The 72089-nt window shown below is 37.0% G+C and overlaps 3 protein-coding genes, 1 long non-coding RNA gene and 1 other non-coding gene across 5 annotated transcripts in view; 3 read left to right on the forward strand and 2 right to left on the reverse strand.

Annotated features, from left to right (window-relative positions):
* Positions 1–1459: 1459 nt before the first annotated feature.
* Trnap-agg lies at positions 1460–1531 on the reverse strand. Its single transcript has one exon. It is a non-coding gene; the product is annotated as a tRNA-Pro (tRNA).
* A 2595-nt stretch (positions 1532–4126) lies between these two features.
* LOC117781406 (zinc finger protein Noc) lies at positions 4127–7459 on the reverse strand. The gene is made up of 2 exons (XM_034618158.1): positions 6873–7459; positions 4127–6400 (listed from the first exon to the last, which is right to left on the reverse strand). Exons 1-2 carry the CDS (start codon positions 6960–6962, stop codon positions 4883–4885), a joined length of 1608 nt encoding a protein of 535 aa, XP_034474049.1. The 5' UTR covers positions 6963–7459; the 3' UTR covers positions 4127–4882.
* A 17261-nt stretch (positions 7460–24720) lies between these two features.
* LOC117781572 lies at positions 24721–25250 on the forward strand. Its single transcript, XR_004617181.1, has 2 exons — positions 24721–24860; positions 24916–25250. It is a non-coding gene; the product is annotated as an uncharacterized LOC117781572 (long non-coding RNA).
* A 29587-nt stretch (positions 25251–54837) lies between these two features.
* LOC117780281 (succinate dehydrogenase assembly factor 4, mitochondrial) lies at positions 54838–55685 on the forward strand. Its single transcript, XM_034616737.1, has 2 exons — positions 54838–54964; positions 55022–55685. Exon 2 carries the CDS (start codon positions 55031–55033, stop codon positions 55394–55396), a length of 366 nt encoding a protein of 121 aa, XP_034472628.1. The 5' UTR covers positions 54838–54964; positions 55022–55030; the 3' UTR covers positions 55397–55685.
* Positions 55686–65836: 10151 nt separating this feature from the next.
* The window catches only part of LOC117781226 (histidine-rich glycoprotein-like), an 11421-nt gene continuing 5168 nt past the window's right edge, over positions 65837–72089 (forward strand). The window contains exon 1 of the mRNA XM_034617980.1: positions 65837–65914. Within this exon, the coding sequence (XP_034473871.1) occupies positions 65837–65914 (78 nt within the window). The remainder of the gene's footprint in view (positions 65915–72089) is intronic.

A 72089-nucleotide genomic window follows, 5' to 3' on the forward strand; every position in this document is an offset into this window, starting at 1 on the left:
TACAAATGTATCTAGAGAGTCACAAGTCGCTTTGTGAACGCCCCTAGATGTCACATCTCTGTCCGTTAACGCATGATTGACGCTCCTTCTGCAGGAGGGCGAAAAACACGAAAATTGTAATGACTTTGGTGTAATTTATAACAAAACTGTTAATTAGCTGCGACGACTACGCTGACATCAGTCAGCTGCTGTGTAATTTATGGTGACAAGCCCAAGGGATCGCATAGGGGCAGCTGCTCCTCCCTTTTTTCACTTGGGGTGAATGGGAAGTCATAACATGCAACAAGTTTGCATACTATACTTACAGGGTATAGTATTTCTAGTCTAGTCTGTAGCTAGGCAAATATTTGAAAAGATTCAACGAGCTCTGGCTTATCACTTATATAAGGAGGAATGCAAACCCAAAGAGTCATTCGCTAATCTAAAACGACACCTCATAAATCATCAGGCAGTCCGCAAATAAATCATCAGATCTTAGATGTCAACTTGTCATTGTGCTAAACAAAAATCACAGCACCAAATTGTCAACAATAAAGTTTTATGAGTACAATCGTTTGCCACGCTTTATATGATCATAATAGACCGAATTGAATCATATACTAAAATTCTGATTAAAAACAAAACAAAATTTTCTATGGCCTGTTCAAGGCATGCTCTATTTTTAATAAAAGATGAACGAATGATAGACTATTGTAAGATATAGACATATATGGAAAAACAAATCCATAAACTCTTAAGACTTTGTGCAATGAAAAATTTAAGATAGTTTAAAAGTTTAAAATATCACTAAATTCATCTCAATGAATCTTATTATTCTCTCTTTCAGGGTATGTAATCGTCGTGCTCAATTCCGTCAGTCATGTTATGATTATAAATTATGGTCAGTTCTTCGCGTAGTTTAATCATACCATCTATATGCGAGCGGGCCAATAAAGCGATTTTTATGACCATATAGCCAGAAGTATCAGCGCATATATGACTTGTCAGTGTTAAGGTGCTATAAATAATGCCCCTAATGCCCCAGACATAAAGTTTAGAAAATATTTTCGAAATCACAACCATTGATTAGAGTTAATTTCATGGCGATCATAAAGCACTCGCCAGGCAATGGGGATTACACTTTCCCCCAATGACGATATACTTGAATCACAAGACTTTATTAAATTGCCAAGCCTAAAAAACGCTTCATAAATTTGGTCACGCTTTGCAGAGATTTATTTTTATTCACGATTATGAATTGCTGAATCAGAGATCTCTGATTCAATGCGAAAAGATTATCTATTTTGTTCAAATAAATAATGATGGGAACACACCAAGAAAATTCACAAATCACAGGTTGAAAACTAAAAAAAAAAATAATGCATAAATATTGAGAAAAAATAATCTTATTATTTTAAACTTTTCAATAAACATTCTATAAAATATTTAAAATATCTTTAAAAAAAAATGTAATTTACTTGGGCTCGTCCGGGATTTGAACCCGGGACCTCCCGCACCCTAAGCGGAAATCATACCCCTAGACCAACGAGCCAGTTAATCTGATGCAGCCAAGCAGCGCATTTGAAGAGCGAGCCAAGAGAGATCACAAGACGTGCAGCAAACAAGAAAGACAACTCAAAAGAAGTGCAAGACATGGTGACTGAGAGACAGTGAGAGCGAGAGAGGGGCATGCTTGGAGCGAACAAGTGAGTAGTCTCCACTCTTTGCTCTCCCTGCTCAACATACTGATAGACGACTCCACATGAGCCGTTACCAAAGCGAAGCAAAATCTATTTATAACAAAAAGTTGCCATGTTGTCTGTTGTTGCTGTTGTTGCTGCTGCTGGTCATGAGTGTTGACAACAAAACAAATTGTTTAACATGGACAAAACAACACAACAAAAGAAATATGATGCATGTAAATAAATTCAATTTGGAACACAACAGAAAACAGAAAATAACAAATTAAAGACAAGCGCCATACACACACAACAAACAATAAAAAACGATCAGAAATTTTTCAGATCTTTCAACAGAAATGGGGAAATAAAAATATTATTAATATTAATCAAAACGTTTCATATTTGCGTCATGTTTTTAAAGGCGAACACTATATGCTCTTTAAGTAATAAACTAAGTGAATTATGGAATTATTAAACTGAATATGTTATAAATTAAATTGAAAAAATACTTAGATGAACATTTGCATACGCTTATCTAATGCAAATTTCTTAATTAATTCGAATTTTAAACGTCAACAATTTTATATATTTGTTTCAAAATCGAACAGAAAAGCCTGATCTGAGATATTATTAATTTCAAGTTAAATTAAATAAACTTAATAATTATCTAAAAAGCTGTATATTATGGAATTACTATACGATTATTGCCTATGAAAAAGAGTTAATTCATACAATTTTTTATCGTTTTTTATCACATATAACTGGTGTAAGTTCTTCGTCATCCTCTTCTCTACTTCAACCTCAATTGATTGCGTTTCTTTCAACAATTTATCAGTTCTATGGGTATTACAATATGGGTTGAGTGGGGTTGGATTTTGTATGTGCTTCTAATCGAAATAAGAACGAAATAAAATCGAAATGGAAATGAAAATTGAAACAATTGAGAAAAAAGCGATTTTCGTTGAACGCTTGACAGCTGAATGCGATAATTTCAAATCAATTCAATTGAACGTTGTCACAATTAATTTACTTAAAAGATATGTACACCCGATTGCCAGTTCTGATCCGACTCCGAGTTCCGTTGATTGCTTTTGTCACATTGTCAGGGTAGAAGTGAGCATTTTTTTTTTTTTTTTCAACAATATCTGTGATTTTGCTTTTTGAATGGCAATTGAATTGATGAATTCATTTTATTGATTTTTAATTTCTGCTTGGGTGTTTTTTATGGTTGTCGCCAGAGTTTATTAACGCTTCGATAAATGCCACACCCAGCCCCCTTCCCTGCCCCTCCCTCGTTCCCACCTCCACACTCATGAAATTCAAATTTTTATAGGCAAAAACTCGAAATTATGCATTCGGCATACGAAACAATTGGAAAAAAGCATCAAATTCAGATTCTGTTTTTGATTTGACTTTGAAATGAAAATCGGATCATTTTCAATTCGACAGCTCGACGAGAGTTACGAGTATTCGTGAATAATGACTACTGAATGTTTATTCAGACGACAGCGCAATTCATCCAAATGGAAATCGTAATCCAAGTGAAAAAACCAGAATAAAATTTTAGAATATTTGGACTTTATACAGAGGGACTTTATATTTAAACGTATTTTTTTTTTTCTATAAATTATAAATGCAGAAGATTGAGACCATATGTCATAAAAGTCTTTTATTTTCTAAACAATAGATTCATTTTTCTGATTAAGCAATTATTTTTAGTTGTCTCAAAAATAATTAAGTATTCAGGTCAGCTGCAAATACTTCCCCTGATAAGGTTTAATCCCCCTGAGGCTTATTTCGAAATGCCTTTGCAAATGATAAGCTTTATATTTACTTATGTATTACATGGACTTAAATGTAATATAGGAAAGAATACGCCTGATAAGACATTAAATACCTATTTGTTGCACTCTCTTATATAAATATAATATGGATAACGAGCCTAAGACCCAATCAATCAAATTTATTAACATGAATTTGTAATCAAGCAAAAGTAATTGTTGTAGAAATCGACGCTTTCAATAAGAAATGAATATCAATCACGATAATTAATATGCCGATTCCAGAAAGATATTTTGGAGTCATCAACAATCTTAAATTGCAGCTTAAAAAGAACATTCTTCTCTTCTTCTGTCTTCTCTTCCCGACGGTTGTCAACCCAGGCCACGAATGTTTTTAATAAATAAAAGCAAATTGGATTTTATATATATTTTGAAAAATTGCTTTTCATTGTATATTTTTTGTTGTCCCCATGAATTTGATTTGCGTTTAAATATTTATTTATTTACTGCGCACTTTTTTTTTTATTAATAATTGTTGTCTTTCAATGTTGTTGTTGTTGCATCCCTTGCAAATGTTGTAATTTAAATTCATTTGCATTTTCACACAATAAATTAAATATATGAAATGCATTTTGTGTTTGTTGTTTTGTTCAATTTTTAATTTTTAATTCTTTGCATATTGTTTTGTTGTTGTGTTTTGTTTTCTTAATTGTTGTTATTACAGTTTAATTATACGCATTAATTTTACATATAAGTTGACTTAAAACATTATTGAATCTGTATGCATATTATATATAGATTTATATATATTTATGTAATAATTAAGACTAATTAAAATCTAGGCAAATTAGAGTTAATAAAACAATGCTTAAACATCAGCATATAATATATAAACAAAACCTGATAAACAGACGATTTTCATTATGTATTTAAGTGTATGTATGTATTTATATAGCGAGAGAACTGAAAGTCATTTCAAAAAACTTTGGTTGAACTTTGAGAACGCAATTAATTATGTTTATTTTAAAATTAAGAAAACATTGAAAACTGAGCTATTTTTATTTGTAGTTGTTGTAATTATTTTCTGGTTGTTGTTGTTGTTGCTAAGACTTGTGATTATTTTGATGAATATTATTATAATTTTTTCTGACTTGTTGTTGTTATTGGAAACTTAAATGTAACTAGCGCTCGACAAATCTACAGTTTAGTATCACAGTACAGCGAACGCCGCTGAGAGCGTTACTAATCATCATTATCATCATTAATTATTAATTTTTGTAATTTTTAAATTTTCTTTCATTTTAAATTTTTCAATTTATGAATTTATCAATTTCAATTTCCATTTAAATTTGTTGTTGTTCTCTGCGCTTTCGAGCATTTTGCAACACTACCCTACTGCTATTTGGTATCCAACACTAGCCTCTCCTCCTCCCCCCACCCTTACTGGTGCGCCGCTCCCATTCGCTGTCCGTACATGGCATACGGCGAATAATACGGACCCAGAGCAGCCGCTGCAGCCGCCGCCGCGGGATTGAAGGCGCCAGCGGCACCGAAGGGCGACGGAGCTCCGGCGAGAGAGCCCGGCGGCTTTCCGTACGGATGATAGCGGGCGGCCGCTGCTGCCGCGGACATGGGACTCAGGGGCGGAGTGGGGTAGCCAGCACGCAGAGCCGACGGCGGGAAGAGGGTGCCGAGCAGGGACTGCGCCTGAGATTGGGCCAGGGCAGCGGCGGCGGCAGCGGGATCCGACAGGTTGCCGGTGTGCGTGCGCAGATGGGTGAAGAGCTCGTCGGAGGTCTGGAAGCGCTTGCCACAATAGGCGTCACCCACCACCCAGCTGCAGACGTAGGGAGCGGAGCGGGCGGCGGCGGCATTGGCGGCTGCGGCAGCCGCTGCCTGCGAGTAGGGATGGGCCGGGGGGAGTCCGGCGCTGGCCATGGCCATGCCGTACTTCTGGTGCTCGCACTGGGTGCAGCCGGCGGGGCAGGGGGCGCCCATCAGCATCTGCTGGGTGTGGGCGGAGTAGGGGCAGCCGGGGCAATAGGGATCCTTGCAGACGGGCACGATGGCCTCGCCGCCAGCTGGCGTCTTGATGCGCTGATAACTGATGTACGGGTTGGGCTGTCCGGCCCCAGGACCGGCTCCTGCTCCGGGATATCCGCCGTTGGCCGCTGCGGCCGCCAACATGGCCGCATGGTGATGCGAGAAGCCGCCGGCAAAAGGCGGACGGAATGCGGGATTCGCGTGCTGTTCCATGCCGGGTGGACAACACAGGGCCGACAGGGGATTCAGTCCGTAGGGTCCGGCGGCCTTATAAGCTGCTGCCGCCGCAGCCGCTGCCGCAGCCATGCTGCTCATCTCCTTGGGATGCTGGGCGGTACCGTTGGCATTGTTCAGCACCTCCATTCCGGAGCGGACAATGGGACTCGCTCCTCGTTGAGATGAGCCCGCTGGGGAGACTGTCTTCCGGCTGCCATCGTCCGCCTTCATGTGTCCCCCATCGGTGGGCGTGGCATTGGACTTGCTGCGCGAAGGAACACGCTCCTGGGTTGAGGAATTCTTGGAGCTAGGACGTTGTGGTTCCTCTTGACTGTAGCTGGAGCTGCTCTTGAAACTGTTCTGGTTCTGTTGACTGAGCACATTGGTCTCATATGGCTTAAAGGCCAATTTCATCTCGCTGCCTGTGTTTGTTGTTGTTGTTGCTGTTGCTGCTGCTGCTGTTGATGTTGTTGTGGTCATTATAGGCGTGCTCGACTTGGGAGATTTGGCTTGATGGGGCGACTTGGCAGCTGAGATCTCGGCGCTGCTCGAGGAACTCGACGATGTCGACGACGATGAACACGTGCCCGACTTTTTGTTCTTATCCATGCCCAGAAGTGGCTTCACTGCCGACGAATCGGCTCCAATCTGTGAACAGGTCTGGGCCAAAAGTGCCAATGGACTCTTCTTGGCATCCATCTAAAGAAATTTGGGAGAAAAATGAGGGTAAAGAATTTTATTTAGTTTAGTTTGTTTTACATTTTAAGATTTTTTAAGTCTATACATTTTTAAAGCAACTCATTCAAAATATTTAAGTAATTTTAAATTGACTAAATCTCGATTCTCTACAATTTAATATAGCTGAAAACTTGTATTTAAAATTTCCAGATATAAATAAACATTATATTTAAAAGATTTTCTTTACTACTTAATTCTTTAAAGAACCAACTAATTTAACTTAAATTTGTACATAAAAAATAAACAACTAACAAGAGCATTATACATTTTTCATATTTTAAATAATTTTCTTGTCAATTTAAATTTCATTCAACAATTTTGTGTTTGTTGCTCTCTTCTGTTTTCATTCTGTTTTTATTATTTAAACCCTATTATTTTTACTAACGATATTATTTCGAATTTCTTCAACATTTTTCAAAATTTAAATACTAACCGTTGTGGGCAATGGCGCCAAGTAATCCGGTTGCAAATATTGGTTATTGCCGATGGTAACAACACCACCGCCGCCTTCGAGTACAACCATGTTGTTGTAGTTGCTGTTGTTTTCGAATTTGTTTATGTTTTTATTTTTTTTTTTGTGAGGTAATCCACAGAGAATGTCTGGCAGTTAGACGAGACTTGTTGTTGATTTGAAATAATCCAAAGAGTATGCGACGGCAGATAATCCGAGCGTTGTATTTTATTTGAAATATTTTTTGATATTTTTCACACTTTAGTTTCAATTTCTTGAAAATTCAAGAAATTTTCTTGCGTTCACAGAATTTGTGACAAGTGGTCACTTTTTGGCTTGTTCAATCACTTTGCACTTGACGAACGTACATATACACATAGACTGTATATTTGATTTATTTTTCTTGTAGACAGAGTTTACTTTTTGCTTTCCGTTTCAGTTTTTTCCGAACACGTCTGAACGCATCGAAGGCTAAACTCGAACTGAATTCAACGGCAGCAACTGACGGATACTTGCCTCAGCGTGAAGCGTAAAACACGCTCAGCTGTGTGCGCTCGCGCTCTCTCCCGCTCTCTGAGCGCACTGTCGCTCTTGCGCTCAGAACCGGTCGGCAGCGCTGCATGGCATTTGAGCGCGTTGGTTGAAGCAGAGGCGCATGTGTTGTGTGAGCGAGCTGCACTGTGTGTAATTTTCAAATATGGCGTACTTTTTGCCCAATCACATCGCATGCGCCATGCAATGGAAGCCAAAAACTGAACCAGCAGGTTTTTTTTCCTTATAATCAGCTGCATGGGCATTTTACTCTCTTTGGCTCTTTGCAACACGGCAACACTCGCAGCGAGAGCAACAGTTGAGCGTGAGAGCGGCGCTCTTGACTCGTTATTCGTCGTTCGGTTAAGTTGTTTTTAGTTCGTATGCTTTGGCGCTGTCCGCGGAAGTTCGCCTTTGACGCGCACATTAATTTTATCTTCACACATATGTCACGCGCTACTGCAGCTCGCACACACACACACACACACACACACACACAGAGACACTCGCCTCCCACTCTCTCTCACTCTCTTTTGGCTCTCACTCACACTCTTAGTGAGCTGTCAACACCAGGCGATTCTACGCTCAGTCGCATTGTCTTCACTGAGATTTGTTTCTCAGTCACTCAACACTTAACCACTCTTCTTCTTCTTTTTTATGCTATCGCCTCGGTTCGCTCGTTTTAATGTCATATAAAAATTAATTTGTTTGTCGCTCTTCATTGCTCTTCCACTGCCTCTGCCACTGTCGCTGTCGCTGCCACTGTCTCTGCCACTGCCTCTGCCACTGCCACTGCCGCTGTCTCTGCTTTTGCCTTTGTTTAGCGTTTTTCGATTAACTTCTGGGTTCTGTTCTGCGGTTTGTTTTCCACAAGAGCTTCTGTTTGTTGTTTAAGTGGAAATCGTTGTTTTGTCGTCGTGTCAAAGTTGTTCCAAACAATTTTTCACATGTTTTGTCATCTAGTAATCGTTGTATGACGTTTGTCTCTATGCATCTGCACATGTGTGCATCCGTATCTGTGTTTGTGTCTGCATCTGAATCTGTATCTGTGTGGCTTAATTAATCTTCACGCTACAAGCAGATGGACAGCATTGTATTCGGTATGTGTTTGGCGTTGCCACATAATGCACTTTTCTCAGTTTTTTTTAAATAGTTAAATGGTTGATTAATTTCATCCATTTTTAATAATACATCACACTGAGAACTCGGTAATGGCTTCATTTGAAATTTACTCACACTTAAGTCCCAATTAACGTTGGATCGTATACTACACCATATTTAATTAGTATATAAAAAATCGTTTGCACTAAAATTCACCAATTAAAAGGTGGGTATTTCTTAAATGCCAGATTTAATTATATGAAATTATTATCTTAAAAATCGATTGCGAACAATTTACTTCAAATTTAAACTAACACAATTCAAAAATTACAATAAATAAAGAAATTTAAATTATATTTTACGTCAATTTATTTACTTAACACTTCATTTCATAAATTATTATTGATGACGAGTCTCACAAAGAATATTTTGGCATCCAAGTTGAATTCCTGAATATCAATAATGGATTTTTCGTTGTTTTTGGATTTTTTGTAGCATGTAGTTTTGAATACATTATTCAAATATTTACCATTAACAGAAGTTATTCCTATCTTTTTTTAAATCATACCCTAGATTGAGTATATATATTTTCAAGGTGTAATTAGCATATTTTAATCCAAACATTCAGCTGTTCGAGAAAATTAAAATCTGTGTAAATAGTCCAGATAAGCAGGGAGTTAGATATTTCATAGTTAAGTGCTGATTAAAGGTATTTAAGCAATGCTTGGCTAGGGGTGGAAAAACCCATTCGAGGTGGTACCAGCCCAGGTAGCGGTACCTGCAGCAGGCAGCTGGCCAAGGCCGAGCACCGCAACCTTCGGGGAAAATGATGGATTTATTAGATTAGAGCGTGCTGCTTTACGATACGGCTTAGACTTAATTTGCGGTTTTGGCGTTGGCCAACAAAGCGGACAAAATGCTGGCAGTGTTGGCAAATGCCACATTAAATTTTTATTTATTTATTTTATTATTTATTTTAGTTTGCCCCATTTGCGTTAAATGACAAAACAAGTACGTACAGAGACTATGAGTACGGGTATGAGTACGGGTATGAGTATGAGTACGAGTAGGTAAGTAATTCATATTTTTACGGCTACTTTGTCAGCGTCATAAATTTTCTTATGCATGTGAATTATTTACTAGCAAAGCGAACGCAAACGGCAAACAAGATGGTTGCCTGGGTTGGGGAGGGGATGGGGAGAGGATGCAGGGGCGGAGGTGGGGGCGGCGGCGTCGTATACATAAATAACACAAAATATTATAAATTACACGCAGGGATGTAAAAACGTTGAGCAGAAGCGCAAAATTTGTAGCCGCGAAAACATTTATGTATATGAAGAATATAAAAAGGAGGCAGCACATAAAATTAACCACATATTTCTTCATTTTTATGGCATTTATTATCACAGAAATGTTTGTGTGATAAAAGCGAAGCAGCGCAAAAGGCAAACGATGAACGACGACGCAAACGACGATGGGGCAGTCATAAAAATGCAGCCATTTACCTTTTGATTTATGCACAACAACAAGAGCAACAATAACCACAAGAGCAACAACAAGAGCAACAACAAGAGCAACAACAACAGCAAATAAGTAAAAAAAAGACAGCTTTTTGGCTGTCGATTATTAAATACTCTTATATTGCTGTCAAGTTGCTTGGGAAAATATAATTAAATAAATATTTGATAGTTACACTATTATGAATTAAATAAAAAAAATAAATAATTATTTTCTAGTTAGCATAATATATTTTTTTTATTATTATAAACAGAACATGCGTATTTTTATTTGATTGCCATTAAAAATCAAATATTGCTTAAGACAAAGAAACGAAGAAATATTTAATTAACTTAGATAATAATAATGTTGAAAAATACAATTCTAATATTTTATTTATTATCTTGAACAGATGAAGAATATTATGGTATTTATTACTTTATCAAAAGTGCCACAGAAAACGAAACCAACCGAAAATCTCCCAAATCTCCAAACATTTTTGGGAGATCTTCGGTTGGTTTCGGTTTCTGTGGCACCCCTGTAAATGTCCCTTTGTCCTGCAAAAGCTGAAATACGTTAAGCAAGGGTATACCAAGAGATATGGACAGAAGGGCAGCAGGGGGCAGGGGAAAGGACACGCATGTTAGCACACGCCAAGAGAAAGAACTGCAAAGCGAACGGAGCAAAATAATGCAATAAATTTGACATTATCTGTGGCAATATGAAGGTACTATATACATAAGTAAGAGTACAGGAATATCCGAATACCACTACACTTAAGAGATGGCACTTGAACTCAGGCTCCTCAGAGTCTCTTCTTTTCGGTTAGGGCTTTAAAAAAAGCCCTAAGAGTACTGCATATTCCGTGGGAGATGCTCCTCGATAAAGCCAACTTAATAAACCCTGGATATGACAAACATTTGTTGGAATACGAGCAACACCCTCATCTCAGTCTCCCTCTTTGATTATACCATTCATAGCACAATAATTGGCATCGATTGATGTTGGCTGGCGATATAATAACTCACTTGGAGAGAACCCAAAATCCGGGGCCATTTATAAAATTGAAAAACAAACTGCAATAAATTCAGTAAAGCGTATGCAATACACACAACACACACACAGAGACACACTAACAAACAATCACAAAAAAAAAAAAAATAAAACGAAAATTCTGAAAAAGGGATACATATCCGGCATTGCCCCCTGGGCGGCTCAGCTACCGCCATGATGAATGGAGGGAGGTAGGCAGAACTCGAGTCTCAACCGACTCTCGATAATTTATCGACAACAATTTATCTCGTAATAGTAACGACCAGAAAAACACACACACACACACACAATGAAAAATTGCCCCTGGACAATGGTGACATTGAAATTTTACGGTAATATACGAAAAGGTTCTTTAGAATATCTATTTTTTTTGCAAAATTACTTTGCCGGGTGGCGGTATAAAAAAGAAGCGGGTACCCCTACCCTCTCTTTGCCATCCCTCTTCCCTCTTTATAGTACTGCCAAATCTGGCTAGATTAATAAAGCAAATTAATGGTTGCATTGTTGCTGACAGTGAGCAAAAAGTAACGAAAAAACAATAAACAATGAAATATTTTTGGGGGTAAAAAATGTGACACGTGCAGCAATCTGAATGATAAATTGACAATATAAATTTTATTGCCATTCGTATTGAGTATTAATTGCATACAAAATCGAACAACTGTGTCGGGGGAAAACTATTGAGAGGGTAACAAATATTTATTAAGAGTAAACTACAGACTGATTAATCACAAGAATTACTTGCATAACTTGTTCAATCCCGATGAAGCAAAAAATTGTTCAATAAGTTCTAGGAAAAGTCCATATAATATGAAAAAAGGTAAGTTCTGTATTTTGAAGAGTTTTTTTCAATTTGAAAATTTAAATCTTTTGATTTTCTATAAACAAATATACAAAATTTCGTAATACAAATATTATTTATTCCTAAGATTTAGGAAAGGATATAGTCGAGATACCGACAATAGGATACCCATTGCATACTTTTAGGAGCTTTAATTGCTTTACAAACTCAAAAGCTATTTCTGCAGTTCCATTTAACCACACTTGATAGATTATAGATAATAATAATAGATAAAGTAGACTACAACAAAAACATATTATCTTAAAAACTGTGGATGTGGTGTTTTTTTGCGATTTGCAGGGGTAGAAGGGGCAAGAATTTAAGACAAACTTGACCTGTTCCAACGCCATCCATCTTATAGTCCCTGAGATCTAGGCGCTCACATGGACTGACAGACGAACGGACAGACAGACGGACGGACGGACAGACGGACGGACGGACAGACGGACGGACGGACGGACGGACAGACACACAAGAATATATATACTTTATAGGGTCGGAGATGCCTAACTCTCCCTGATAAATACATTTCAACGAACGCAATATACTCTTTTACTTATTTTTTAAGTAACGTATATAAAAAACATCCTTAACCTTAACTTCACTTATCTGTAGTGTTTAAGCTCCACACTCAAAGAAGGTAGATCCTTTTGGATAACGAATTATGAATCCTTCAACAAACACCAATTCCCATTGGTTATTTATACCTTTATTGAAACTCCACAAAATTCCTTATCTCTCAGAACAATAGTCCATAGTTTATAAGGAAGTAATGTATGGAACTTAAGCTATTTCGTGTGCAGAATGACAATATAATAAGATACATAAGGGAATTTCGAAACATCGCATAAAAATCAGTAAAAACAACAACCAATTCCTGTAGAGAAAGAAATGCATATATCCTTTTTGGTACAAGAATCGCATTCAGCTGTGTCAAATATTTATGGGCAAACATAAAAATGTTTACGACCTTCACAATTTAACAACCGAGGCAGGTTCTCGGTCGACCTCCTTCCCTCTTCCTCCATCCCTCTCACTCTTTCCCTGTCTCCGTCTCAGTTCCCCAGAGCAACTGGCGCTTGGCAGTGCATACAGGATATAGCGAAGCATAAGGAATACAACGTATCTCCTTCTCTTTTTTGCTTTCGCATTCTCTGTCTTTGTCTCTTTCCGTCCCCTGTTGCTTTTCGTGTTTGTGTTGATAAAGAGCACATAAATTATGGTCTATATATCATGGAAATCTATCGATGTTGAAGCAGCGTCGTGTCCTGTTTTATGGCCAAGAAATTTTATGATCCTTGGAGAGTCGCCTGTTTATTGATTTGCCTGACGGCGTTGCTAATTTTTGCCACAAAGGAATGTAGAGAAAACTCTGGTACTCTCGAGGACAACAATCGGCGAGTGTGCGGTCAATCAAGGACGAAAACGAGGCAGGCTGGCTGGCAGGACATCAGGACATCAAGTCGTCGTGACATCAGGACGTCAGACTGGCAAAACTAGGCAGTCTGGCATTGTCCTTGATTTATGGTCCTCATTAATTTCACTGCCACCAAAGTTGACACTTCTTCTCTGTCTCTGTGTTACTCAGTCTCATCCTTGGGTTCACTCCCCTCTCTGCAGCAGCCATTCGGCCCACCCCTCTGTGTCCGCTGTGTCCTGACATTTTGACAAATAATTTTATTGACGGTCTCTGTTTGGTTTTTAATTGTCCTGCAAGTTGTCTCAGCTGCCTCAACGCCGCACGTGATAATTGCTCATTTTATGAGGCATTTATCAAAAGTGTTTCGAGGTTACTCGTTGTCTCATCCTCCAGATAATTCTGGTGTCCTTGCCATTATCCTGCTGCGTCTGGCAACTGACTGACACTCGTTCCGAGTCAACGCTGATCTTGTCAGTCTCTCTCTCTCTCTCTCTCTCTCTAACAGTCACGCGTCATTTATTTGCCCGTTTGACCATGACAGTTGTTGATTGCGATTTTCCAGCACATTTCCCATTTGTAGATTCTCGATTCAGTTTATTGAATATGCTTGATAAAGGTTTTGCGTCACAAAATTAATGGGAAAATAGAGCAAGAGGTTAGTCGATTTTGGATGCTAACCCATAACTGTAGCTTATAATTTTTTATGAAAATATTACTTGAGACAACAGTGATCAAGGCCTGGGTTTAGAAAATATTATAATCCTTAAATGTCTTATGACTAAGCCTTTACTCTGCTGTATCAATGCCTAGTTTGAATGTCTCAAAGTTTATTGAAACTCAGAAAACTGTCGCAATAAATACTAATTTGAATAATTAAAATTAAATATCTTAAAGGAATGATGAATAAATTTCAAGTCTGCTGAAATTTTCTGATTGCTTTGGATTTAATATAATATGGTCATGATGCGTATTTCCGAAGAACGCTCAAAAAAAAGAACCGTGAATTATAACAGAAATCCTTGTGGAAGTTTCAAAGCAAACGAAAAGATGAAAAAACGAATAAACAGAGAAGAAATGTGGAAGGAAACTAAAGAAAACAAAATGCCGAAAGAAGACGGCGGCACTTTTGGCCTCTGTTGTTGTTCGCTCTGTTGAAATGACAGGCTGACAGCAGAATTCACACTTCATTTGAGGCACCTCACGCTTCGCATCCCTATCCCTATACCGATCCCAATCCCACTCCCAATCCCAATCCCGATCCAGACCCAGTCTGAGTTCCAGTCCCGAGTGCTAATGTTGCGCATAATAATTTTGTACTAAATTAAATAGTGCGTGGGTCTCTCTGTCTGTCTGTCCGTTTGTCTGTCTCTGTCAGTTTCTGGACAACATGTTGCATGCCTCCTGCTTTGGCGGCATCGTTGTTGACTCGCTTTTTCATGCATGCGGCAACTCATCCACTTGAAACGTGAAAGGATATAATTTAGTTTTTATTGCACGTTGTAAAGGTTTTTGCTCGACAACAGCAACAACTCCGAGTAGCTTGAATATAGCTTGTACTCATATGCGAGTACCCACATATATTCATGGAGGATTCATCAGTTATGCATGGCATGTTTGTTTGTCAAAGGATTCTACACCATTTGTCCACTCTACCCATTATTAATTTATCACTCTCGACTCTTTACTACTTTACTCCTTTACTTTTTGCTCACTCGTTTCTTCGTTAATTCGCCTTTGTGTGCTAATTTATTGATGTGCCGCTTATCGTCACGTGTCCGTTGAACGTCTCTTTGCTGTCTCTGAACTCGGCTCTCTTTGATGTTTTATAAATCACAGCTGGTTTTGTAGTATACAGTCATTCACTTTTTGGTGTTCTGTATTTGTTTTTAAGAGCCATTTAATTAAATAGTTTTTTCTATACAGCTAATGGATTAATAAGAAAAGTTAAATATAAACATGAAGAAGAGCAATGGTTGCTTACATTGGGACACAGTAATATAAATTTTATTCCCGGGAATACTTCCACATTTTGAAATTAAACACATTGAAAAGAATCTCTAAGATTAATTTGTCAAAAACGAATAACACTAGTTCAAAAAAATGAAGAAAGAATATTCTCGAATGGAATACTATACTGTCAAGATAACAATTTAAAATAAAACTATTATGTCCCTTTAAGAAATTATTTCAAAGAAAAATATTCCAAATGTCATCACACACTCTTAAAATATAATATTATAAAACATTCCCGCCTTGTGAGAAACCGAGGAATAATAGATAAAATATCTTTTATTATAAGTATTTCCCAAAGAAATATTAGAAAACAATACGTAAGATAGCATTACAAACTGACAAAGTAGATAAGAAATTTTAAATTTTGTGAGAAATATACATTTAAAAAGCCGTTTTAAAAATATTGTAATTCATTTCTTAAGACAATTGGCTCAAGTGGATAATTGATGTTTCCAATATGACATGTGTACAATACGAGTATTGCAACAAGTGGCTAAAGGAAGCCATGTTTGGATTCGGGGAACTAATTGAGTCAGTCGGCGATTTACTATCAGCGATGATGAAGAAGATGAGTATTAAGCCAACACTTGAGGGAGCTTGTGACTGACTTTTTACTACCTAGAATTCAATTTAGTTTACGGCAACAACAACGCTGACAACACTTCAGGGACACTTGAATGCAGGTCCAATTATGAAAAGGCAAAAAAAAGGAGAGAAGAGTAGGGAAAAGAAGATGCAGAAACAGAAAACTGGCAGCAGCACAAGTTCAGTTCAGTTCAGCTCAGCTCAGCTCAGCGAATCATAATGAAAACATTTAACCTGTCGTCAGCAAGAACAGAACAGGAAAATGATTCTCAGCAACATCATCATCATAATCATCATAATTATCATCATCAGGATGAGGCCCAATGTGGGGCGGCAATCATAATCAACTTTAAATGTCAGGCAACGTCGAGAGCAATTTTGTGGTACCTTCTTCTCGTTTTCAATTATGTGGCAGCGCTATAATCCTTCGAGGAAGTGGTTAGAGCTGCCAAGAAACCCAGCAAACCAGGCGAACACTTGAGCAAACCATTCAACAGCGAGAAGTACAAAAAAATGTATGAAGAAGAACTTGAATTGACAGCCGGAGATGGAGATGGAGATGAAGAAGAAGTCTGAGACGGAGCTCGAGTTGAGTGTATAATACACCTTTCCTTGCTCGAGCTCCTTGTTGTCATTAATGAGACGTCTTCTTCAGCCCGCGCAGTCATTTCCACTTCAAGTTGTCAAGCCAAACAGCCCCTCATCATATTTTCAATTTTGTGGCAGCTTGTGTTTTCGACATTTCGGGCATTATGTCGCGCCTACTTTTCACCATTTACTCTCTTGTCGACTATGTCTCTGTCTCTGTCACTGTCATTGTCACTGTCTCTGTCTCCCTCTCCATCTGCGTCTTCGTCTCGGTCGTCTCTTTGATCTTACGCTTCGGTTCTAATTTGATTATAAACGCACACCTCACACTCTACGACAGCTTCTCTCTCTTCTCAGCATCTTCATTTTTAGCCTCAATGGTTGGCAGCACTTCCACTTCCCCTTTCCCCTCTATTCCCATCTTCAACTTCACTCTATTCCCCTTATCCTCCAGCTCCTAATGCCATTCGAGTCTACGGACTGATGACTACGCGCCGCGGCGTACTCAATGACGCGTTGAAAGTGCCATAAAAAAAGGACATGAAGACATTGAAAGACATAAGAGAGAGCTAGAGTGAGAGAAAGAAAAGGGCATACTATAGAGAGACCCCGTGAGTCTTGGCCCAGGGTTATGTGCTGACAGCATTTTAAATGAAATGAAAACGATGCTTTCACTTCACCATGAAACGCGACCCTTAAGAACGGGCAGGCCAACGTTTTGCTAAACTAAGCAGAAGTAATGTCACTGAACTACATGGAGCATGGGGCATGTGGCATGTAGCAGGTTTAAGGGGCAGCCCTTTATAGACTACACAAGTTCGTAAGGTGAGGCTAATGCGATAACTTATTTAGAGACTATTGATTTTGCACCAAGACTCTAAGAAATTAAAGTTTGTGTGTAGTTATTAACAGTCGATTATAGTTTTTAATAAACTTTGCCTTTTTCTTTGGACTTTGTATACTTAAACTTTTGTATTTCTTCTTAGCCCTAAAATATATGAAATTCCTCGTTAAATAAAAACATAAAATTAAAACTGAAAGTAGTGAAAGTTAGAAAATATTTTAAATTGAGAATTATATGTATTGCAAAAAGACAAAAGTCAGTGTAGTCTAAAAAGAATACAATATTACATTAGTCTACTTGACAAGTTCGACTTGGATATAATCGGTGTTCAATTTTTTCGTATCTCTTAATCCCACAAAAAAAACCTCTAAACGAGGTAAAAGTCTAGTGACGAAAGCAATTTCTAGACCCAAAATTTCTGATATCCAATTTTGTGACGAACAAAATTCAGTTTAATCTAAAATTTTAAATAAAAATATAAATTAATATAAAAAACGAAAATTGGCATTCGGCACTGTGAGTAAAAGGGTGATCTTCTTTGTACATAAAAAATAACTTTTGCGCAGTGCCGAATGCCAATTTTCGTTTTTTATATTAATTTATTTTATTTAAAATTTTAGATTAAACTGAATTTTGTTCGTCACAAAATTGATATCATAAATTTTGGGTCTAGAAATTGCTGTCACTAGACTTTACCTCGTTTAGAGGTTTTTTTTGTGGATATCAGAAATTTTTGCAATTGCTTTCGCTTTTGACATTGTAACTTTATCATTAATGCAGGCAAATAGTAAAATATCAAAATTTAGTTGTTGAACGTATTTCATATTTAAAAAATTTTTTTTCTTTAATTATAAAGAAAAACTAGGGGGCCCCGCCCCCTGCGCGCTTTGCTACAGCTGAGCATACTATACTGTCGGAGACCTCGTACTTACTATGAAAAAAAAGTTTTTCATACTAAGACTTGGATTTCACCCGATCGGTCCTATGACAACTATATGATATAGTGGTTCCGATTAGAACCAACTTTGTTCAGGATATATAAGTCTTAAATAAATGCATATTCTATTAGTTTGGTTACGATATCTAGTAAAATAAAAAAGTTTTTCATACTAAGACTTAATATTGGACCGATCGGTCCTATGACAGCTATATGATATAGTGGTCCGATTTGAACCAACTTTGGTCAGGATATATAAAACCAAGTTAAATGCATATTGTATTAGTTTGGTTAAGATTTCTCATTAAACAAAAAAGTTTTTCATACTAAAACCTAATTTTTAACCGATCGGTCCTATGACAGCTATATGATATAGTGGTCCGATTTTAACCAACTTTGGTCAGAATATATAAAACCAAGTTAAATGCATATTGTATCATTTTGGTTGAGATATCTCATAAAACCAAAAAGTTTTTCGTACTAAAACGTGATTTTCGACCGATAGATAAATGTATTTATTCACTTAACACTTATCTCACTTATCTTCCGAACCCCTCAACTATATGTTTCATATACCAAAAAACGCGAAATTGTACGTATTACAACATATTAAAATTTAACAAAAATCGTTAGAGCCGTTTTGTAAGAAATCGCCAAAATGTAAGAAAAAAAACTTGATTTCACCTGTAAAATGTTACCTGAGTACTTTAGAAAAAAAGTTTAAAGGTACGCCTAAAAGCCCTCAAACACACCTTTCTAATGATATATAGAACATATCTGTAGCTTCTATGGTTTGGAAACTGTTGAGGTTTCAATTTTGGCGGGATTTAGCGTTTTCCCGCTAAACTAGCGGGAAATTGAAAAAGTCGTAGAACAAACATTTCTAGATTTTTGAAAAGGAATCAATCCCCATCATTACATTTAAGCTTCTTTAGCGCTTTGATGCAAACAGACAAACAGACAAACAGACAAACAGACAAACAGACAAACAAACTGACTTTTCATTTCATTTTGAGAAGTCCACTAAAATTTTCAAATTTAATTATCTTTTGAACCAGTTATCGGATTTGGGTGATTGAGGTATCAATCGACGCGTATTTTTAAGTAGATATTTTATTTAAAATAAAAATTTTTACCAAAAAGCCCCAACGGCCCCATAAGCTGCAATTATCAAAATTTTTCCCCTCCCACTTACACCCCCGTATCTCATGACCCAGGTTGGTTAGAAAAAGTTTTAGTACGCCATTTTGTAAGTTAGAACTAAACCTGTCGATCGGTATATAACTCGATCTGATCGGACAGTCGGCGCAAATTTTCCAACTTAGCTGTATATATAGTTAGTCGCCTTTCGCACCCTTCGTGCTGCTTTCGTCACTAACGCGAACTGCCGTCCGCAGTGATTCTGAAAGTAAAGCCAAATTCAGCTACAAATCTAGTTATACTACTCGTAAGTAAATATTGAGCATAGGGTAATAAACCTTCACTTCAATATAAGTTCTCACTTATCAAATTGTTGTTTGCTTCTCACACTTTCACCTCTCGAAACGATCTGAGTTAATTAGCAATGCCATTTGAAGTAACAAATGTTACATACACATGTGAACAAAGTAGAGCTCCCTTCTGTCACATTTCCGTTGGAAAAGGGGTAAGTTTTGGGTTATTTGATCGAGCCACAGACACGGTCAACACACAAACAGAATGTAAGAAATATATTAATGTCTCGAATTACGTACAAATAAATTCGGAAATTTTGTTATTTTGTGGGTAATCAGTCAATTTCAAGCAAACAAAGCCAAAATGACAAACCCACAGAGAAAAAAGGGTTAAACTTCCTGCTTTTAGATTGCACCCCGGCTAGATTCATCAACTCGTAGGAAGTTTGTTTAACGCACGGTTGCCCTTAGTAACAAGTAAACCATAATTTCCGGCAAAAAGGTTATTCTCACATTTCAGATGACAAAGTAATGAAGAGGCCAAGTAATTCTTTAACTATGACTAGTTTTGGGGTGAACCAATGCTGTCATAAATCAAATTTCAGGGAGGTTTCAGATCTGTTCTTAAGGATTTGAGCAATCTTAATAATAGTGCACAAAAATAAGTTTAAGGATACAAAGACAAAAGTTTTTATTTGGTATGAAATATGGTCTAAATTAAACAGATATTTACAGATAAATTGTAAAAACTTAAAATTTAATAATAATTTAATTTGTTTATTCAGGACAGCCTTTGTCTGCAATATAATAAAATTAAAAAAAAAAAAAAGGTAGCGATTTCATACAATCTTAGTCTGATAAAGTATTGACATTATAATCGATAGTATCTCGATTGTTCTGGGTTCATATCTTCTCATTCTCTGTTTAATCCATTCATATATAACAAAAATCTGTGGGATAAGCACAAAACTACAATGTTGGTTTTGCTGCTGGACAATAAATTGCGCTTTAGCCAGTTAGGAAAAAAATATCATAAAATACAAAATGAAGTACGCTCGACATGTCTCGGACGCTGTAAAATTTATGTGACAATTTTGTGCAGGATAAATGGGCGCACACAGGGAACTAGGAACAGTGTCTACTGGTCAAGCACTTGGCGAAGAAGCATGTCGTTTTTAGTTGACCAAACCATACTATATATATAGTAGTACTTTTTTTTTGCTTTTCCAAAATTAGTTGAGTTAAAAGGCACGCACTGGGTGCACAAAGGGAGTCGTAGAGTAGTAGAGTATCTATTCCGCAATGCCCACAAAGTGGATGCCCACTAAAAACTAACGAACTAACCTACAGTTGGAGGTCAGAGAGGGTATATGTGGCTTGGGGGCAACTTCAGCACTTGGTCGTTGTCGGTCATGTTGCATAAATCTCATTTGGGCTTTATTTACTCTCAAAATGTTCCCGTTCAGATTGCTCTGTCGTTCTTTCAGTTGCTGTTGTTGTTGTTGTTGGCGCTCTGGCAAATAAATTCATTTAGTGGCATTTAGTGTCCCCCGGTTCACCTTATTGTTCGGGGTCGTCGGGGTCGCCGGCTGGATTGCTGGCTGCTCCTCTGGCCAGGACGCTGTGTGCATTTTATGGCAGTTTCTGCGTTTTTGTGGGCAAACATGAAGTGAAAATTACACACACACACACTACCTAAACACCCATATGCTTGCACACACATGTTGTCGCAATTGTTTTGCCCGAATAGTGAGAGGATATATGCATCTGTATGTGTGTGTGTGTGAATATGTGTGGTGGGATTTGGCTTTAGTCGGCAGTTAATTTTCATATTTTCTAGCCGCACTTCCCCACATCCCACTCCCCTTCCCCACATCCTGCTCCTTGCTTTGTGGACATTTTGTCGTAAATAAATATAACAATTTATTTAGATTGCAATGACAGGCGGATGCTATTAAAAGCGCAATTTATGTGTGTCTTTCTGGGGGGAGTGATGGTCTTCGGACTGCGACAGGGATGAACTTTATGATGTTGCAAATCCAAATGCATATGCTGCTCCTGGGAGTATCAGTCAGATAGGAGAGCAGCCCGAAACAAGAAAAACAACTACGAAGCAAAAAAGTTGCCATAAAGCTTCATTAAAAAAGATATAAAGCTATTTATATAAACATAATTGAAATTAATTATTATACAATACATTATTTTAATATAATATATATCAGCATTCACATTTATTTCACAATTTAAATGATTTATTATAAATAATACAAAAGTATTTATTTTTATATATTTATTTATTAAATATATTTTACATATTTGGAAAGCACCGTCTCAAGACAGTATAGAGATAAATAAACAGTTTAAAAATTCAATTCAAATTTGTTAAACATTGTTTGACTTAATTGAATTGCCTTCAATATACAAGTTAATAAAAATTCTTAGAGCAACTTTTGCAAAAGTTTTCAATACGATATGAAAAGAGATTTTAAGTTGTTCGAGTCCCAGATGAATGTAAAGAGAAGAAAGTTGTTTGGGAAGAAAATGATGTGCTGCAATTTATGAAAAGAAGAAATATATTTTGTGTGCATTATTAAAACAACAATCAAAATGGCATGGGCCAAAATTTGTTTCATCATGATTTTTACGATTATTACATTTATTTTTGCCACAGAGAAAATGCGAAATTTACGAGCATTGAAGTAAATTTTAATGCGCTGTAAACGGGAAAGACCCACAAAATGAAGAAAAATGTGCGATAAAACATGAAAAGAAATATTTTCATATTCGTTGTAGTATGTGCGTTATATTGGCCTGGATTTATATCCACATACTCACACACAGATAAGCACACACACACACACACACGGAAAATCGCATACAAAATAAATCAACTGTGAACATTTTGTGGCATAAAGTAAAAATTGTTACACACCCGAGAAGCGGGCAAAGACCTTAGCCAAAAATGGTCAAGCTGTCCCCCCCACCACCACTCTCCTAAAATTTGTAGAAAATATGTCAAAAATATGCAAATGCAAACATGCCACATGGTGTGTGTGAGAAATTGTTGTTGTTGAGAGGAAAATCTTGGTGAAGGTTTGAGAATTTGTCGCATGCTTCCATGTCATACCATTTAAATGCAAATTAATGGTCAGTTAAACTGTCAGACTCGTCTAATGTTTCACTTCTTTTGGTGGTGTTTTTTGCTGCAAACGACAGTCGTCAGTCAGTCAGTCAGATTTGTGGTGTTAATTTGCTGTGAAATCTGGCTATAGAGCGCAGCTGTAATTAATTGCCTGTGTTTAATTTGGGTTAATTTTATTTATGGCCGCTCGTAATTTACATTTTTAAACAAACGAAACCGAACGATAACTTCACACGGCCACTCATCATCCGCACAGATCGCACACAAAATGCAATCATAAAATGTCTTGCCCCCCATTCCCTCCCCATAGTCAAAGTCGAAAGCTGGTGAAACGACATTTACTACGAGTCTTTTGTGGCACTGAGAAGTTGCATGTGACGTAGCAACAACAACAACAACAACAGCAATGGCAATGGCAACTGACAGGACACTTTTGACAGTGCAGACAGCAAGGACTAAGCTTCTGCTAATGTCAACAGCAAACAGTGAAAAATGTGAAAGGAATAGAATGAGAAATTCAATTTCATATAAGAAATAAACACGAAAATTACATGCTCTATCCACAGAGTACTTTAAAATAAATAAAAGTTGATTCCAAAGTATTCGTTGATTATTATGAATAGAAAATTAGCAAATCACAATTTATCAAGTTATATACTGAAATACTAGCGAAATACTTGTTGTAGATGCAGTGTGATCATAAAGTAGAGATAAAAATTTGTATTAGATGTCATATGATATTATCATTCCTTTAGAAAGAGGATGAAAAAATAAATAGAGTCGCACAAAAGAAATTAATTGTAAGTAAATACATTTGCAATAAAACTGACAATTACTGCTTACTTGTTATTTGATCATTAAATTCGTGAGAATTTGAGTAAGGGAAATGAATTGTATATCCTGAGAAAGTGTCTTAAAAACGAATTGCTGAATCACAAAAAGGAATAATTTATTATAAGTTATTTCAAGCAAATTTAAAATATATAAAAGATTTATTTTTATTGCCAAACATACTGAACATAGTATTCAGCATACCCTGTGACTAACAGTACCCAATAGACATGGAGACAGAGTGAGATGGATAGTAGAAGAGAAAGAGAGAGAGAGAGGGAGGTGAAATGTAGAAACAAAAGACAGCAAGAAGCAACAGTGACAGTGGCACTGGCAGTTCTCTGACACTGACAGTTGTCAACTGCTGTTGTTTCTTGGTTTTATTCTTCTTTCTTTTCGTTTCTTTTTTGTTCTTTTCTATTCTGTTGTTGTTTTTTTGCCAGCTACTGCTGTTTCTGACGGATTTCTGTTACTGTTGTTGCTGTCATATTTTTAACAACAGAAAAAAATTCTATCTTGATTTTTCATTAATGTGCACATTGTATTCGGTGTCTCTTCTTCTTATCGTTGACATTTGACATCCTTCAGCGATATTGCAGATTTTTTAAATATCATGGAAATTGTACTCAAATTTCGTACAATAGAAATAATAAGAGTTAAAGATTGTCATTGTACAAGATAAAAATGCTATAATTATAATGATATTTAATAATTGGCATGTTCTTGTTTGATAAAGATATCCATATTTTAATTTCTAAGTGGATTTAATATTAAGTGGTTATGACCAAAAAATTAATCACTTAAAAATTGTTGTTCAAATCGGAATACAGATCTTTAAGTTCTCATATTCAAAACATAAAACCATCTTAGAGACAGTTTCTAAGTAGTTTCGAGAATTTTAAAAATGTCATCATATCAAGTATTTAACAGTTCTGAGACTACTCATAAGAAATGCTTGGTTAACTCTTTCTGCGTAGCGATCCGAGAACACTTTGTAATTTCAATCTAAATGTTCGATAAGAATCTACCAGCATTATGCGATGCTCACTCTAGGGAGTCTCAGAGTCCGGAGTACACAATGCTGATGTCTTTTGCATAATGAATAAGGAAACCTAATGGGTTTACATCTGGAGACATGGCCACCATAATACTTTGTATGTAAATTTCGCCAATAAAGCAATTTCTTTTAATGAGGCACGGGCACTTCAGAAGCAGACGGAAGATGAGAGGAGGAGATGGAAGACCTTAACTATCACATAAAGTAACAAAATGAATTAGGCTCCGACATGATGATGGGCCCCTATCAGTGAAACTTCCACTTCCAGTGGAAGCGCGGAAGTAATTGAGTTAAATATGCACAAGATGACAGCATTAATTATGCGCAGACCGAGTCAAAGGAAGGGAGAGGGAAACGACGGGAATAATGAGGGAAAAGAGTTAAATGTGGTTTTTTGTTGTGGCAACCATATGCCGAAAGTATATAAAAATGCAACAAAAAGATAAGTATAATAATAAAATGAACCCAGTTACAGTTTCAGACCAAACTTCAGACGCAGTCCCAATAAAGGTTTACAAATAAGTCAGCAGCATGGGAACTCGCAACTGGTAGATGGTAAATGTTAAATGGTAGATGGTAGATGGTAAATGGGAACGGGTCTTATAAGGGTTGGGTTCTTCGATGGCCACTCGAAAAGTACGCATAACAAATTTGATAATCAACTATGAAATTTGGATACTGGAAAATGTCTCTCTATCCCTTTTTGAATTGTTTCGCATCTGACAGCCACGGAATTTATTTGCTGTCATAAATATTAAAATAACAATTATTGCCATTTAACTGAAGGGTTGGGTGACGGGCCAGAGAAACAACCCAACCAGATGTGAGCCCATTCCCGGAACTATTTTGCATACTCAACGGCTCAACGGCTGTCCAAAGGAAACATATTTCATCTTTCGGACTGTCATAAATTCTAATCAAGTAGGAAATTTGCAAATCGGGGTAGACGATTATCATGATATAAGGCTTTTGTCTGTAAAAGAAAAAAAAAAAGATAATAAGCTTGCGTTATAGTTGGATTATGACTTGGTTTTGAGGATAAATAGAGTAGTGAATACTTAAGGGATTTCATCTTAAATTTCATTGAAAACTTTTAGACTCAATAAATAAGCTAATGTGATAGAAAGTTTTTTGTAAGCTAGGAATAATATTGAATAAGTAAATATAGAACTATAAAAGCATCGTTTGGAATTCTCGGAATCCATCTATAAAGTCAGAGGGAGGCAAATGAAACTTTCACATCGATGTCTTAGCATATTTATCATTATAAACGCGGCAATTTATTTGATTTAAGCAATTTGTAAAATTTTAATGTGCTTCAGAATGAAATAAATCTCCGACTGTGGATTGAGCGGCTGCTGCAGGAGGTGGCCAACGGGGGAGTTGGGAGGGGAGGCAGGGGGTGGGCATAAGAGCCAAAACGGGGGCACGTCCAGTGAAATAAATTGGGCACAGCTGTGTGCGGCAAATGGATGCGGGATGAGGCAGAGGGAGACGGTGTATCCCAAGTGGACGTGTGCCTAATTTAGCAATGCGTGTCTTTTGGGGCACAGGGGTCGTAAGAGGGGGGAGTTGCAACTGGGAACACATAAACATAAATAAGTAAGACAAATAAAGTGTCTTGACACGGACATTTAGCACTGAGAATCGAATGAGCTCCAATGCCCCAACAATTGCTTCAGCCCCACAAGGTTCAATTGCCGAGCACGATCCCAAGGAGGGCGAAAAAGGGAGAGCTGCAAAGAGTGAGGGAGAAGAGTCCACATTGATAATGGTATGAGAATATTTCTCCATGCACTTGTCGCTGTCAATTGCCATTTATTTGTTGTGATTTGTGGGGGCCAAGCGGCATATCAAATACAAATTGACAGCTGACACGTAAACAATTCCCTTCACCTCTTTCCCTTTGTTTCCTTACCAATTCGGTAACTCCTTGGAGTCGTGACTCCTTCGATTCCTAACTAACTGAAGTCATGAGTTGTACAAGTTTTTAGCAGGTGTTGAGTGCGCTTCCGACTTGCATTGCCTGTTTCGCAATTCCGACAATGCCAACGAATCCTGATTTCAACCTATGGAGGTATTTGAGTATATATACTCCAAAGAAGTGCCTGTCGTCGTCGTTGAACAACGTTGCCCGCAAGTAGTTCCTTCCGTTTGCATGAGTTGCTTTCTACAGTTTTTCTTAGCCCCCCTTACCCCCTTACCCCATCCCCACACCAAAAACGCCCCATTGAATGGCAGCGAAACCAATTAATTTGTATGAATTGTGAGAGCTGTACATTATTCTGAGCTGATTAGTTATGCAGCATGGCCGTAACGCCGTAACGCCGTAAAGCCGAAAACCCGTAAGCCCCTATTCAAATATGCGCGAAAAAAATGAAAGGCAATGCCGACACAACGCTAAATAAATAAGAACAATAAATACACAAAATAAACTTATAATTTACAGATGCTCTTTAGAATAAAACTTAAGAAGATCTCAAGCAAAATTGACAAGAACATTTTAAGTAATAATCTCTAAAGAATATCACTGCGTACGGCAGTCCGTGCTAGTGACGAAAGCAGCATATGATAAATATGGAAAACAACTATAAAACAACTTATACTATAAATTAGCTTTAGATATTTAAGATTATGAATATTAAAATAGTTTACAGCTTCCTTACTGTCTATATACTTAACAATGAGGCTATAAAAAAGGTAATTTATGATTAAATAATTAATTACGTAAGCGGTTAAAAATTTAGCTGATTAAAATATTATATTAAATATATATTCATAAAAAACTAGAAAATTAATAGATTTTATGAACAAATAAAATAAGCAACTATAGTCAGACACACAGACTAAAGACGCAAACCTGTTCAATTTCTAAAGTGTTTATCTTACTACTAAATGACAAGTCTCATAAATTGTTTACAGTGCTTTAATCCTGTAAGAGTATACGAAATGACAAGCGCAGAAAAATTATGACTGTCGAGCATTTTTGCATATGACTGTGTATAATTTCACAATTAATTATGAAATATGCCATACAGAAAAAAAGACCATAGAGAATGGTGGCAGGAAGCAGAGTGAAGAGAGGGGGAACAGAGGGGATCTAGGCACTACAAATTGTGCACTGCAGACCCAACAGAGAGAGAGAGAGAGAGAGTGAGAGGAGGGGAAAGAGTCGGGTATAACTACTATGACTAAACAAAACGATACGAAATGACACGCTGTCAACGTGGTCGGGCCTAAAGCTGGCCAAAACGTTGAGTTGGTAGTTAGGGAAGTTGCCAGTTGGCAGTTGGTAGTCGCCAAATTACAATAATAATAACAATAATAATGAAAACAGTAGCAGCCACACGACAATGCGACAAAGTGGCAGTCTCAGAGTCAGAGTCAGAGACGGAGACGGAGACGAAGTTGGTTGGAGTTAGGAGTGGTAGACTCGGGGTTTCGACCTGGTTGAGAGCGTGTGTTCGAGTTATGGCATTGTGAACGAGTCAAACGACGATTAACGCTTGGCTGATTGCTGTTGGCCGTGTTGCTCGGGGGGTGGTGAAGGGGAAAGAGCTGCGTCTAAAAAGTGCTGGTCATAAATTACACAATGAAATGAAAAATGTCAGCCCAAAAGGGGATTTTTTATTCGCTTTGGGTCAAAAGAGCCTGTGGAAGTCGCTGCAGTTCGCTTCGCTTCGGTTTAGTTTGGTTTAGACTGTCTCGTTTGCTTAGCAATTTGTGCTGGCCAAGTTTATGATTTTACAGTTATAAGAGAGTGTGTGTGTGTGGTCAACTTCAGTTATGCCAACTGCGCTGCATGTCATGCAATGCGTCATTTGAAGGTGGCCACTTTAGTGCTTTGGTGCTTTGGCTTGTATTATTATTAACTAGTTAGCAACATGCAAAGCCAAATGGTTGCGCTTTGGCAAACTAGTTGCCAGTTAGTATACAACATCCACATCATTATTATTCTCTTCATAATTATCAATTTCATCATCATCATCATCATCATCATCAAGTCGGCCATTGCATGTCGCCAGGCATTTATGATTAAGTGCGCCTATATATTCCGGACTTCACCTGGGCTTTCAATGGGCTTTTCTGCAGACAGTTTGTATGCTAATTTGTGAGTACCCGTATTCACACTCACTCACACACACACACACACACACGCACTCATTGCTTTATTTAACTGTTATTTTAATTTATGACAATTTTATGCGAGTGCGCAGCAAATGTTGAAGTTCTCCCTTTTCTCTCTCTTTCTCTCCCTCTCTCTCTCTCTCTCTTTCGACTCAACTCGACTCTCAAATCCGACCACATAATAATAATAAAAGCGGAAACTATTGTATTAAGTGTTTGATTTATGTTTTTAGTCAATTGTTTTATTTATGAGCTTGCACTCCGCATTGTTCCAGTCCCGAGTCCCAGGCTTTTGTCCCGCAACCAGACCAGTTTAGGGAACTCAACTGAACTTCGCTCCGGGGTCGCAAAAGTTAACAATTGAACTTTATTTGTTCGCCCCGAGAATTACTATACAACGAGCTTGTTCCTTTTTCGCTTTTTGCAGTTTGCGCAAATATTTTATATGTGTGTTTTGGGCTACAAAAAAGCTTAGGAATTTGTTCAGCATTCTGTTCAAATTTTCTGCACATTTCCGCCGAGAATCAAACTCCATAATTGAGCTATGCGAATGGAGGTGAAGAGTCCAAAAAAGAGTTCATTTATATGCATGTGAGAATACATAATTCAACGTAAGTTCTTACTAGAAGAGAAGTTATAATGTTATATTTTTAACCCTTTAACCCGAGTCGGTTAATAGAATAATGATTGTCATAAAAACATAAAAATTTTTTTGCACCTTGGTACAAATTTAAATAGTAATATAGTAATACAAGTAAAACGCTGTAAATAATTTGAAATATCAATGTAAAAAAAAATGTATAAGATAATTTTTTATTTTTTCCATCAATTGTCATTTTTTTTTTTGACAATTTTTCAAACATTTCAAACAAAATCTTAGCTTTGCGGAATGTCAATTTTATCATAATTTGACCTCTAATTTGATTTTACATTAAAATTGGAAAACTAAATTTTTTTCCTCACTGTATATTTTTCCTGTACTTTTCTCTTGCAACTTTAATAAAAATATCGTGAATAAAAAGATATATTTGTAGCTCGATGTATAATTTGTTATAACTCGATTCATTGTTATTTATTATTTCGATGATTAACTCGATTCACGGTTTGCACTTACTATATATAACGAATATTTATTATGAAAAAACGAAATGTTTTGGAAATTGTGTCGGTATACTGGGGTGGTCAAAAGTATTTACACAAAACTAATGTTATGTTTAATCGATATTTAAACTTGCTTCATTTTGGCATCAATGGAAAGGTCGAGTATATTTAACTTAAGTTTTTTGTAAATTTTTTTGACCACCCCTGTACATATCTTTTATTTTTTATCATCTATCTCATATCTGTTTTCAAGGCTTTTTATCGAAATCGAAACCGACTTAAGGCCGCAGTAATGTGTAGCACACTAATTACATTCCATGGTCATCATCATTCATCATTCTTGGACACAAGCCCAGGCAATTTTCTCACTTTTTAAATTGACACATCACAGCGATAAAGTGGGCCCAAAAAATTCTGATAAATTAGATCCTGATGACTTGTAAGACTGCCAAGCGAGCTCATGGCTATTTCTAGTATTACTTGGGACTGCAACTAGAGATCCACTAGAGAATAATAGAGAGTGAGAGCATTGCTAACCAATCGCTCAGTGTCAAGACACATTTCATCAATTAATTATACAAGTTTAGCAGAAATATAAAAGAATTTAAGCCAAAAGCGGGACAATGAGAATGCACAAATATTGTATTATACACGTATATCGTATACATAGCAAAATATGAGTATGTTTTTCCATTTCTCAGTTTCTCTGATGTGGCAACGTCATCAAAGTAATCATCCTGAGACTCTGACGAGCGACTGTCAGTTAAAGTGATAGAGGAGCCAGCGACGAGTCCAAATGATTGCCTCAATGACGTGGCAGCTCTTCCCATTCCCCTTTTCCTTCCTCTCCCACTGCACCAACCACTTTCCCCTCTCTCTTTCCCTTACACACACACACTCTGTCTCTTTCTGTTCAGACATCAGCGACATCATTTATCATCAACCTGCCTGTCAGTTAAGTCAGTCACTGGCTACAAAAAATTACCGCTTCGTCAAGGGAAGGACTCTCTCCCTTTCTCTCTCTGATGACTTGCCTGCTGCAGTGTGTGTGTGTGTGTGTGTGTTATCCTTGGGTGTGCTGTCAAAAAATTATTATGCCTATTAATTTTACCCATGCGGGCGTCACCCCCCTCCTATCCTCGCGCCCTCCTCCTCAGCTCTTCCCCCTATCAGCCTTTTATCCACTTCGGCGTGTTGGTGGTAAATTACACAACAAAAAATTATGTTTGCCTTTTGCCAGCACCAAGTGGGCGTGCCACACCCTCCACACCGTATGCGTGTGTGTGTGTGTATGTGTCGCTTAAGACTTATTTTGCCTCATTCATTTGGCAGTAATTTATCCTGTCATGCTGTCATTATGACAAACAAAAAAACCTACAAAAATAAAGAATAAAGTAAGCGCTTATACCGGGGGAAAAAAATTATTTATTGAAAATGATTATGCAGAGGAAGTCGCTGAATGTTCTGTTCTGTTCGGTGGTGCAGTGGTTCAGTGGTGCGGTGGGTGGCTGCGGATGGGTTTTTATTTTGTTAATGATTCGCTGACGCCTTGGACTTGACACATCGATCAAAAATCATTATGACTTATTTGGGTTGTGTGGATAGAGGAAATATGGCGACGTACACTGTAAAAAACAGGAGGCAAGAAGAAATATTGTATTGCTCAAATTTAAATTTAAGGAATATTTAAAATTATTTGTTATACTAATGTTCCCCAACAGATCTGATGTTGATCTTTAAATTCTCTTCAACAATTAAGCGTAAAATTCGAATACTTTAATTATAAATAAGTGATAAATTTATATACTGATTATTTTAATTTATATTGACATGAAAGCTAAAATCGGTTATAATTAATTGTTTAGTTCATATTAATAAATATCAGCTAAAGAATTTAATTTGAGATGTGATTGAATAAATAACATTGCACGAAATTTTAATAAATAATTGGCGAAAGCAATACCAAAATTGTCAATTACAGGGTATCAGAGCTAGTCGCCTTTGAGCTTAGTCGTTTCACTGTTTTCAATAACTAATCAATCTTAAGTTTGACTTGGATGTCTGCTCTGCACGCGATGACTTATTTCGGTTAGTGTTTTTCGCAGCCAGAAAAATAGAAACAGAAGAGCAAAGGGGGGGAGAAGAAATGGGAGTAGTAGAGGGAAAAAGAGGATGAAAAACATGGAAACTTTTTGGGAACTGGCTGTGTAATCGACAACAGCAAAGCAAGTGCCAACTTTTTTGCTGGCGCACATCAATCAGCCTGGGGTGGAAACGTAAGCTCACGTCACTCAGCCAGACAGTCCTTCAGTCAACGCGTCTACGAGTCAGAAAAGAGGAAGACGTGGAGCAACACGAAGGTATAGAGAGTGCAAAGGAGATAGATAGTGTATTGGGTAGTGGGTTTTTCAACTTATGGCGTTGACAGCCGGAATACAAAATGCGGGCGAAATATGTCGATACGAATCAAGCGAAAGTTCAACTTGTATTTTTTTCGCCTGTTCTGTTTTCACTTTACCATAATGCACGCTAGCTGAAATGAAATGAAATGAAGTGGTATGGAATTGGAAAATATGAAAAATTTGCTTGGTAGTGCGGACCAGAGAGTTACATCCTTTGGTAACAGAGAAAGAGGGAGAAGGAGAGACAGAGATAGAGAGAGATCTCTGAGCTAGCATATAAATGCCAGACAATAAATAACCGCAACTTAAGCATATTGCGGTTAGGAGCACACAGACCGTTGAGTCGTCTAACCCTCTGAAACTCTCTAATAACTCACTCACTCTCTCTCTTTCTTGCACTCTACTAGCACTCTCCGACGACCATATTTCATTTTCATGCTCCCAATTGTTTTGCTTTTGACAAATGAGTGAACTAGACGCAGGCGAGAGAACGGGAACGAGTTATGGCTCCCTTACACTGTACATCAAAATCACGCTTTCCTATATTCGTATAGATGATTTTAGCCTAAAGTCCACTGTACTCTTAAGCTATTTCAATAATATTTGTAAAAGTATTGCTCATCAAATACAGATCAAAGATATTATATAGACCAATGTCTGGCAGATAGCTATTATCATTAAAACCTGAACCAATTTGAGCTGTGTTACAAAATGAACATTTATTGACTTGTTTAAATATTGCATTTATTTATTATTATAAATAAAAATAATTATTATTTCATATATTCCTCCATATAAATATAAATAAAAGTCAGTTGAATATCAGAAAGTGTATTACACGTCGTAAGCATGATCGCGACCTGTCGTACAGTGTGTGGCAGCCACAAGGGAAAGAGACAGCGCGTGTGTACAAGGCAAGTCATCAAAATAACAAATAACGACGACTAGCAAAATTGATTGCATGTCATTAATTTTCATTTCAAATTACGCTGCCACTATGTCTTGGTCTTTCCACACCCTCGTCCTCGTCCTCATCCTCATCCTCGACCTGTTCTTCTTCTTCTCCTTTGCTTTTAGCCTGCAGCTGGAAATGTCAGGCGAGTCAACGTCAGGCAGCCAATGGGCCAAAGTCAAAGTCGTGCCAAAGTCAGGCCACCGGGCCAAATGTGCTCAGCGTGAAGAAGTCAAAATGCCATCGCCTTTTCTAGTTTCAAGTTTCTCCTTTTTCAGCCAGAATATTTGCCAAAACATTTTACAATCGAGTATAGAAGTGATAAAATGCACTGACAACTGTAATTTTCTTACATTGCACATCGAAATACTCGTAAAATGCAGATTGAGTCTCAAAACTTAGGGAATGGGTTGCTTTTTATTGGTTTCGGTTAATGTATGCCTTTTGATGGTACTTAATAACAAGTTAATAAATAAAGAATTTCGACAGTAATTATACCCCACATTGTTAATACAAATATTCACAAAACGAGATTTTGAAAATCAATTAAAATTCAATTAGTGTTAAGATTTAGCTTAATATCTAATTAGTAAATAATTAAAAAAAAATCAATTCACATGTTAATGTTATTAATTTAAAAAAAACGAACACAATATACCACTTTAGTTATTTTTTACATCGTTCTTTCTGCAAAAACTAAGCAAATAAAATTCTAATTTGTATAAAAGTAACGTGAAATCTGCTGTGAATTCTGATAAAACATTGATTTTAATATAATATCGAATTTAATATATTTTTTAATACCCGAATATTTATCAATTTTACAGGGAGTTTCATCAATATCTATTGTAAACAAGAATATTCATCAATTTTACAGGGTATTTCAGTGTCGGCACTCGCACGTGTATTTTGTTGGTGGCTGTTACAATTGAAATTGGGAGTACCGACAATTTTGTTGGCCGATTTGTAAATTATGAGCAAAGACGTCAACTGCCAACTGCATTCGCTACAAACTTGCAACAAGCTCAACGGACAAGACCACAGATGGATGTGGAAAGTGGCAAGTGGTTGGAGGCGAGGGAAAGGGAAGGGATGTGGATGTGGATGTGGATGAGGCTACCTAGGGCTGTCCGCTGTTGAGTCAGAGAACAGCAGCTAACTGACATTTGACTGTCAGATGCTGTTGGCTCTCATTCGTTAATGTCAGAAGCAAGAGTTAATCTCGCGTGCATTTCAAAACATCACAGAGACAGCAAAGAGAGGAAGAGATAGAGTGAGAGAGGGATAAAGAGAAAGAGAGAGGCAGAAAATGACTTGCCTAGGTACGCACTGGTCAGGAGAATATACATATATATATATATTGTAATCAAAGTTTTGTTCGTCTTGTTTTGGCCAGGCCAAAAGAGAAAGAGCAACAGCAGCAGCAACTGACTGACTGACTGACATACTGGCAACCAACAACAACAACTGATGGATGCCTGAAAGCCAGGCTGCAAAATGAATGAATGACATGGCAGACTTGTGGACCGGGTGGCTTCGTCTCCAACTCTGTCTGAATCGGATTCTGACTCCGAGTCGACTCCACGCACGCCAGCACGCAATGTGCTCAATGATGACCAAACACAAATGTGCAGAGAGCAAGAGAGAGAGAGATATACGAAACGTGTGATAAGTTGCCTGGCCACTGACCAAACCAACCAACTGCCAAGTAGAGGAGGAGAGAAAAGGAGAGTAGGGAGAGTAGGGAGAATCTGCCTGTCAGCTGCATTTGCATATGGCTCGCATTTTGTGGGAGCCGGCATGCAAAATTGCTTTATGAATTATAAACAATGGCCCGGACCGAGGCTCGTTAGTTGCTTGTCTGTTTCATTGCTCCAGCACAAACAGACAGTTCCCCTACCCCTCTCTCCACTCTCTTCACTGTCCCCTTCTCTGTCTATCTCATTGCGCTGACAGTGATTATGTCGCCAAGTGACATCCATCAGCAGCTGTGTAATTTATTGCCATTTCTCTTGTTGTTGCTGATGTTACTGGAGTTATTGTTGCTGTTGTTACTGGAGTTGTTGTTGTTGTTGTTTGTGGTTGGCCTGCAACTGGACAAGATTGCACCCAGTTTATGTACATGGCAAACGTGTCTGCGCCTGCATCATCTGACTGGGTGTGGTTAATTACAGGTGCCACATACCACATGCAACAATCTCTATATTCATTCACTTTGAACTCTCTCTCTTCTTCTCACTCTCTTTGAATCTCATTCCCTCTCTTTTGTCTCCCATCTATAAGTTAATGCGCTTATCGAAAGAGCTTAATTAAACGATTAATTACCACGTAACACACACACACACATACTGTTCTATAGATAAATGTTGTGTTCGCATGGAAAATGATTTTCACCAAATATTTACATTGTCCATTCATAAATACTCGTACTATGAATACGCACAGCTTATATATATTATATTTGTAGTCTTAAGATCATGAGCTGGTAGATAAATATTTCAGTTTTTTATTTTCAAACACAGTCTAGCATCAGAAATATGTAAAAGTTTATATAAATTTAAATTGTGATTGACAGATATTTTAATAAAAACCACACATTTTTAATTTCAGCATTTTATATATATTTTTAACGAAATTAGTCTTGCTTATTCTAATACGATAACAAGAATAGCGTAAAAATGTCACATAAGGATGTAAAATCAGTTTAATGCTGTTAAAAAAAAAAAAAACAAATATGCTGAGAAAAATAAGATGAAAAGCGTATAGAAAAATGTATGTAATTTCGAACAATTGAAAGGCGACCCCTAGAGAGGTTTACAATATCAAAGAGCCAAACACACGCACTTTACTCATATGAATGTTTTCAAGAAAAAAAAGTAATGTAATAAAAAAATGAAGAGAAAATAAAACGCATTTTTGCTTTCAAGCCATTTCCGTACTCACTTTTTTTTTATTTTTTATTTTGGCACTCGAGAAATCGAGCTCTTAATAGAATTTCTTAGCGAACAAGAAGAAAAAGAAGAAGAAGAGGGAGAACAGGGAGAACGCAATCAAATCGCAAGTGCCGCCGGCAGCTCTCGAGTTAATGATATACACTCACTTCAGGGGCATTATCAGGCTCATGGTTAGGCCCTTAAAGAGGGTTTCATACATGGCACGATAACAAAGCCCTTCTCAGTCGCATTATTCGAGGCAACATTGTGTCAAGTTTGCAACGCTTTAAAATTGCTAAAGAAAAGCGGTTGAGGTATTGAAACCCATTGAAAGCCATTGAAACCCATCCAAAACCCTTCGAGCCCTACACACCCTTTTAACTGCATACTTAAAGGCAAATCAAAAGCATTCCCATCACAGGGGTTACCAATTGCGAATAAAAAACAGGGTATAAAAAGAGAATGTCGGCACTTAAGAGCGGTTTTTCAATAACTGAAGTGACTGACAACCCATTCCCGGGATTTGCTTGGTCCTGTGATTCAATTGCAACTGTGAAAACAATTAAACTCTAGAGTTTGGATACAAAATATTTGGCTTGTGCATAAGTCTGAGTTTTAGTTTCAATGTTTGATGTCATAAATCCCCTAACAATGCGTGAATGATTCAGTTGACTGGTTGCCCCCCTTCCATCTCAAAGGATATTCTCTTCAAGTGTCGCATTATCTGCGCATTTATCAGCATCCCTGAAGCGCTATCTGTATCCCAAGCCAGCAGCAGATGTGCTTTCTATTCACCCTTCATCTAATCTCTTGGACATTTAATTTGTATTTAAGCCTGGTCCATTGGGATTACCAAGTGAATCAAGTCTGTTGTTCTTGCCACCCGCTCTGCTTAATAATTTCCCACGCCATATTATATATCATGTTCTTAAATTCAATGTCGGCTTCCTTAAAAGATTAAACTGGCACTTCCGAATCGAAGCTTCCTAGAAATATGCATAAGGCGCACAGAGTTTTATAAATGACACCGACGAAACAATAGAGTTAGGATCGGACCTTGAGAGGTCTGAAACGATGTCAACAAGGTGGAAAAAAAGACACACACACACACACACCGCATGGTTTCATCGAATTCAAACTAAGGACCACAAACTTCAAAGATCCCGAAAAGCAAACTGAGAATATAACTTTTGTATTTCTCTTCTTCTCTTCCATTCATTTCGCTCGTTCACAAAATCTGCAAGTATTTTTTCGTTGAAAAATTTCTTCATAATTTTTGCGGCACTTCTCTCTGATTCCGACGACACGGACGACACAAATTAGCAGGAGTAGCCTCAACTCTGGTCCCAGTTGCCGTTTTGTATACCTCTAACAAGGGATAATGACCAGACAAGTTGTCAAATAAACAAATAATTCCCAACTGACACGTTTATTGTTCAACTTCTCTCGTGTGCGTGCTAAATGGCATAGTTCAGGGGATTTCCCAGCCTTCCACTGAAACTGTAAACAGTTTGCATTTCCTTTCAATGCAATTAAATACAATCACAATACTAGTCCCATACAAATAGCTACATATATGCCATTTTGTGAACCCAACGATAATAATCTGTCATGTGGTATTAGGAATTGTATTATTGCCACTTTCGAGATATTTTTGTAGGAGTAATATTATAATAAAAATTGACAAAACAACATAACATCAGATTTAAATAAATAGTTACCCAAGTAACTCTACTTTCCTATTTAGTTTATAAGTCAAAGACTTTTTAAATTTATATATTTCATGGATAATTTCTTTCAGACTTCAAAGCGATTTCGTGCCTCTTAGCCTCCAGCCTACAATTTTTTTTAATATCGATTTCATCCTCCTGTAAATGATAAAAACTCAAAGTACCCCTCATCAGTCACTTAAACACAATTAGATGTTTCAGTTTTATACAAAACTGGGAGCTGGGCTCGATCCATTTTCCTCTTTCCTCAGTTAGTCGCACTTATGTGAACTCACGTCACAGCCATTTTGAGGCAAAGCAAACAACCACCAAATGATGTCTATGGAAAACCTTGCCATGTGGAACTGTCGTGATTGACGTGACATTAAATGACAGGCTGACACAACTGACACACAACTTTATATGACAAGCAGCACAACAGACACTTTGACATCAAATGAGCAACAGTGGAATTGATGTTGATGATGCGACCGTCTAATGAATGCCACAAAATACATAGTCAAGTACCCAAAATGACACTCCCCGATTGAGGGTATTATTTGGTCCTAATGGGGTTTCTCTTGATAGTATTTGTCTACCAATAATATATGCTACAATTATCCATGGTTTTTATTTAGTCAAACTTCGGACTCAGATGTTAATCGCCTAAGTCATAGATTTTATTGTCTCTTTAAACTTACCGATAATATAAATGTTGCTGCATAATATCGAATGATCTTTAAATTGCAGGAGTTTTTACTTAAATGTATGTCTTAGACCTCTGTATTAATACATATTTTACACAGGAAATAATACCGAAAACGTTAGCCGAAACTAACCGTATTATTTCTGGAACCGGAAAGGAAATAAAGTTTTTTATAACAACAGTAAGCCGTAACGTTTTTTTCGTACGTTTACGTACATTTTGCGTTGGGCATTTGTTATTGTTCCAGGTAGTTAGTGATATATCTAATTGATAGAGTCGAAGAGGAAAGGGTAAAGGAAGAGAAGGGGAACGTGTCGGTAGCGTTGCATTCACAGGTGATAAATTCAATGATTATCAACACGTTGCCCCTCGCCTTACTAATTAAAAATGCATAATAGTTTGTGGCGGTAAAAGTTCAAAGAGCACATTTTACTAATCACAGCCAGAGAGGTATATGTACATATATTTGTGGGTCTTTCTGTGGATTTAGATTCAATGCAATAATCATAAACTATGCCATTGAATGAAACGAACATCGGACTATGAAATTGTCTGTAGTCTTTATGGGCCGATTCGCCGCCTCTATGCATAGAAATGAATGAATTTTCGGTTTCGGGAAACGTGCCCCTTTTTTATGGTTCTTTGATATATGAAAATTATCAGAGTTAGACAGAGACAGCGATATATACAGAGATAGAGGCAGAGGCAGAGGCAGAGGCAAACCACTTTGTCGGCACATTTTGCTTTCCATTTTGACTTTCGTTTCGATATCGTTTCATTTTTCGGTTCGTTTGGGCTGTTAACTTTGATGGGGTTTGTCGTGTTTCGGTTCGTTTAAATTACTGTTTATATTTTGCATTTAAATGTAAAATAAATAATATGGCTCTGGCTGTGGCTCTTGCTGTTCGTTTTATACGCGCTCAAAATGATTAACCATAATTTTGTTTTAATATTTTGTAATTGTATAATTTTATGGGCATTTGCATTTCAACGCTTTTGCTTTGTTTTGTTTCTTTTTTTATGATTGTTATTCTTTGGATTCCTTTTAATTGTATGCATTATTCATGTGGCGTATGATTGATATTTGATTGCCACTTGGGTGTGCCACTCATACTCACAGGTGTGTGTGGGTGTGTGTTAAATATTCTGTTGTCTTCCACTTGATGAGTTGTTAAATCGCATTTATTTATTTATAGCAATTTTATTAATATAACACAATTTAGCTAGAAATATTAAACTGAATTCATTTTAGACTAAGGCGAGAAAAATTAAGAGATAAATTTTAGCGAAGCGACCAAGAATAAAGTGAAAAATAAATTTAATGATGACTTTCAAAATAAGGTGATACATAAATCTACCGTTACTTTAGATTGCTTGAAGAGACTATTTTCAAATAATAAGTTTAAGAAAAATGCAATAATTTTGAATTATTTGTTCAGTTTGTATTTTAATTGATTATCATGTTTGAACCATAGACGTTAATATCAAAAAATCTAACAATAGTAAGACGATAATATCGATTTCTCTATTAAACAGCGTTCGAGTTTCGAAGAAATATGTCAAAGAATTTTAAACAGTTGTGTTTAAAACAAAAAAAAAAAAACAATTAATATAAATAATATAAGAATTACTCCTTGACAATATAGTTTTATTCTTTATGCAAAGACATGTGTTTTCGTATTCTTTGAATTGCCACAAGGTCAGTTGATATTTGTTGCCTTTTGTCTATTGTTTTAGGAACAAACACAGTCAACAGTCATTGCTGGCTATTTTGGCGTTTTGACTGGCCAAAAAGAGAGCCGCACAACGTCCAACATGTCCTTTGATGTATCGCCGTATTGGAAAAGTTCCTGGATAGGAATGTGTGTCACACACACACACACACACACAATCACCTATCTACACACACGCGTTTCCGAATTGGTTTGGATGAAAGCAACCAAAAAGGAAATGACGGCCTACCAAAAACTGTTGACTATCTGACTGGCAGACTGACTGACTGACTGACTGACGGGCCGACTGACTCAGTTGACTGACTGGATGAGATTTAAGCCGACTGCGAAGACTGAAGCTGGTTGAAGATGCTGATGCGTTGACATGACAAAAGCAAAGAAGACGAACGAATGATGGGCACATCTTCGACTTTGACTTCAAAGTCGGCCTACCTCTACCTCTCCCTCTCCCTCTCTATCTTTCACTTGCTATCGTTCTGTCTCTTTCACTCACTCCACAGTAGCTGTCAAAGATATTTGTATTTCATTTTGATGATGGCATGCGGCTGACTGAATGTCGCTGAGCCTCAATCGCAAACGGAATCGCAGTTCAAGTTAAAGCCGAAGTCGACGCCGATTCAAACGAATTGGAAGCCAAAAACAAACAGTAGCTGCTGCTGCCTAAATAAACTCAGACCAATCAAGCTGCAATAGAAGGAGGAGGGGCAGGTGGCAGGGGCAGGGGCAGGGGCAAGCATTTCTTATAAGACACGAAGCGTTGTCGGTGATTTAAAATAAATATTGCTGCCTGTCACATTGACAGCAAACAAAATGTGATTGTTCGTTGATTGTTGACATTCTGGGCTACCGTTCGAGATGGTTCGGTGGTTTGCAGTGTGGTGCGGTATCGCGACCAAAGGGATTTTGAAGATATTAAATTGTCTGGCGTTGTCGTTGTCGCATTAATAAGCAGAGTCTTTGGATCTGCGCGCTGCGTCCGCTTTCAATTGCCAAAAAAAAGGAAGAGGAAAGAGAGTAGAGAAGAGAAGAGTGGAAAAAATCCACCAACAATGAAAAATTTCAAGCTGTTTTTAAATGTTTTATTGGCTTTTTAATAATGTTTGCACATCAAAGGGGCCGCACATGCGCACAAAGACCCGCCGTCGATGGAGGGCCGATGGAGGGGCAATGGAGGGACGCTGGTGGCTCCCTCTCTTATTCTACCAAGTTACGCGCTCGAGATCCAAGCAAGAAAAGAAAGGAAGAAATAAATCCTCAAGTGACATGAGTCAAGCTCTTTGTGTGCTACTTGAGTTAGGAGCCTAAGTTCGAGGCTACTGTATAGGCAAAGGGATTGGGGAACCAAGCGGGTTACCTGGTAAGTAATGGATTATGCCAGCCTTGATTTATGTGATAAAACCGTTATAAATTATTTTAAATTAGTCAACAAATATGAGCGCCAGTCTCCGAGTCGAGTCTCAGTCTCAGTTCAAGTCTCATACTAACTTCGACCTAGAAGTTCAACTTTTCACAATAGCTAACTAATTGCCTAACCACATAGCAGGGGGCTCTCTCTACAAAAGAATGTTGTTAATTAATGTGAAATACGTAATCACTTGCTATGCACATACATACGCATACATATTCATAACATGTAACCAACTACATATAAGGCCAACACAATGGGCTTTGATTCAGTTATTATGAGAGGCGATAACTTACTTGAATTCGATGTTACATTCATGATTATCTCATTAGTAATTTATTATATGGAATAGATAAATTTCAAAGTCTAGTTCACTATACAAATCAAATAAAACCGGTTTAGTAGAGTGTTTTTAACTAGGAGACAATCAATCGCTTACATTTTGGATCTTAATGATTAAAATATATATAAAAAACAAACAAACTGGCAAACATACACCATATTTGATGTTTCCAGCAAAGATTGGTATAAATATTTAATAAATTTATTTATTTTTTTGCATTTGACAAGTATTCAGAAAAATAAGAGATAGAGTGACCAAATTTGGCACACAGACAACCACACCCACAGTTTTTATGCGCTTTTTATGGTATTTAAAGTTATCTATTAATATTATTTATAATCACACTTAATCGCAGCAAGATCGGACAAATAGAACGGCAGTCATCAATAATTAAAATTATCAATAATTAAGTCAATACAATCACCCAAAAAGGATGCAGTAGTTTTTATTAGATAATAATTTCAATATAGTTCTTTTATATATATTATAATTAGTAACGGGTATTCTATGTTCGGTATCTCGACTATAGCCTCTCCGACTAGATTTTACTTGTAGTAGTATTATTTTTTTATTTATTACATAAGGTTATTATAAGGATCTAAGACATTTTCTCACGTTACATCATGTTTAGAACTTTTTCTGATTATGTAAGAAATGAAATGAGATATAATATAGCCTGGCTTAATTTAATTGAAGGCTGATAATTTTTCCTCAGGCGTTCCTCTACTTGTGGCCATGTGGAGTTTATTGAAGTTCTCCTTAACAAAAACCTAATATAATAATTTATGGCTGACTCTAGCAAAAATCTTTTGGGAATGGGAATGAATACACAGATAAGTACAAAACGTTGCCAAGACATTTTATATATTACATTTATGGGTCTGCGTGCTGTGAGTGCCAAGTGTAATAGAAATAGTTATTAAAAGCCTTGAGGATGACATTGTCTGACGACAGCTGGCGACTATCGCAGTCAGAGTTTATGGCCAGATAGCTGAACATTCCCTCTGCAGAGCTTGTTACAATTTATGTGTCCTGCCACAGGAATGAACACACACATGCGAGGAGTACGTGAAGTATGAGTATGATCCATGAAATGTCATAAAAGTGCAATTGCGGCCAAAATTATCGAACATTTAGCAAAAGCGTTGGGGCTTAGCCATGGGTGGTTACAGTTTTTATATCCACAATCCCCCTGAGAACACAAACAGAGTCAGACCTTTTGTTTTTTACGACCGACTGTCAGCAGGAGTCAACCAACATTGACGTCGACAACGACATCGACATCGTCTCATCGAGCAATTCACACGTACGACATTAGAGGCACTGATATACATACTTTTAATAGAGCGTAGCCTCAGCATCCCCTCGAGGAAGGGGGATGGATAAGCAACCGCTCGAGACAAAGCACGTTCTGGCTATGCTCGTAAATTTGGACGCTTCGTTTGGCCACTTGGTTTATTAGTGGCTAAAAGTGGCTCAGCACATGCATAAGAAGTTGAAGAAACAGGAAGCATATGCCAGAGAACCTTTAATGACCGAACTGACAGGAGGAGGATGTGCTCACTTAGCAGATGACAAGTGCTGGCAGGACATCTTTTCAAAATCGAAACAATGACACTATAAAAACTAGACTTTCTTTCACTCACTTCAAGAAAAGTGAAAGAAACAATTCTGAGAACTGAGAATGTCACTTATATTTCGTGTATGCTGTGTATAGACTTTAGTAGCTTCACAATAGCATTAACGATTGTTTTAGCTTCGAATTAAAGAAATATAAAATTTATAGTATCATAAAAATTAAAAATACTAAACGATAAACGATACTTCTTTTCAATTTCGTTAATAAACATAAAAATACATAAGAGTAATAGTTTTGATCTTATTTTCAAACAAAAGATAAGTGTCTTCTCTTTGAATTTTAATATTCTAAAAACTAAAGATCATTTAACAAAAAATCTATATCTTAATTCAGTTGGCTCCGATCCCAAAAGCAAAATCGTATCTAGTCTTTGGAAAGTTAAAAGTACAACTACGAATTGAGTTAATATATAATTAAGGCAGGCTTAATCAGTTGTACATTCCAGACATGTGCTTGTGGTCAACGTTTTCACTGTACAGTATGACATGCTTGTTAACCAATACTCGCAAATTAACCCTCAGACAAGGGACAAGAGGAGTAGCTGTCAGAAGGAGGAGTAATGTTTAACTGGCAACCACAAGGCTAAAACTAATTTAAATCAATGCCATTTGCCATTAACAGAGTTGACCAGAATGTCATTGATAAAACGTCGTGTGTCAAATGGGCGAGCGGTCTCCCTAAGGGGCGGGGCACTTACAGAGTACAAAGTGTTTTGTGGGTTTGTTGCGTGTTAGACGAAACCTGTCAAAAATGTCATGGGAAATGTTCAAACGCGACGATGACGACGATGACGATGACGATGACTATGATGAGGTGACTTCTAACTAGCTGTGAAGCTCCTGTTAACGAGCTGCCCTACATGACCCACCAACCCCTCCCTCCCCTCCCACCGCGCACTTGCCCTCCTTGAGCTTCCACAATGCCGCAGAACATGAAGCAGTCATGTGTGAAAAGTTAGTTGCAACACACACAGAGAGTGTGTTGGGGAAAGAGGAAAGGGAGAGTGGTTAAAGGAGAACCGGTTGGTTTAGCCGGTCTAGGTTCGTTTGTTAGCTGTTATTGTTGTTGTTGGCGCCTCACATTGAAATTAATTTGGCTAGCTTTCAATTATGTGCCACAAACATTCATGCATGAAACTAAGACACGTTTAGCATTGGGGCACGACAGGGCCTGGCCGGGAAGTGGGGGCGGTGGAGGGGTGGAGGAGGAACTGACTGCCAAGCGCCAGTGTGACATGACAGCCCTGACAACCCCAACAACATATTGACATTTTTGCTATACATTCCGCACGGCAGGGTGCCCCCAACGAGAAGCCGGATCCGGAGCCGGAGACAGAGACAGAGACGGAGACGGAGACGAAACGCTGCCGAAACATGTGTGAGTGTTTATGTCGGCGTGTCAATTTTCGTTGTTGACGTGTTACCCCGCCTACTCTGCCATGCCCCTCCGCCCATCACAATCTAACCAACTGCCTGTCCAACAATTCGTCTGTCGACCTCACGTTGTTGTCCCATCAGTCTCTCTCATAGCTCGACTTTGACTTGTCGTATTCCATATACTAGATGTATTATATATGCCGTATACCATATTCTGTATACAGTATTCAGTATTCAGTATTTCGTATTCCATATTTCGTATTCCGTATTATTATTAAATTTTACTTTCGCCACTCAATATGGGAAATGTCATCTGTTTATGATGGCTTTTTGACATCTCTCGTTATTGAATATGTTCGCTTCTTGTCGTTCGTCCTACGTTCTCGATACGACTATGCCATACATACATATTTCTTTTATGATTTCTCTCAACATTTTGTTGTTGCTCGTGATGTTGTTATTGTTGTTGTTTGCCGCAGACAACTTTGATGTATTTTCAATTTTGTGGTTTTTCGCTGCTTTTCTTATTTTTTTCCCCTTCTTCAACAACGTCTTCTTCTCTTTAGCCTTCATCATCTTTTCGCTTTGCGAAAAAGTTGACTTGAAGAGACTTCTGTGCAGGAGCTCAACTCACCTAAGTCTTTGTCTGCCGTGTTGAGTTTTTTAGTATTATTTTCATCATTTTTTTCTTTTCTCCCTCTTGTTGATTGCTTGACGTTTTTGACATGCCCATCACATTTGTATTGATTTGGCTTTTGTGTTTTCGGAAATGCCGGAAGTCAGCTGAAATTATATATGTATCACGTTTCGCTTTGGTTTCGCCCTACGATTATTTCCATAATGTAAGTAGAATTAACAGTTTATCAATAATTAAAAAAAAAAACATCTTTAATCATTTTATGCAGCACTCTTGTATATTCAGATTAGATAAAGTCGCTGAAAATTTTTAACTTCTTCTTTAAACACTATTTAAAAAAAAGCTATCCATGGAAAATTTGATAATAATTTTTTTTTTATAAATGTTTCGAGAGTTATTCTCACTTCTGTACAATTTTGTCTCTAAAGTAAAACTGTTGACTGTTATATCACAATCCTACGCTGAGATTTGGATCAGAAGTCTAGTTCTTCCAGCCTTTACTTAACCCCTCCAAATGATAATTTATGCATTCAAATGTAAGTAAGAAATTTCTTATTGAATCATTTTAAGCTGATTCTATCGCATTATTAATAAAGATCACTCGGTTATTCAATCAGTATTATGTATTGTGCCATTAAGAGAACACATATATGAGATTGGTAAGTGGGCGCTTACACAGATACTCAGTAAGACACATGCATACTCAAATATATTTTTATGTGGAGAGAGTGAGAGAGTGAGATAGAGGGAGAAAGAGAGAGTATAAAAAAGGTCAACACAAACTGACAGTTGCCGAGTCGGCAGCAGCTACTTACTGTCAAGACGTGTCATAAACACATCAAGTTTACTGTCGAAACAAATAAAAATATAAACTTTGACACACACTCACACACACGCACAGGGAAAGAGAGGGAGGGAAAGAGATAGCAGCAAATAAACGATATAAAATCAAAGCGAAGATAAAAGCAAACACAGCCATAATAGACAACAGAAATGAAAGGCAATCGTAAAGTCAGACATGGTATGAGTCGGAGATTCGGGAATGGGTTTCGGCTTCGAGTTCGTGTTCGTGTGCGAGTCGGTAGCGTTTTCAGGTTCTCTCTCCCAGGGGTGCACACTCTTGAAAGGAGCCATAAAAAATACATTTTATTTTAGAAAATTGCATTAAAATTGTCATAAAAGAACTGAGAGACTGATGGGGAGACTGTCAACCCAAATCAAATATGGGAAGCTGACAAAATGTGACAATTACTGGGGGACAGTTGACACAAAGCAGAGTCATAAAAAACCAGGCCAAAGTAGTTAGACAAGTGGTGGCAACTGTCAGAACTTTAACTACATTGTGTTGGTCTGGCTAATGACTCATTATACTCGAAGAGTAGTTTAGCGATTAAATAAGCATATTGTTAATTTTCAGGTCGATCACTTAAACCTATAAATACCGGATTTTAAGATACCCATTAAAATTATTCGACTATAAAATTTAAATGACTTAAATGGTGTCCCATTTCCACATACACACACCTAGGCAATAAATAAAATCAGCTATTTTCTGTCTCGTCTGAGATTATTTTCGACATTTTTAGCGGCTACGAATTCAATTTTCATATCGTTAATCTTGTAAATTATGCATGTCGGATGTCATGTCGTTATTTCATTGTTCAGGTTCATTCCCCAGTGGCCATTTTGAGTTTTTTTTTCGAGATTCAAGTGGGTGTTTTATGAACCTGTTTCAACCAGTCTTTAATTTCAATGCTTTTTTATTAAGATATTTGCCCAGACGACAGTATAATTAATTATCATGAGTGTTTGTTTGCGTTACAAGTCGGAACAGGTGTGTAGCTCTATAAAATCAGATATTAAAGTAGCAATAAAATATCCAACAGGATATCGTAGAAATACTCGGAAAATAAATTGCATTTCTATAAATTAAATAGATCATTTGAATAATCTCAGGTGACAACATGTCTAAACTTCCTGGTTATATTTGATGCATCTGTTATATTCATCCTATGCATAAGTGCTGGTAGACTCCAGCTGCTTCTGGTACGGGGTATTATAACTTCCGACCCATGTCAAAAATAAATAAAACGAATGCACCAAATGACATAAATGTCAAATTCGTAATTGTTCATATGCAAAGAGCCGTAAGAAAAACGAAGAATGTCTTTACATCAAAAAAGAAAAGGACAAACAAATGATAAATACGCAACGAATATTGAATGCACTAACAGAAAAGAAACTGTACAATGTACATGTGGAGTCTGTGAACATATGATTGACTTATAGAATATTAATATGGAGTATAACAAAAATTTTAAATTTCTAGCATTAAAAAATTTAAATTAAAGAAATTAATTATAAATACAAATTTTAAATATAAACAACAATTAATTATAAATTAGCAAAACTAAATAAAAATAAAGAGTATATTTGTTTTAAATTATATTTGAACTATTGTTATTTTATTTTTAGTATAACAACTAAACCAATTGTAAAATATTTTCAATGTTTCGTTCGATTTGTCAAACTGATGTTATCCTTCGTAAGGGCATGAACAAATCAAACAAAAGCACTCAAAACACTCACATGTGGGCATATGAATATGCTGACAAATGACAACTTCAATTAAGGCTGAGAAAAAAAAGCGAGTTCGCAGTGCAATCGCGAAAATTGTGCAGGGTATTCAGACAAATGGGCATGTATAGAGAATTCTGATAAAAATCATAAAGAGTGCAAAAAAAATGAATGGAGAGTCAACCACAAAATTCGCACTCACGTAAACCTGCCAACCTCCCTCCCTTCCCTTCTGGGTAGGGGGGTCGGGGTCTGGGCTGGGGTGTCTGGTCCACAAGCTTGTGACACATGTAAATGCGTGCTGACAGCACTAAGGGAAAATAAGTACAAAAGAGAGGCGCAAAAAAACATGGAAAAAATAAAAGAAAACTGTCAACAAAATTAATGTCATGCGTGTGCAATGCTATGAAAAATTATGGGCCGGCTTTATGTCAATAACAAAAGGCTGGCATAGTAAACCAAACTGAACCGAACCGAAGACAGAGACAATGATTGATTTGACAGGACAACGCGGCAGAGCGCAGTTCAATACGACACGATATGATGGATAACAAACAATGATGGTTGGGCTATGTTCTATAGGGTTATGGTTATGGTTATGCAAAGGGAAAAAGGAAAGTGGAGGCATTAACTATAAGTAAAACTGCTGTCAGGTTGGCAAAAATGTTTTGTAGGCGCCTCAGGTTACCCGCCATTAATGAACGCAAATAATATTAATTTTCTCTGTAGCCTCTAGAATTTGTTCGTCTGCTCAAATATAATATTCGAAGCATTTGTCAACATTTGTCAAAATTTGACAGCACACACCCGCCGCTGGGTGAGTGTTTTGCCTTTGGCCATGTTTCCATCCATTCAGCCTTCTAACCATCCATCTAGACATCTATCCACATCCACCCCAGTGACATTGACGGCTCTCGCCCCTTTTTTTTGCCTTTACGGGAAATTAATAACGAGTACGAACAACAAGAACAACAACTGAGCCAAAGTACTTATCGTCGCGAAAGGGCAAATTTTGTGCACATATCCTCGAGTCGATGGATCGAAGGACCTCACACACATCTCGCATGTGGTCGCATATGGTTTGTGTGTTTTTCTGTCTGTCCTCACAAAAGTTTTTCGATTGCGTGTCAGCTTTGAAACAGGTCTCAGGACCAGAAGAAACCCTGATTTGCATAGAAAGCCAGCAATTTCTTGTTCGGAATTTTCTCAAGTAATTAGACAACAATTTTGTGAGGAAACAGTTGAAGTTTTCTAATTTAAAATTCAAATATTTGGCAAAGAGTATGATTTAATATTTAGATAGCATAATTGCACTGGGAATAAAGCCTATTTCCTTAACCAAAACATAATCGTTTGGTTTAACTTTTATGGGAAGTGTGGTGGAAAAGGATAGAATGCATAATTTAAGGTTGAATTACAGAAATTTATAATGATATTTAATAAAATTAATCTCAACTGTTTTATAATATGCCTGAGTTTCAATGGATTAGTTCTTGTTTAAATTTGTTGACTTAATGGGGAGCTCTCATTTGAAAAAATCCATTTAGCAAATTTACAAATTTCGATATGCACATTTGATTTGCTCGACATCACTTGAATCAAAATACAAACATTTGATATTATCCATTTTTGCGGTTTGTTGAAAACTGAAAAACCGTAACAAACGTTCAACACCTTCCTCAAAATATATAATATAAAAAAAAAACATACACATACACATACACATACACAGATCCCCCCAAAGAGTCTGCGACCTATAAAGGGTGTTGCCAAAGTGTAACCATACCTATAATAAAGGCAACTTCAGTCAGACCCACACACATACGCACATCATACTTTATAGAGCCTGGCCAAAGGCATATCAAATTTCAAACAGATTTCAATTTGATTTTATGTGCCTCCGGTGACGACAAGGGCCATGGACCCCATGCCTGATGTTATGGGCATAATGCTGTCAGCCCATATTTTTCGACCAGAGGATCACAAACAAAAGGGGTGTTTGCCCAAGTTCAACCCCGCCTTCCGCTCTCTACCCTCGTCGCCCTGGCCGGGGGTGTTTTTGTGGCGACTGCGGAATGACTGCCGTGAATAAAGCGATTTGTCTTCTTTGTTGTTTACGTTTGGTGTTATAAATTTTGCGTTTACTTCCATCGTAGACGTATCTGAAATTGCCTAAAATTATTTGTGCATAACAGGGATAATCATAAATCTGGCTAATTGCACTTTATTGGGGTCTTTCGTATGCGTCCTCTTGTCTCGCATCTCATCTCAACACGTCGCCGGGTGGTGTGTCCGTATCAATCTTGGAGGGTAAAATTGAATTTGACATGCCGCTCATAGGCATTAAATCTGTACATTTTTATAGTCCAACAATAGCGAGAAACATATAAATTTTCAGCTTTCTGACGATGCCTGTCGCTTGATAAGGCTAATGGTGTTATGCCTCTCATTTGCCTCCATTTAGATTATATTCCTGCTAATGCCAGATAAGTTCAAGCTCTCAAGTGCATAGACAATAATTTTAAGAAGCAGAATTAGTTTAAAATAAATAAATATACATATTTCCATTTTCATAAAAATAATATTCATGACTGATTTTTAAATACATTTTAATGAAAAACTAGTCGAAAAGCCTATAGTCGAGATCCCGACTAGAGAACACCCGTTACTTATTTCAATATACATAGAAGTACTTTAAAGAAATTACGTGTATTGCTTTGAAATCATTAATTAACCATTACTGCAGTTCTACTTGTCCGATCTTGATGTGATTCAGTGGGATAATAGATAATAATAAGAGGTATTTCATTCGAAGAAGCGACTATACCAACAACTTTATCGATTAGACTTTATTTACGATAGCTGAAATTATTTTATACTATACTTCTACTCTACACCTATGAATAGAAAAATCATAGGAAACCCCCCGCACACACATACACAGTATTTGTGAGAGTCTCAGATGAAAAATGCATAACACTTTGCCCAATCGTTGGCACATAATTAGCTGAAAAAGAGCGTATGTGCGATAAAGAGGGATAAAGAGAATGAATCTTCAGAGTATTCGGACTGCAGTTGAAGAGTCATTTTCTACATTTAACAATTTTCCATATTACAGTGTGTCTTCTCTCTAGACTCTAGAGTCTAGAGTCTAGGGCAAGCGGAGGCTGTTGAAATGCAACTCTCAATTGGTGGGACTCGAGATTCCAGATTTAATTTAAATGAGTGTGTGAGTGTCTGTGTATGAGTAGGTACACGGCTTTTGATCTTTGTTGCGTTTGTTTGTATACAATTTGATGGCTCGTGTTGATGGATCGTAAACGTGAAATGATGTTCACAGTGCCGCCCCGGCGACTCCGTCGACTCCGTGGACTCCTCCGTCGGCTCGGCCAGCACCTCGCTTGATGACGATGACGATGATCAACGCAACGATGACGGCACAAAGTGACTTTGATCATTTGCCGCGCCAGTTGGCAGTCAAAATGTTAATTTATACGTTAGCTCCCCGCCTACACATGGCCAACACACACACACACACACACACACACACACACATATACACACTCGCAAACAGCAGCAGCTAACAACTTTACAAACATGTTTGAGATTTTTATTACGGTGTGAAAATGCACAATTCTTCCAAGTAAAACAACCAAAAAAAAAACAAAAAAACAAAAAAGAAAAAAAGGATCAAACAAGTTTATGGGTGGGCAATCGCATATGCAGCTAACCGATACCGATACCCAGTCCGATAGCTTTGGCTTTCGATTGATTGATGCCCCCAAAACAACAACATCTTCAATATGAACAACTTGTCGGATGAATTTTTATTGTTGGAAATCGATCAAACCACTTGATGGTTGATCAAAGCCACAGGAACTTTCCGTCTGCGTATTTTATACGATTTAATTAATGTGTGCTGTAATTTTCGTTTTCCATTTTCAATTTTTCAAATATTTTCGCAGCTTTTAAAATCGAAACAATTTTTGGGTAGAAATTGTTTACACTAATGATTTTTGCGGATTCTAAATGACTTTATGGTCATTGATTTTAGTATTCCTTCTTTAAATTTATGATAACGCATAAAAATAACAAAGGGAATAACAAACTTAGTACAGTAATTCCTCGAGAACACATACATAAATTAGGCAGACAAAATTATAAGCTCAATATGTAAATATATTAAAATATGGGTAAACTTATGTGTAATAATAAATGTAAATACATAAATAAGATATGTGAGTAATTATAATATACTGAAATCGGGTCTTATCTCTCTGTCCCTCTATTTATCACTGTAAGTCTATCTCTTTCTCTCGGCATCTCTAGAAATCGGCCCGTTTATCATCAACAGAGCGCAATAAAGTAAAGATTCTTTTTTGCGAATTATGCGCGCTGAAAATGTCAGGATCGCATCAAATACTCAAGATAAATACTCTCACACATATGGACATGGTTGTTAAAGCGTGAATGGAGGACAATAACAAGCTGTGCGGATGTCTGAATGTCTGGATGTCTGGATGTCTGGTTGCTCGGTTGGTTGTCTGATTGGCCTGCCACAAAAGTCCATGGGGCAAAAAGAAACATTTGTCTCGCTTAATTTAAACAGATTTGCGAGATTATTGTCATGCCGACGTTAAAGCAACAATTTCAATTTTGCCGCAACACACAACAACAACAACAACAACAGCAACCACAACAACAGCAACCACAACAACAGGAACGGCAACTCACAATTCACAGTGCCTGCCAGCTGACACACGGCGAGAGACAGGAGAGAATTAACAACCTCAATCTGAAGCTCAAACCTCATGGCGGGGGCCATGAAAAGAAAGAAAGTTGCAGTCGACAAGAAGAAGGAGAACGATGCAAACGCATGCGAAACTTGACAGCCGGCAACTTTTAATGTTGCCCCCAAAGAAACGAGCAACAAAAAACAGAGGCAAACACTGAGGCACTCACAGTGGCAGACTGAGATGCAACACTGCCAGCTCCTTTGATTCTGATTCTGATTCCGATTCCAATTCCAATTCCGAGTGGGTTGTTTGATGCCAGAACAAATTTGCAATGTCGCTGTGATTTTGTTTCACTGTGACAGACACTTTTGCAGTCTCCTCTCTCTATCTCTCCTTCTCCAGCTCTTCTCTTGTGGAATGCACACAAGCCATATTTAAAATGCTTTGAAGTAGCACCGACTCCAACTCCGACTCCGACTCCATCTGCAACTGCAACTGCAACTTCAAGGCGTTGCCTTAGAAAAAGGGGCGCGAAACGACTTATGTTGAATGGTTGTCCACTTAACACGATCAGAGCAGGCTCCAGACCTCAACTAAACTCAGCTCAACTCAAGGCCCAACTCTCCAGTCCAGTTTTAATTGCTGCCATCAATGAATGAATGAGCTAACGGACACTTAACAGTTGACTGCCGCCTGACAACATGACAATCTGACAGCCTGACTAACTGACAAACTGACTAACTGACTAACTGATATACTGACTAACTGATATACTGACTAACTGACAACCTGACTAACAGTCAGTTAGCTGAGCTACTCATTTCCGGAAGTTTAAAAAAAAATAACTCACAGTTTATCTTTATCGCAGCTGCTCGAAAGTCATTAGACTTTGTCAGTCTGTCCAACTGTCCATCTGTCCATCTGTCAGTCAACTCTATGTGAAACTGCAACTAGTCGGACTTTAAAGACAGACATTTGATCTGAGCTGTCAGCTAGACTCATGTCAAACTGTTTGGACAAGCTGTTCGAGTACATAATGTCAAACAGATGCGATATCGTACAATAGCAACAATTAGTTAACAACACTCGAATGCAATGCATATAAAATGAAACAGCTCCGATTGAAATGTATCACAACGGGTTCATTCAAATTCCCTCTTTTGTAAGACTTCCTCTAAGTATTCGTAAATTAAATATTTGTATCTTATCCGACTGTAGTCGGAAGTTCATTTGTGGTTACCGTATTTCATTTATTTCAATAAATAAAATATAATTATACCGAAATAAATGTTTAGCTAATCATCAAATCGTAAGAAGGCTGTGCTCGATATTTTCATCTAACGGCTCCGAAATTACTGATTTCCATTCAAAATATATTAAATTCTATCCTCCTCAAGTTATCGTCAGAGAAATTATTGTACTGTATAAGTAGATCTATTGTTAGCATTCATCAAAATTCTTCTTTCATTTGGAATCAATATGAAAAAATTTATTTTATTTGTATTTATCCTTTTTAAGTAAAGAAAATATGATATTTCTATAACCCATAGAAGACGGAAAGCTTTCCTAATTTTCTAGTATTAAATTAGCTTCTTATATTTATAAATATACTTTGTAGTTGAAAGAAGCCTGTTATAAGTTTCCAATCATCTAGTAATCCTGTCCAAACGAAAAAAAAATATTTTTTAAAGCCTATCGACGATAATTTATAGTAGGCATACAGACTAAAATCCCCGTCGGACTAAACTAAAAATATTAAATAAAAACAACAGACTATGTAAAAGACTCATACATGCTACATCTTAATGTATTGACTGATTTTCGGTAAGTATATCCATACACTATCTATTCTCTTTTAGTTTATAAAGTAACTATTTCCAGAGCTTTAAAATGATTCCTTTTGTACGTGCACTTGGGCGCAAGTCGAGGTTGTCTTTAAACACGCGTCGTCATACTAACATTGGTCTGGAGCCTGAACCAGTAGAAGAAGTCATCGAAGAGCTGTCAAAGGAAGCGAAAGAAAAGGTGAAACCGAAACCCAGTGAACGTTATTTGAAGTTCAAGGAGAAACTGCGTTCCAATGCACCCGTACTCTGTGTTCCCAAAGGCATCCCACATCCGGCACATGAGAAGGAGCCACTGCCGCCTTGGCCTAACAATACCAATCCATATACTGGTGAAATCGGTGGACCACGTGGACCTGAGCCCACCCGCTATGGCGATTGGCAGAGCAAGGGACGGGTTACCGATTTCTAACTCAAACTTCAAGAACTAACCAAGAAATGCAGCTCGAGATTTTGTGATTTATTAACCATGTTGACAACAGAAGCACTTACTATTTGTTACACTTCAGCTGAAACATCTTTTCGGAACGGTAGCCTGTAGTAGCTAGATAGGGGAGATCATTCTTTCACCTTTTATCATTGTTGTTTGTGCTTCTGCGAAGGCATTACATAAATTTCCATTGTGTGGTTTCCAGAATTTATGTTGCACCAACAATAAAATATAAATTGATAGCCTTTCTTTGGGCAGCCATCTCCCAAAACTCCAACCAAATCCAACTGAAGGGGTTCTCAGAATAGAGTGCATGGCGCAGCTCCCATTATTTATGGTTCAGGGACCGCTGAATCGTGCCTAACTCCAAAATACTCGTATTCATACCCAGTCGATTCATTTGAAATTGAGGCGACATTTTACGTGATTTTTATTTGAAAACAAAATAACGTCTTCTGTTTTCTAATTTTGTAACTCGAACTGTCGGGAAGTTTACGTGCATCCGAAAGGGGTTTTAAAATCCCATAAATTCCACGCGACAATCTGGAGAAATTTTGTGGTGGCCAAGGAAAATTTGGAAAATTTGCAGCTGTTTTCTCTGCTCAATTCTCGCTGACATTTTTGTGGTCTTTACACTGATTAAGTTGGCTTCTCTACATGGGAAACTTGCGCTAAGCATATAAATAAAGTCATCGAAATCTTAAGTTATGTAAGAGCTCACTTAAGATTGATTTTAGTATTTTTGAACTTATTGGGTGATGAGAGATGAAAGCTGATAAATGAGAACGCTAATTATTCCTTTGATAGCTTCATAAAACTTTTAAACTAGATTTTGCTAAAGTAGTTCCTTCATTTTATTTAAATACAAATTAAATCGATTAAAGCAAAAATTATTACAAAAATAATAAGGGCACTCCGTTAGTGGATTTTCAAATTGAACAAATCGTCAGATATTATTCCTTATATAAATTTTATATAATTCCTCTTCAAAGTCAAATTCGTCAGATCTTTGACCGATTAACCATTTATTTATTCTCAAATGCAACGGAGATGACAATATTATATAATAAAGTGTGAAAATGCGCTCTTAAGGCAACTGTAAAGTGATCGAGCAAGTGAAATGTGTTAAGTAGGCGCGAAATTGATCGTAAAATGCTACATAGGAATCAAAAGAGAGGAAGAGAGAGAGAGTGCAAGAGAGAAGCAGACAGAAGATGCCCTGGGGCGCTCCAGATCGAGCAGTAAACCGGAAAAAATCAAAGGCAAAACAATGATCAAAGCTGTCATTACAGATCTCGGGGCGGTCTTTGATCTTCGACCGCAATGTGGCAGTGGCAGGGGCAGAGACATGGGGCAGAGGCCCGTGCATAGTTTAATGTTTTGTTTTTTATTTGATTTTCACTTTGTTCTATCAATCAGCGCCTACTACTTTGCGACGGCGGCACAGCAGGAGCCTGTCAGAGATAGGGATAGGGTTTGAGAACGAGAATCCGATTTGAGATCGGCAGGCCCCCATAAAATGATCTTGAGAACTGGCATGCGTGTTCTTTCTTCTTCTCTTTTATTTCACTGACTTTTCACGTAATAAAAACACATTAGAAATAACAAGAAGAACAACAATGAGAACAGGTCTTGGAACAACACGTTTAATTTGGCTGAAAAATAAAATAGACGAAATAATTGTTGCAAGGCATCTGAAATCGCATTTGATTGATGACTGTGTGTGTGAGTTTCTAGAAGGAAGTTTCCGCCTAATCCTCCTCCCTTCTCTCCGCTTCACACTATTAAATAGTGGTAGTACATCGTTGAGTAAGATGTCGAGAGTTGTGTGCATTATTTCACCTCACAAATATTGTCGGCGGGATACTAAATAAAGCGTATTGTGGATTTCCTGGAATTTATGCGGAATTTTCTTGTTGATTTCAGTTTGATTTTCGATTGTGATTGATCTTTGATTTGGCTTTGCCGACAAATGGCATTGATCGAGCTCTAAATAGACTAAATTGAATGCTTGTTATGCATTGAAATAATATTAATCTAAACAACCATGTTTATCTTTATTTCTTTGCTAAAGCAAATATATATATCTTGTTTATGACAAAACTTGATCCTGTCTAATACGACCCTTTCCTTTAGAAGTAACCCCAACCATTGTTTGGGTCTTAAATAGGCTTAACACAGCCGTATCTGATGCTCAACCGTTCACATTGATTTGAGACAGTTTATCTATAAAATTTGAAAAGTCACGCTGCGACCATTAGATGCACATATTAAGGACATGAAACGTATGCACAACACCAGGACCTCATTTTATGGCAACTTCCTTCTTTCTTCTATATTCATCTAACAAATTCTGTGGTCATTCTTTTGGTTTCGGCTTTGGGTTGGACTCATCATAGAAAGAGAGAGGCATATAAAATGCACGCCAAACATGACATGCGAATTTCTAGAACGAAAGTGATAAACGATACGGCGAGTAGCTAAAACAGAGACAACGATAGTGAGACAGAGAGAGAGAGAGAGAGAGAGGGGAAACTGTCTGGCAGTCTGACAGTCTGACACTTGGATATGCGCACAAATAACACTTAACACAATAACAAACAAACTTTTCGACTAATGACAGTCCAAGTAGCAAACAATTTATCCAATGCCAGGGCAGCATGTCCTTTTTTGCGCCTTTGGCAACGGACTCCTTGCAGTTTAGTCGCTGCCAAGTCATTAATCTTATTTCGTTTTGGTCGCTCGCAGGACAGAAGGGCATTCCCTGCTCGGGCGCAAGCCTCTTCTCTTTCTCCTCTTCCTCCTCTTCCTCCTCTTCCTCCTCTTCGTCGTCGTCTTTATCCTTTCAAGCGTGAACACATACGATTACGCGTGGTGTGTGTGCCAGTTTCCGCATTTTCCTGTGCCAGGCGGCTGCCATGATTAAGTGCCATTTTGAAAAGTACTAAAATCCGGCTCGGTCATGGCCCATACCCAGACTTGCAACCTTCCCTCACAGTTGCTCGGCAATGTCAAAGTGTCAATGATATATGTTATACGCCTCGATAAGACGCTGAACAGCTCTGCCCCATTCCCCCGCAATCTCTCCTCTACCGGTTACAAAACAGAGTCGAGCCAAATCCCCGACAGGATGTGAAAAATATTGCACGTGGACAAAGCCTTGCTGGCGAAATCAGTGCACGTTCACACAATAACATAATAGTTGGCAATATATTGTAGATTTTCCGTCTGCCCATTGCCACCATTGCCACGAGTTGATTCCTCCCGTTCGGCTCGTAATTTTTCTTATTTTTCCGCATTTCTGTGGGTTTTGCCCCCATCACATCCAATTGCTTGGGTAGCTTTACGTGTGAAATATTATTTGGCAATGACATGACACAATGTTCATTCGATTGTTTTCTTTTGTTTTGTTTTCTTTCAGATATTTTATGAGTTATGTCCGCAATAATAGTTTGTAGAGGTGCAGAGCAGCTCGATATTATACGAGTTTTATTTTTATTCAACAATGCTAGAGTAAAACACAGAAAAACTAATGATTTAATAATGAAAAGTACATAAATAAGCATATAATATTATTAATAGAATGCTAAAAACCGACAAAGATCTAAATAATAGGATCTGTTGGTGTTATTCTGAGATTAAAGATGGTAAAAAAAATGTCTTTTCAGAAATGATAACAGAAATATTTATACATTCCAAATATGTCTACCGTAAATACAGCAAAATTAATTCAATCAAAATTCAAAATAAGTTCTTTTGGCTTCACAACTACTTTTAGAAATAAAAAAATATATTCTCTCCCTACAATCTACACATATAAATTTAAATTTTGAAAATACCCAAGTATTAAGTATTAAGACAAAATTTATGCTCAGATTCTGTGATTTTCATTGAGACTTATATAGTTTATTCATATGTTATGATTATTTAATCATAAGTTACTTATAAAGCCATAAATTCTCAGCATATTATTTTTAAACTTTCAATAAATACTGACAAATATTTTTAGCTGTCCAATTTGAGAGATATAATAATCTTAAGGAATAGTGAAGATGTAGAGTCCTTTCCATTATCTTAGTTGGTAATTTTGCATATTCCTTTCACTGCTTTATGGGTTTTTGGCCAGAAACAAATGTAATTAATATTAATAGCTGTGTAAATCAATCCACTCGGAGCACTATTCTCAACTTGGTAAAGCAAAGAGCAGAAGTGCAATAAATTCATTAGCGAAAAATGGCAAAAAGAGGGGAAAAACGAAGAAAAATAAATCAAGAAAATGAAAACAAACTGAAGCGAACAGGAAACGCAGACATGCCCACAATATACAACAATTTACAACCTAAATCAAATGCAGTTGAATGACCAACACAGACGCCATAAATCACTGGCCAGTTGAGCCGCAGACGGACGCGGATGTGGATATGGACATGGATGTGGATGTGGATGTGAATGTGGCAGCAATTGCAGAGTGTGGAGTATCCAATATTTTAGTAGCCAGCCACCCAAAAGATCTCGACGAAGGGCCAAAATGCAATATGTTATCAAATAAAAATGTTACAAGCGACGACAGGAATGAGGACGACGGGGACAAGGACAAGGACAAGGAAGAGGACGAGAACCAAACTGAAGAAATGTGTTGCACAAATTTATTAGAAACCCTAACTAACGAGCAATATCCTTGCCGGGGTTAGGTAAAGACAGAGAGGGAGAGAGATGAGGTAGAGTCAGCGTCTGTATCGATGTGGGTCGGGAAAAATCCAAGTGATGTGTCAAATGTTAAGACATTACAAAGCACTAAAGGCAAGGACATGGCAATAGCAACAGGAAAACAAATCGAACGTGTGCCCAATGCCATCAATCTTTTGTTTTTATTGCCAGGCAGCAAGTCTCCCTTCCTCCCTCCACCTCTTGTCTCATCTCATTCTCACTCTCAAGGTTCCCCCTTGAGCATTTCTTATGAACGGGCAGGACATGTTCAGGCTGTTTTTCTGTATGTGTGTGTGTGTGTGTGTGTGTGTGCCCGACATTAACTCGACAGGATAACAAATCTGTTAAATGTGACAAACGAGCTGTGCCGTCTTTGACAGCCTTGTAAGATGCAGGCGGTCGGTCAGACGTCTTAAGAGTCAAGTTTCCTGCCAATCTCCCCCGTTGTGTGTCATTTTTCATTGACCTTTCTCCAGCAGGACTCAGTCCTGACCTTTTCAGGTGACGCCCTTCAATACGCTTTCTCCATTGCATAGGCGTGTAGAGGTGCCTGCTCAAAAGTGCCTAACGATGATTTCATGGTGGTCAAAATGTAATAAATTTTTATTGTCGTCTATTATTGAGCGATAGTTAAATTTATGACCCCATCTCTACATTCAGCTGCATTACGACAGCATCTAAAATCCCAGCATGTCCTCTCTATCTCTTCCTCGCTCCACTTTTCTCATTGTGTATGCGTGTCACAGGTTGACCTCTTTGGTCCTGCGTCCTGTCCTGACTAAATACACACGTATCCAGCTGTTTTGAGCGCCCTTTCATGACAATTTTATTAACATGCCTACCACCTTTTATCACTGACTGTACGCTCTCTGCTCTGCGGGAGATAGTAAAAGAAATTTTTGTGATTTTCGACATTTTGTGAGTGAGCAGCTAGAACGTTTATAGGTACTAATTACTTGCTTTAATTTGAGAATTTCTATTAGGTTTTGCTGTTTTAAGAAGGGAAATTGTTTACAGATATCCAGACATTTTTCTAATTCTAAATTTATATGTATATATTCTATCCCTCCACATCATATTCTTTTACAATTAGAAGAAGTTGAAGTTAAATAATTTATATATTATTATAAAAATATATTTAAAATTCGATTATTTAAAGCAAAACAAAAAATATTTAATTATTTACAATTTTTAAACAAATTTGAAAAAAAAAAACCTATAGATGTTTAAAAGTGTAAATCTTTTCGATACACAAAAGAAACCAAAAACCTCAAAGATCCCAAAAATAAGATGAAAATTCCGTTGAAAATGAAAACTGTCATATTTTTAAATGTTCTGTGTCATGTTGCAAAGCATGCAGACAGTAGAATTGAATTGAGTTGAGTTGAGTTGATTTGAGATGCGTTTTGGTTTGCTTAACTTTACTTTATTTTAGTTGAGTTTAGTGTGCATTGGAGATGTATTATGCACATTGTGAATTCCATTTTGAAAGAGTTTTCATTCTCTTTGACAGAAATAGCGCCACGTCATGGAACATTTAGAATTGAGGAGGCGTTTGTGGTGGGCCACAGGCCACGTCGGCTCGTCTTTTGGCAGGGCGTAGCCAAAAGTTTTATGGCATTTAGGCAATATGTGATGTCTGGGGGCGTCTCGGGGGATTTTTTTCTTTTATCGCATGCCTGACTGGGGATTCTACATAAATAAGTATATTCTCGTTGCGGCTGCCTGTGTGGGGATTTAATATTGTTTATGAGGCGTCGCCATAGTCAAAACCGAAAAGAATTAAAATCTATGCACTGTGCGGCAAAACTAAGGCTGAGGATGAGGATGAGCCATTGCGAATGCCGTTGAAATAAATTATGGCATTTAGTGTGAAAAATGAATACATAAATTAGTCGAGCAAAGTAGTTGCGGAAGGCTAAATGAATATCAAAGTCCCCCTTGGCATTTGACTTGCGTGAAAATGTATTTCAGGAACACTTTTAATGGAAAAGATGAAATCTACAATTAATCCACTAATTAATAGTCAGTTTTCACACCAGAATGAACTAAATAGAAAGGCAATAAATTATTTAGTAAGCGATATTCCAAAGTTCTTCTAATGTAAGCAAAAGCAATCTCTTTTAATGCATATGATTGCTGCTTAACTTAGATTAATTCTGTCTCTTAAGCTTTTTCAAAAATATTTTTGTATCCCTAATTTAAATGCACATCTATGTTAGACAATTTATTGAAAAGGTTTAAAACATCTACCTGTTTGCGAATAGTATATTAATAAAAGTAGTCACTATTCTCAACTATAACATTTTATATATTCATAAATTTTTTGAATTTTGAATTTCTTTTTATTATTAGATGAAACAAACTCTGCTTTTATCGCTTACAATAATTCACTTAGTACTCAACAACAAAAAAGTCACTTTATCAAATGGGATTTTTTCCATTTCCATTTCGATTTTCATTCTTGTGTCGATTGCTGTCGTAAATGTATTTAACAGAATAATTTTGTTACAATTTGCAATATGTTTTGTTCGACCCAAATCGAACTCAACTCGAACCCAAATCCAAATCGAGACTGACCCCCTTTCCCCTCTACCCGAGTGATACATTGATTTGTCGCCTGATTGTAAATTATTGCTTTGACCATTTTGTGTTGCTGCCAACATTTGAATGGGTCTCGTTTTTCATTGGCAGCGTCTTTATTCTCTTTTTTCTATTTTTCTCTTTCTGTTGGCTCACAGGGAAACCATTTTTCAAACCGGAAGTTTGCATTGTGTAATTGTTTATCTAAATGCTGGCAGTTGCCGCAGCGGAAATGTGGGTTTCAGATACAGATACATTTACAACTACAATTCTCTCTGATTCAGTTGTTGATGGCCAAGCACAACAACGAGAATTATCGCGCTGCATTCGGCAAATGATTTATGTGACACTTTTAATATGTCCACCACGACTCTCGGCTATAACATGACCAGTAATTGGATTAGACGAGCGGATGCTTATATGAAAATGGAATAGAGCATGGGAATATGATATGCAGGGCGTTTGTATGTGAAAACTGCGAAACGATCCTCTGAAGAAAAGCAAACCCAAATCCAAACACGAACACGATTTCAAGTAGACAATATGGAAATTGACTTCTATTGTCATTTTTATTGCCTTTACTAATGGTTTTAGGCTTGTCATACTGAATTATAGCCAGGCAAGCACACACACACACACACACGCAACACTCGCATGTGTACACTGTACACATGTATTTAGGTGGCAGGACACGGTCAGCATGTGAGGGCGGTCAAGGATAACGGCTGAGAGTGTTCGAAACAAAGACTGAAATCGTCTCATTGCCCCGGCAGGAGGCAGAAGTCAAACGAATTTATAATTTATGGCCTTACCATTTGCTGCAGTTGACCGTAAAGAAACCGAATCCCAGAAGCGGGCCATGGAACCAAATTATTGTTTTCATATGGTTTCCAGTTTGTCAGCAGCAGTCGTGGCAGATGCATGTCGTCCGGTCGCAGTCTCAGTATCATCCTCATTCTCAGCAGTTGTTCAACCAACATGCAGGGGCTGCGATTGTCATCATGCTGTGCATGTCCAGAGTAAATAAATGAATGCAATTTATTTTACCTCACAAATCAAACGCCTAATTTGATGCAGCGAATTGAGAAAATAAATCTATTGCCGAAAACTTTATTGAATTTGTTGAAAAAATGGCAAACAAACCAAAGCAAATAAACTTTTTGGTTAATTTTTGCTCTGATTACAGATTAAACTGAACAGTAAAACTGTCAGTTATTGATTACAGATTTAAGTTATGGAAGTTTAAAATTTTAAAATGCATTAATTCCTAAAATGTACATGCAAAATAAATAGTTATTGAATTATGGAAATAGTTTTAGTTTTAAATAAGGTAGAGAAAAGTTTGTGAGGCTGGAAATGATAAAAAAAATTAACCTCTTAAATAAACATGGCAAATAAATCTAGATATCAAGTGATAATCAAAAAGAAGTATTGTAAATCCAAACTGTGAATTGAGTTAAAATACCGAAATGTAAAAATCGACTAATCGGAAATAAATACATGGAGTTACAAAAATTGAGTTTTATCAAAACACTTTATTTTTTGAAAAATTGTGTCAAGTTAAAAGTAGGACAAAATAGACAGTGATGAAAATAAATTCAATATTTTAATTAAACTATCTTACAAATGCTTATGCAGAGTTAAATTAAGGCTGTCCATTTTGATAAAATTCAATTGATTGAATTGAACTTGATTGATCGTCAAAAAATAATTAAGTTAAGGCAGTTGAACAAAAATATCTTCAGCTTAAAAAGTATTATATTTGAAATTTAAAAGTAACTACAATCTTTTTTTAAATGAGTTATGATTTTTAATCAAAGAAATGACAAAGGATATTGATAATAACCACTGGCAAGTTCATTTATTTCAATTTATAAATCGATTAAGTTAGCCTTTTCTACGCTCATTCAGTGTCTAATCTTCTAAGTTCTTCAACGACTTAGACAAATTGTTATTGTGCGCATTATTTCGGTCTCTGATCGCAGTCGGATGAATGGTTAGTACTTGTAGGGTTTTACCGCTAATTACACTTCATCCGGATATTGAGCACACACATACGAGATGCCAAGTCAAACAGCTTAGTTGATAGGGCTTAGTGTGAATTGGCTTTAACCCGAACTGAAGCCCTAGAACCGTGAACAGAAATGGCATGAGTAACATGTGTTAACAGTTGCAGGGTCTATAATTTAAAGAGCATACTGTATAATTTTCATTTATCACCTTGTGTCTCTCTTCACATATATCCTAACAAAATAGACCCGCAATTAAAAGTCAATTAGGTTAAGGCCAAAGACATACACGGAAAGGATACGGGTTTTGGCAGCTGAGGGAAACCAAACACATTGCTAATTGTTGGATACACATGATGAGTGCCAAGTAGGTTCAACCTACAACTAAGCAGACCATTCAAAAGAGCTGACTCCACACAAAAAATATAGAATTAAGATGGAACGAGCAAACCTTTTTTGCACCTTGCAGATGTCAAATAAAACGGCGTTGTTACGCTGAGTTTAGTCGAATTTTGTATGCCCTACCTTTAACAATTTTGGGTAGATAATATAACAAACGACTTTTTAATACAATTTTTAATATCAATATAAAATATTTCGAAAAAATAATTAAAAAACTTGTATTTAAATTTGATATATATTACTTTTATTTTCACATTTTATTAAAATTAAAAATTAATTTTATAAAACCGTTTGATTTGTTTTGATTTCAAAAAAATATATAACTAAAATCTTTTAACTTTTTAAAATATTAAAAAGAATATGTTTTATATACAATTACAACCGTTATGCTACTATGCGGCCTTAAATTCGCAATTCTGAAGTGTATTATAATTGGATGGGAAAAAGACCAGTCATCAACTTCATTAACTGAAATACAAATGGTTGAATGAAACGCCCGGTAACTGGACCTCAATGTTAAACAACAATATCAGGCGACAGGATGTGGCAGTTAACAAGTACGTAAGGTAGGTGTGACCGTACCCGTATTGGGAGTGTATCCTGGACCCGAACACGGACCCTGACACCGGACACAGGTCCCAAAACAAGCCGGACTGTAGGGAGAAGCGCCAGTAAAGCGTATGTGACAAAAGTAGGATGAGCTGTGGAAATGCCACATGTTATGGTAGGAGAGGATGGAGAGGAGGGTGTGACCGTACCCCGAGTGCTGTCAAAGGTCTACCGACTTCTGACGGTCTTTGTAAGCTCAACAAACTGTTAGCGCATACACATGTGTGTCTGCATAGTGTATAATCATGTACCTCAGTCTTTTTTGGATACCGACGAGTACTCAGTGTACTCGGTGTACGAGCTGTAAGTGAATAAGTATGTGCGCTAAAGTTCAGTCAACCACATTAAGTATTTAAGCACTCAGCTCAGCACCACGTTCAGCAGTCGTTGCCTCAACTGGCCAGAAAGAACAACGAATATTCACATTTACACTCGTATTCTTATTCGCATTCGTATTCACACACACATTCACATTCGCATCTCACTCCAGTTATTTGGCATTTTGCATCGCTTGGTTAGCATTTTTCCAGAACAACGAATACACTTTGAGGTAGCTTTTCCGCTAATGAACGCATTAGACTAGGCTCGTATGGCTAAGTATATCGCACTAAGCACTTACACCTTGTTGCCGGCTTAGTTCTATTCCATGCACTTTGCTTCTTAATGCCTCCCCCCCCTCCCTCTTCACAGCACCCTTTCAGCACCTCCAGCTGCCTCTTTTATTAAGTACTTTACATGGCGCATTCTTTTTCTTTGCTTTTTGCCATCGACATATTTGGGTTCACTTTGGGCACAATTAGAGACATGCTACAGTTAGGTACATAAGTATGTACATGTGCAGGTACGCTGAATTACACAACGTTTGAGGTTAAGCGGATTTTGTAATTATCCGACTCAGACTCAGGCAAGCTTGGGCAAACCAAATGCCAAAGAGCTCTCTTCTCCCCTCACCAGGGTGACTCTTGACACTCTTATTTAAACTGATACCTGATTCCCTCCCTTTGGGGTTTTATAGAAGGCATAAAGACTGGTAGCTAAAAATAAAATTCACGTTATTTAATATTAAGTTAAATATTTTGTATTCATCCAAATAATTTTAAAACTTAGCAATAATTTAAAAACATTTATTTGAAAACGTTTTTTTTTAATCACTATAAAAACATAAGAATATAATAGGTATGAATTAAAGTAAACTCAATTTAAATGATATATAAGAGCATTAAATATTATATATTTTATTCAATATTCTATTGAATGTACCAAAAAAAAATTATAATTTTTTTTAAATTTAAAAAAATGCTTTTTTAAAAACCAGTCTGTGTACAGCGTTAAATCAAAAGCGAGACTTTTGATTTATTAAAGTGAATTTCACAAACTTGTACAAGTTTGATACAATTCTGATACTCAGCTATTTATATGGGTAATGTAATTACCTGCCACACCCTGTTTCCTCCATTGCCCAAGTCAGATTCCAAACATTTTCATTTGCACGTGCGATTGGAAACGAGGTTGGGGTAACTACGGGTAATGCAAGAACAGTTAATAAAATCTAATATGCTTGCCACAAAATGGTTGTTTGGGGTTTGTAATTATGCACGTTAATTTACCTCCCTCCCTCGGTTTGTACACCCCTCCTCCTCCTCCGCCCATGATTTACCACTAATTATATATGCAGCCCGAGCATAAAGCCTGAATAAAGTTAAATCCAGTTGTATACAGAAACCGAAAACCCCAAAACTTGTGCATTACTCTGCTGCCCGAGTGCCTGTTGGAATCCCTTCCCCTTCACCACACTCTCCCCTTTTCCCCATTCCTGTTGTCTGTCTGCTGGTACTTATGAAATTGTTCATTCCATTTGTGTGGCCGCGTGGAAATTTTCATTTTATTGGCGCCGGGAGCGCTGTCTCGTTGATAACCCCACCACAACATACCAAAATCCTATAAGTAATTGTCAACGTAGTTCGGTGTCTCTCTCCTTCGCCTGATGCCTTCTGCCTTCTGCCTCTTTCTCTATCTCTTTCGCTCTCGGTTGCCTCATTCCATTTGCATTTATATTAATTAAGCGTCGCTGGAGCTGCCTTCCTGTCGTCGTCTAGGTTGTTATCTTCCCTGCTATCATCGAGGACGTCTTTGCCTCGGTTGTAGTTGCTTCTGTGGCTTGTTTTACAAGTTCTTGGGCTTAGACTTCGGCTATGCCCTCCCCTCTCTTTATGCAAAGCCAAGGCAGACGTTTTAATTGCTCAAAATTGATGATAATTAAGCCAATATACATATTTGTACATCGATTGAGGGAGGGCACTGTTTTCATTTGAGCATGTTGAAAATGTTAGCATATTGATTATGCATTTGTTTCACTGTCATACGCTTATTGCTTTTCAAAGGATTATTATGTCCTGGATATGAGATTAGCTTATTTGTTATTCAAATTTTGCTTCAGCTTAGTCAATATTTGCCTTCCAGCGCACATTCTGATCTCATAATATTGTTGATAAAGTTGCCAAACTTGCCAAACTTTTCCTCAATTTCCACTTATTGATATGGCGCCTCCTACCCCTTCCCTTAAGCCTACTCCAACACCTTTCCTATATTAATTAATTAGTATGTGAAACATGCAATTACTTTTATCATAAATAATAAAAGAATCTTCAGAAAATCATTTAAATACTGTGCACAGGAAATCTGGCGCTTCACGCACCTTCCCTTCGTTTGAAAATACTGGAATAGAAATTGCCACATAAACATATCAGACACAATAAAATTCAACTCATAAATTTCTGAAACTCCGCACCCACGACAAAAGATATAAAAATTGTGTCATAATAATAAATTAATTTTTTTCTAGAAAAATATTCTCAACTCCCGAGACTTCCTGGGCTACAATAAAAAAGAGGGAGAAAAAGACATTTAAGCTATTTTGCCTGTAGATTTTATGATGTATTTTATGGGTTTTTATTGTAATTACGTACAAATTTGTGTGCGTTTTTTTGGGTATTCTACGAAGTCATAAAAATATGATTTTCATGCAACCAAAATGAGATAAGCTGAAACAAGCCCCACACACGTACACGTATACGGGAGTGGCGAGTGTCGCACGACCCGAGGTCTCCCTCATAGACCCTAGGGTCTATAGAGACAAGGTATATATTGCCAGTTATCACGTGCATTATCAGCGACTCTTCATCTACATATCAAGTGAGTAAGCGTGTGCACCTCCTTCACACTTGGCGCCAACGACTTTCATAAGTGCCACTAAAATTATGCTCCAAACACGTTTTCTGCATTTGGCGGCGCTGACAACTCGAACCTAAATAAAACATAAAACACACAACAAAACTAAGTCCAAACGGTGCTACAGTCAGCATACTGACTGTCGGAAGACAATGCTTACTATCCAAATCAGTCACTTCTAAAAAACTAAATAATATTTACATTACCATAAACTCTTATATATTAAATTTGTCGCCGCTCAATTTGCTTCCGATATAATTAAAAATTTTATCGGCACAGGAACACCACGTGGAGGCCAATACACTTAATGGGTCCTTTTCAAGAAACTTTTAGGGACCTTCGAGTCGACTTGAGTGGCGTAAAGAACCTTTAAAGTTCCCCAAAATGGTTTTATCTGCTATCTACAGATAAAAGTATGCATATATATATATCTATATATATGTATATAGCAATAAAACTAAAATAATAATAATAATAATATAATAATAATAATAATAATAATAATAATAATAATAATAAAACAAAAATAACAGATTATTTAAATATAATAAAAATAAATATTCATATATAGCTTTAAGATTAAATATAGTAAAAATAAAAAAGTAATAAAACAAAATATCAGATAATAATACAAAATAAAAAAATATTTTCAAAGGATAAAAATAATAAAATTGAAACGCTAAAATCCATCATCTAAATCTCACTACTTCGGACACTAACTAAAATTCCACTATGGTAAAATATTTGTCATCGCAATCAATGTATTGTATCACAATTGGTTGTAGACGAATTCAAATCTAAGAGGGACTCATATCCTAATCTACATAAAAATTCATAAATTCTATCACTAGATCCTCTGAGAGAGCGTAAGCACAGATTAAAATCTCCTAAAACTAGCATTCATATATATAAACATGCGTTTATGCATATTTGGCTATGTTAAGCATAAGTGAAACCTAAACTGAGAGAATAAATTAAAACTGCATGTTAAACATGCTAAATGTTAAATCAAATAGTAAAATAATTGAAAACCAAAAAAAGACAAATTTACTAAAAACATACATTTACACAGTAAATTTATAATAAACATGAAATTAACATAGAATTTTAACTTAACCAATGTAAAATTATTTAAATGAAATTTTTAAAGATGTATTCAATATTAAATGTCAGTATAACATTCATAAATAACAATTTCAATAAATTGTAAAAATTAAAAAAAAAAGCTTAAATTCAGCTGGAAAAAAAGTTGTTCCCGCCGGGAATCGAACCCGCGACAAAATTGCAAAATTTTCAAAGACAAAGGCTCAAAGTGTTGAGCCACTCTCGCACTTATGTCTTTATCCTCCTAAATGGCCATATTGCTTGTTTTAGTGCTCAATTTAAAAGTAAAAGAAATAATTTATATTTTAACATTTAATGTTAATATTACATTTTAAATAAGCACTGAGTTTGTTTTAATATAAAATGAAATTGAATTCGAACATAAATAAATTAAAATCTTTCGCCTACGGCGGACTCGAACCCACGAGCACTGTCCGACTCCGCGACTCAGTGAACACTGCGCCACCGAAGCTCACGTCTGAATGGACGCCAATTTGTTATATAATATGATAATATCATTTTTGTTTTATCAAGATATTCAAGTTTTAATTACTGCCAACGCGTCAACAGAATTTAACAGCAAAATTTATTATTTGAATATCTTCGCTATTTACTGTGCGATCAGAATGAAATTTTCAGCAAAAATTTAGGACAATTATATCTTCATCTGTGCAAAATCTGGAATTTCTGGCTTTCAAAATGCTCTTATAATTTGGATATGAAATTTTCAATGTCGATTTGCAGGCGGTTAAGGGGGCGTGGCTGATTTTTGAAACAAACTTGATCTGCCTGCAGTATAGAGGAACCTACATACCAAGTTTGGTGTCTCTAGCTCTTATAGTCTCCGAGATCTAGGTGTTCATACAGACAGACAGACAGACAGACAGACGGACAGACGAACAGACAGACAGACGGACATTGCTATATCGACTCGACTATTGATGCTGATCAAGAATATATATACTTTATAGGGTCTGCCACGCCTCCTTCTACCTGTTACGCACATATTCGGTAAAACAAACCCAATAGACCCCTGTACTTTTTTTAAGTACGGGGTCTAAAAAAACAAAACGAACTGAACCAAGGCATAATAATTACATGAAATTTTCGTGGAAATTCAGAACACAACGAAAAGCCTTCATACTTGCCACACTACGTGGCATAATTAAAATAAAATGCACTTTAGTTGCAGGGGAAGTGGCAACTGGGGAGTGAATGCACACGCGCAATGTTCGGCACGCTTCCATAGTTGGTTTAATAAATGCTAATGTATTTAATGTTTCTCTTCTTTTTTTTATGACAATACTTAAGTAGTTGTAATTTCTGGAAATCATAACCATGAATGAACGGAGGAAATATAATGACTTAACTTCCTAGTGAGTTACCTGCCTATGGTCTATTGTTCTGCCAATCGTGGAATGGCCGGAAAGCGAGTGCAGCTTGTAGAGTTTCCAAGACCGGTTGGTAAATGAAAAACCTTTTGATATAAATTAACAAAAGAGTTATTATTAAACATTTCTAAAGCAGTTTAAAATCTAAAGTAATTGATGAACATTTAAACAGATATATCACAAGAAATACATGTTACTTAAAATACAAGTTAAAAATTCCCAAATCAGTTTAATGTTATAAATATTTGATGGATATTTATTCAGATAGAAATGTTTGGGAAATAAAACTGCTAAATCTTAAATGCCAAGAGTGGTTAGTTATTAAATTAATGTAATAAGAAAACATTATTCATCAACATATATTTCAATATTTCAGCAATTGAATAAACAGATGTTTGGATTTAGAAGCTTTTGAAATTTGTATAATTAGCAACTTAGGTAATTGACAAAGTGATCATGAAGATAGTTAAGTCCTTGGAAATTTTAGAAATAATTTTAACGTAAATAAATGCTAGGGTTATCTGACAGATAGTTAGAGTGATAGATAAACAAGTGAATATGTATAATAATAATTAACGTAAATAAATGCTAGGGCTATCTGACAGATAGTTAGAGTGATAGATAAACAAGTGAATATGTAGA

The sequence above is a fragment of the Drosophila innubila genome, assembly GCF_004354385.1.
Source record: "Drosophila innubila isolate TH190305 chromosome 2L unlocalized genomic scaffold, UK_Dinn_1.0 4_B_2L, whole genome shotgun sequence".
NCBI classification, from domain to species: Eukaryota; Metazoa; Arthropoda; class Insecta; order Diptera; family Drosophilidae; genus Drosophila; species Drosophila innubila.

Excerpts from the sequence above, each read along its gene's own strand:
- LOC117781406 (XM_034618158.1), bottom strand. The coding sequence starts at position 6,962 with ATGGTTGTACTCGAAGGCGGCGGTGGTGTTGTTACCATCGGCAATAAC. Across the intron at positions 6,401-6,872 it reads TGGCGCCATTGCCCACAACG|ATGGATGCCAAGAAGAGTCC; the intron begins GTTAGTATTTAA and ends AAATTTCTTTAG.
- LOC117780281 (XM_034616737.1), top strand. The coding sequence starts at position 55,031 with ATGATTCCTTTTGTACGTGCACTTGGGCGCAAGTCGAGGTTGTCTTTA.